The 72,089-nt window shown below is 38.2% G+C and overlaps 4 protein-coding genes across 4 annotated transcripts in view; 3 read left to right on the forward strand and 1 right to left on the reverse strand.

Moving 5' to 3' along the window:
• The window catches only part of LOC140930347 (homeobox protein ceh-13-like), a 4,526-nt gene extending 4,046 nt beyond the window's left edge, over positions 1-480 (forward strand). Inside the window, exon 2 of the mRNA XM_073380030.1 lies at positions 1-480. This exon is cut by the window's left edge and continues 1,151 nt beyond it. The gene's annotated coding sequence lies outside the window, so the exon portion shown is untranslated.
• Positions 481-14,620: 14,140 nt separating this feature from the next.
• LOC140929329 (thiamine pyrophosphokinase 1-like) lies at positions 14,621-27,620 on the reverse strand. Its single transcript, XM_073379130.1, has 9 exons — positions 27,499-27,620; positions 25,847-25,916; positions 24,997-25,080; positions 22,999-23,068; positions 20,285-20,357; positions 18,961-19,053; positions 18,153-18,299; positions 17,139-17,250; positions 14,621-15,318 (listed from the first exon to the last, which is right to left on the reverse strand). The coding sequence occupies exons 2-9, from the start codon at positions 25,911-25,913 to the stop codon at positions 15,203-15,205; spliced, it is 762 nt and encodes a 253-aa protein (XP_073235231.1). The 5' UTR covers positions 25,914-25,916; positions 27,499-27,620; the 3' UTR covers positions 14,621-15,202.
• A 101-nt stretch (positions 27,621-27,721) lies between these two features.
• Positions 27,722-29,999, forward strand: LOC140930350 (ras-related C3 botulinum toxin substrate 1-like). Its single transcript, XM_073380032.1, has 2 exons — positions 27,722-28,136; positions 29,277-29,999. Exons 1-2 carry the CDS (start codon positions 27,763-27,765, stop codon positions 29,497-29,499), a joined length of 597 nt encoding a protein of 198 aa, XP_073236133.1. The 5' UTR covers positions 27,722-27,762; the 3' UTR covers positions 29,500-29,999.
• Positions 30,000-37,289: 7,290 nt separating this feature from the next.
• LOC140930348 (rho-related protein racA-like) lies at positions 37,290-47,851 on the forward strand. Its single transcript, XM_073380031.1, has 5 exons — positions 37,290-37,826; positions 41,870-42,114; positions 43,617-44,398; positions 46,228-46,479; positions 47,581-47,851. The coding sequence occupies exons 1-5, from the start codon at positions 37,426-37,428 to the stop codon at positions 47,770-47,772; spliced, it is 1,872 nt and encodes a 623-aa protein (XP_073236132.1). The 5' UTR covers positions 37,290-37,425; the 3' UTR covers positions 47,773-47,851.
• Positions 47,852-72,089: the final 24,238 nt, after the last annotated feature.

The following is a 72,089-nucleotide window of genomic DNA, read 5'->3' on the forward strand; positions in this document are numbered from 1 at the left end:
AAGATCGATGGGCTATGCGGAATTGGCAGCTATGCAGGTGTCCTGAACGTACAAAAAGTATGAAATGTTACCACCAGAACAAAAACTCTTTTTGTGAACGTCGTTTTACAACACTCTCTTGTCTTGTCAGCCTGCATGCTGCTCCCTAAACGTGCAGCGCTGCTACTAACAACTTCATTTAGGTCAAAACAAGCCTCATTAAAAAATGTGAGTGTATATAGATATATAAAAAAAGAACAGAAACATCTGAAATTCATCAGACTTCAGCAGCCTTCATTTGATAGCAATGCTGAATTATTTTATTCCTCAGGCTAAAAATCTCAAACTGTATAACAGAAACTTGAGGGGAAAATGTTTAAATTTCCTAAAATTCTTTTCATATCTTTGCCTGTGGAAAATAATGTAATTAAATGCTCTGATATCTTGCTTGTAAAATAGCTTTATGTTGCATTTAACAATGAAGTATGTGTACAAATCGTAAATCAAAGAATAAAATGGTTTCGTGGACATGACCAGCAGTGAGTCTTTGTCCTAGAAGTTCCTAGACCTCCGACGTCATGCACGACTGCTTGATCAAAGTGAAGCAAAAAATGACGTGGTAGGCTTGAAAAGATGTCCGTTTAAAGTAATAATCCATTAATTTAAGTTAAATCACTAGTTGCATTGAGAAAAATGAGGACTGAAGAGCCAGACAATTAATAGTACATGGCTGAAGGTTAGGACACCATGAGGAATAGACCGACTGGTCCCTGAATTAATTATAGAGATTGTGCAGGACTGAATACATTTATACTCAAAGCGAAAAACTTACAATGCAAAACTTCTCTTAACGTTTTCTCTAGCGAAACCTAAACTGTTGCCTCAAACTATTTACCGACCAAATGCCTAGTCAGTCGAAAGTCTTGAAAGGCGGAGTCCGCTGCGATAAAAAAGCAACTATTTGAATTTTTTTTCCAAAGTATTATTGTGAAATCTGGAGTATAGTCTTTGTCACTGCTTTGATAATAAGAGTTTCTTAAAGAATTTTGAAACATATTGGTATACCACATTTTATTAAAAAAAAAAAAAAAAAATTAGTGCTTGCGTGTTCAGATTTCAATCATTTTAGTCTTGTGGTTTTACATCGTCTAACTCTTTTGTTACTGATTCATGAACCGTTAGACGCCATAAGACCGCAACATTGCTTATGCTTATAAACTCTTTCCTCGTGCGCGTATGTTTCCAAAAAATTCATTCCGTAAAATATTTCACTGATCCTTTGTGAACTTTAAATGAGCCATGCTGAATGAGGCAAAGAAATGCTAATCGAAGCGTGTTATTTTTTTAGGTCTTTTTAAGTGGGCTGGTTGCGCATTGGAGCAAGAAATCACAGCTGTTTTGTAAAAGGTGCGAAAAACGCCGTTTTCGACTTAACTTAGTTGGTGATCATTAGAAGGGCATGAAACAAGTGCCATGGTCTAAACAGTTACTCTTTACTTTGCAATTATGAATTTCCGGTTCTGATTAACAGAACAACAAGTTACAAAAGAGATGTGTTTTGTAGTAAAGATGGTATAATGAGTCGCCTCGGGTGAATTTACTTATCAGTGTCATCTAGCATATACATTGATAAACTTGAAATTCAAAACATTCTGGGGCCTGCCAAAATATCTCATGGAATGTGATTTTCTGGAACGCGCTTTTAAACTTTGAATTCTACATCCATTTTGAGCTATGAAGAAACTATCTAGTTCCCAAGAAACTGAAGTATTTACTCCAGTTATCCGGATCAATTTTTGAAGTTAAGGTATTTTACTATTTAAAAACTTGTTCTTTGATGTTGGTCGAGGGCTGAACCAGCGGGGTTCCGTCTAAAGTTATCCATCAACTGATAAAAAGCCTCTTGAATCAATCACCTAATACCGCACTTCAATCAAGACCTACAATTAAATGAAGCATTTGACGTCTAACTTCTTTTAATTTGACTGAAAAACTGAGTGTAGCTATACATCATTTTTATTAAGAATAATCGATCAATCAACCCAGTGTTTACTTAACGGTCTACCTCTCATTTCGTCCCACTTCAATTCGGTAAACTTTGTACTCTCCACGGGAGGTGGCCTGAGTCAACAACTAATATAACACCTCTTTGAGCAATCAATCCGCCTACTTAAGTAAAAAGATAAGCGATAAATATATCTTCGGTAAGATACAATAGAAAAAAGTTGTTTACGACGAATACGTTCTAGGTAACTGTTTTTCATGTTCAAAGGTCAAGAACACAGTCGGTGACACGTGTTAAGTAACGAATGTTTAGAGGAAAGACTGATGCCTATATATGTGCACAAGATTTAAAAGAATTTATAGCGATTGTTTTCCTTGCCGCAGCAGTGAGGCTGGCTCAAATGAAAGAGAAAGTACATTATTGCTTTGTTTCTGAAAATAAAAACACGTGCCAAGAAGGCGAAGCATGGGGTATCATTTACATTATAAAGCCGAACCTCAGCCAGGTAACCAAATTACCCAGATCTCCACGATTTGGACTCGATTAGGTGGTCTGTTACTGGAGATAGGTTCCAACTATGTCTCCTTAACCAGAGAAACCGATTTGGCACCGCACACGAGGGATGGTCGCATACGAGGGGTGGTCGCAAATAGAGACACTGGTCCTCAATAGAACAATGCTTCCTGGATGGGACTTTGATTGGTTGTCCCCTATGAGAGTTGGTCGCTTTAGATAACTATAGCGCCTTAACTGGGGAAAATGATTTTGGGATTCTGGGTCGCACGCGATTAATGGTCGCAAGGGGTAGTCGTAAGTAGAGACACCGGTCTTCAGTAGAACAGTATTGTCTGAGTAGGCCTCTAATGGTTCGCCTATGGAAAATGGTCGCTCTTAAAGGCAGGTTCCCGCGCCTATGGCGTCTTAACTGAGCAACTGATTTTGGCATTTTAAGTCGCTGGTCGCTTTTGAGAGGTAGTCGCATGCGATTGTGAGCTTGTCACTTTTATTCTTTATAAAATAAGACATTATCTTAGCTAAATAATGCTCTCAAATAACTCTGCAAGTACCTGAGATCGAGATAACTGAAAGTTCTTTACGTTGATACCGTGTGGGGAATCTTTTATATTGGGTTGACCTCTAGATATCCCCTTTCGAGAGATATTTGTAACTTTAGTTTTTATCTCTTGAATTAAGTATTATATTGTATTGTATTGTATTGTATTGTATTGTATTGTATTGTATTGTATTGTATTGTATTGTATTGTGTAGGGTTTAAAAATTTTTGCAATGAGAGATAGCGACACTTTTCTTTGTGATAGAAATGTAGTGTTTTTTAAAGTGAGGGGAGAGTGGCGCGAACTCCTTCCCAGAGCCTCTCTCCTTTTCCTGCTAGAGAGAATCCTAAGAACGAGTTTGGGAAGACCGAGGGGCTTATTGCAGCGGTACTGTTGGTTCTTATCAGAATAACAACATTTTAAAAAAGTCTCGATGATGCTCAATTCTGAAACATTTCTCTCATGGAACCATCATTAAAATTTGTTTGTAGACGTTTCAATTGAAACTTTTTGTTGCTCAAACTGACCCGCTGTTACGTAATATAAATTTTTTTATAACAACTTAACCCTTTCACGACTATACCTCGTTTTAGCAACATCATTCGTCAGATCCGTGGACCAAATCTTACGTTGTTACCATTCAAATGAAATCTCTTTGGCAGAACGTTTTCATAGTGCTATTATATTTAGTATGTAGTTCTAACTTTTGAGTCTGTGGATGAAATCCTGTGGTGTTACCATTCAAATGAAACCTCTTCAGCAGTACTTTTTCATAGTGCTATTTACTTAGCATGTAGTTCTAACTTTTGAGTCTGTGGTGGTGTTACCATTCAAATGAAACCTCTTCAGCAGTACTTTTTCATAGTGCTATTTATTTAGCATGTAGTTCTAACTTTTGAGTCTGTGGATGAAATCCTGTGGTGTTACCATTCAAATGAAACCTCTTCAGCAGTACTTTTTCATAGTGCTATTTATTTAGCATGTAGTTCTAACTTTTAAGTCTGTGGATGAAATCCTGTGGCGTTACCATTCAAATGAAACCTTTTCAGCAGTACTTGCACATGGTACTATTTATTTAGTATGTTGTTCTAACTTTTAATTTTATGTTTGCCACTATTATAAGTTCAAGGATTATCATAAGTCATTCGACTGCATTATTGTTGTGTATTGTGAACTTTAACTGCCATACATAGGTCTGATGCACTTGTGATTGTAAGTATAAACCATTAAAAGAGGTAAAACCCCAGAACTATCTTTTATTTAAGGCTGCAATCTCTGCAAAATTGAAAAACAAAACTTTCTTTGTACATTTTAACAACTTTTTACAATTTATTATAGTTCAAGTGATACAAGTAACCATGTATGCATGCCTGTATTTTCAATTTATTTTCTATAATAGCTTTCATTCTGTTCCATTTTATATTATGTACTTGCTTTTCTTGCAACTATAATTATTAGTTATTACTTATAAACCTTTGTAAACTGAAAAAATGTTGTCATTAACTCACTTAATATGTTTCTTTTATTCTCCGTTGATTAATTTTTAGAAGGTCACTAAAGTAGTATTCTCTCCTATGTTTAGCAATATTAATTTATTAAGCTGGTGAGATAACTAAGCCATTAGATGAAAGAACACTTTCCTAGACTTGTAAAAAAATTCTCGAAAAAGCAGGTTGCCGATGACACATCAAAAATTTTGTTCAATCTAGCTCATAGTTATATGCCTGTATTTTTATTCGCGACTGAACGTTGTGAGGAAATCTGCGTTATAACTTAATATATTTATTATCATCATCTATTAATATTTATTGCCGGATTTGCAGGTAATTACAATATGTATTTTACAGCTGACTTCTTTATGAAACAATCAAAGTATCTTGATTTGAGACAATGGATGGAAGATTTCTTTGACGGGCTTGAATGAAAATGAGGATACTAAAACGAACACGGTATTTTTTTTTCTTCAAAAGTTACTTGGTGTGGCCACACCCAATTATCTCGGTAGAAATGAATGAGATGCACGAAGCTATAAATTAGAATCTTGTCTGTGAGAAGAAAAAAAGGAGATACATTTTGTCATATAGTACGAGGGAAATTGCGTCGCACGGTTAGAAACAGAGACTTCTCTAAGTTAGGTAAAGTTCTTTCCCAAACGAAACTCAATGCCACATAATCTAGAAATGTCAATCAAGGATGCAGATGCTACAAATCGTAGTAAAAATATGGTTAGCATACATAGAACCAAACGTCGGTCCTCAGAGAAGACATTAGCATTACACGGTTGACTTTGACCCTCTATAACTCTTAGTTCGCGCTTATTCGAACCAAAATTGATTCCCCTTACATTTGCCTTGTACTGTTGCGGGTATTGTATCCTTCAATAACTTGAACCTCCCTCTAATTCAATGTAGTTCTATTTCTATGAGTGTATTATAAAAGTGCTGAATAATTGTCCTTAGTTGTTGCCGCACGTCACAAAATATAACCTCTGTTATACTCACATCGCTGTAAATGTCAGTGGTACATGCAAGTCATTTAATTGCCCATCATTTGTTCCATAGTCTCGGTACTGAACTGGAAACCTTTCGGTATTGAACTTCATTCCTTTTCTCGCAAAGTTCGAGAGTTATATCAGGCAATCAGCTGAACTGTTATGTAACAGATATTTTAGCGCTCCTCAGTGAAAGTACATAGCTGACTCGCTTCAGAACATTTCTTGCTGTCTCGATTCGGATGCTGTAGATGTTACACTGGCAGGCTACATAAAGAATATTCTAGAGTTAGATACATGTGATTTCAATTTCTCTTCTCTTGGAGTAATAAGGCCAAGTGTATGCGCCCAGAGAATAAATTACGTATCCAAGTAATAGGAATACTATAAGGGTAAATAGTCCACTCAATCTCTGTTTCAACGTCTTCTTTTGAGTCTAAATAGAAAAATGTTGTTATGTCTTCGGTAATGAATTTGCCTACAAGCCATGTGTAATAAAATGCTTCCAGTTGTATTCGGGGCCAGGCACCTGATTAGAAAGTTTAGGAAAACGCTTAGAATGTCTTTCTATTGTATTTTCGTATTATTTCCACTTGTGGAGTGTTTGACCCTTTAACTTCACAGATTACTCCAATCAAACTTTTTTTGAGAAAACAATCTGCTAATTTTCTTTTCAAGAAATCCTGCAAAGAAATAGAATAAAGTGAAAGTACTCTTTCATTATACGTTTCTGAGAAACTACCCACCTACCCCTCCCCTAAGCCAACATTTTGCCCTAAGTGAGAAGTAAGTGTTAATGTTGACTTAGGGAAGGGGTAGGTAGGCTGAAGGGTTACACCCTGGAAACCACAGTGAATTACTGCTCCGTAGCTTCATTTGAATAGCCTCGTGTTGTAGGATTTCCCGCAGCAGACACACAAAAGTTAGAACTGTGCTTCAGGTCCGAACAGACCAGCCTAACATGGTTTTTGACGCAATCTTGTCGCGTAGGTAATCGTTTGAAAAATTAAGCGTTTTTATTTTAATTGCAAACTTTAAGGTTCAAAAGATTCTACTGACAAATTTCTGAGGAGCGCTTACTCGTTGATGGCATGGAAAGTAAGGTATATAAGTGGATTTCAAAGAGGGCAAGTTTAAACTAAACTACTTTAAAGACGATGAAGTGAAGTTGATGTTTGATATATCAGTAGCTAAACATCTTCGCTTCCCCGGCTGCAATCTACTTACCGAAATTTCTACAAGAGAAAGACAATTTTTATCCCTCAGAACACTAAACTTTAAAGGGTTTCGTAAATGCAAACTGTGCGATGCGGAAGCGATTTCAATTCATATTTAAGGATAATGGGTGTGTCACGCTAACACTGTAAAAATACACCGCGGTATGACACGATAAAAATTTCATGACGAGGATTAATTCTCTAGCAAGTTCCTTTCCGTCGAAAAGATTAAAAAGATCTTTAGACCGAGCGAAAGTCAAAGGTGCATATCATTATCTAAACTCCGGTAAAACCCAATTGCATTTTCTAATCTTAAACTTTTTGAGTTAAAGCTTAAAAGCTTGAAGCTTCGTTTGTGACGTAATTGACAGAAATTCGTTGCTCCCTGCACAGCTGGTTTTTAACTTTTTGTGAACGTTTTGTTTCTCAACGTTCTACACAATTTTTCTGATTCAAGTAACGGCGTCGACGAAATATATGGGTAGAGTTTGTTGTTGTCTCTTCGGCATCGAGAGGTATTTTCCCTGGGTACCCCGGATTTCCCCTCTCTTCAAAAACCATCATATCCAAATTCCATTCGATCTGAATAGAACGAATACTTTCAAACGAGTTACTGAGAACTCTTAAAATAATGCGTCTTGGATAAGAAATGAACTCATATTTAAATATATATTTTTATTGGGAAAAGGTTTCACAGTTTGAAACGTCTATTATTTTACAATTATTAAGATATTCACGAACCTACTCGGTTATAGCCGTTCAGAGATAGGTTTCTGAAACCATAGTAGCTTTACCTGTAGCTTTAAGGGTCAATACCACGAGAATTAGCCAAACTTTAACCGTGTATTAACTACCCCACAATTATGAAGGTAGACTAGTCTTTACCAAATTTAAAAGGCTTTTAAAGAAAAAGAGAAAGACATCTTTTCATTTTTTGACGATTTTCCACTGCCACACCAAACATCAGCCTGACGGTTTGAATATTTACTCGACAATTTTCGTACCCGTCTTTAGCCAACACAGTTTTTTTTATGCTCTAGTAGCGTTAAGCAAGGCCAGGCAACTGTCATGGAATTTCCAACGATAGAAATGCTTTTGTTAGATTTTTTCGAAGCACTTGACGTTGGAACACTGAAAAAAACAATTTTATTTATTTAGAACTAAACGAAAACCCACTTGAACCAAGCTTTTGCAACGTATATTTTTTTAAAATCATTTTTCTTCACCTTGCCAGAAGGCCCCCAAAGATACTACACGTTTATTCTAATTTAATCGAAGGACGACATAACATTTTTGAGGTTCTGGATCCATAATTGAGCAAGATCAATTAGCATCTTAATGTGACACTTTAAAAAGTATGATTTATGATTTTGCAAGAAATGATTAAAGAAACGTTTGACATGAGTCAATATTTTAAGAATCGACACCTGACAAAGAAAATCGGTACCGTATGTGACAGCTTTTAAGGGTCTTGTTTCCATTTATTGGATAGTTTAGAGTTAGAAAGTTAATTGCTTACCACGCGAAAACAGAGTTACATTTTCTTTCATTGTTAAACCTTAGAGAATAGTATTTTCACAAAATAAAAGGTTTTTATAGTCAGTCTCAATTCTCCAGAAACGACCGTCTGACATTAATTAGGAATCCTTTTAAAGTGCTTTTTCTTGTTCCAGTTTTATCATGTTATTTATTCATGAGCTATCGGTAGTTTTCAGTATGCTATCCCCAAAAGTAGCCGAAATGAAATTCATAAAAATCCCTAATCTCATGTCTTTGTAAAACCCTTGAGAGTCAAGCAATGCAACGCAAAAGTATTGACTGAAAGGGTCTATGTTTGTTCGGACCCGCTCACCTTTCTTTTAGTATAGTAATTTTTCAGACAAGTGCTTCCTAGTTTGTACCTCCATCGTCAGTGTTACAAATTTTGAAATCAACGTTAATTTTTATCGCGCACGAGAGAAACAAGTTCGTTTCATTACGTTTACAGTATTGCATACTTAAAAGTTTAACTCATAATTTGATGTCGAGGGACTTACGGAGACAAAGTCAGGTTTATGGGTTTCACCTGTAAAATAAGGTCGGGTTTCTCCTCGATCTGCTAGTGAAAAGGTTTTATTTGAATAGTAACTTCATAGTGTCTTGTCAGTCTGTAGACAAAAGTCATTCCATAATCGACTTAAGGGAAGATCATATTTATTGTACATTTTAAAAAAACAGCAGTAGACAAACCAAAATTTTACGAACAAGTTTCAAATATCCTTACTTTCACTTTATAGATTAAATGATAAAAATCTCCAGACTTTTGTTAAACCATATACTTAAATATTCATTACACTTAACTGAAAATGAAATTTCCAAATCACAGAAATTCAGAAAGTCGCATTTTGAAAATCACGCTACAATTTGTCTTCATTATAGAAGTTGGTAATGGAATTTTTTCCTAAATGAGCCTATAGTCTGTGGTTGGAACTATCCAGGATATTTAAATCCAAATGTAAAAGGAAATATGAAGCTATTATAGTTATTGAACTACCAGCTGGCAATTAAGTTTTTATGTCGTTTTGTAATTATCTATAAGATTTATAACGGTAAAAACTACTGGAAAAAAATATGGTTGCAACACGCTGAAATATTAATTTAAAATCGTTTCGGTTTTTGAAGTACTTGATACAGAGTTCGCATTAACACGCCGTAACTCGTTACTCATATGTTTCATTGGCTGCAACAATAAAACTCAATTTCGCACAAAAGGCTCTCTCAGCATGGAAGAAAATAAACAAGCTGAGGCCTTACTTAATAAATTATCATAAACGGTGTAGTAAAGCTACCCTTAATCAAATGACATTAATATGATTGTCGATTACCTTCAAAACAGGAGGCAAATGCGGCGAATGAATTACTGTCAATAAATTCGATTTATTCTTACTGCGCTCACTGTAATCTGAATTAAGATTTTTTAAATTTTGTATGCATTATCTATTGTCCCAAGTGCTGTATTGATTCATCCTGGATTTTGTTTTCCTTTGTGTGATTTCCAAAACTTAAGATGTTTTTCAATGGCGAAGCCACTTGCTAATGACCGTTACATCCCCCTTAGCAATTGTGAACAATAAGAGTGGCTATTATGTTCCCATGTTTGCAGGTGCTTGTCTGTGTAACCGAGAGAAAAACAAAATGTAAATAACAAGTGAGAGTTATTTATCTCTCGCCTAATTGTTTGATCTTGACCTATTGTGTTTTGTAACCGCTTGCGAAGTATGTTACACTAAGAGGGTCAGCTTGATTTCAAATCACTGACCTTCACTTCACAAAATCACGTTTCGGCAAAATGTAGGGTTTTAACTTATGCCTGACGAATAAAATTGGTCTTAATTAGAAAAATGATGTACTATACGTATATCTACCTTATTTCCAACGCCTACTTGTCGAAAAATACTTTACCTTTCCTAAAAAAAGACATTTGTAGTAAAATTCCACAGTAAATGTTGTTTTATGGGATATCCATCCTATTTTTTAGACGAGTACAATACACTTTTTTAAATATGTGAAAGCAGAACTGGGCAGATGCATAAAACGTTGTTGTTTATTTAATATATCCCTGGATCGTATCGGTAATTGGCCTTAATTTGCAAAGCTGAAAAATCTTTATTATGTACTGTACAATTAATAATCCACTTTACGCCTGGTCCACTGCAAAGAATGTGGCGATGAGTATTCCTAACCAATAAATTTATTTTCAATACAAGTTTTTAACGCTGTACCGTAGTGGTAATTCAAAGGATAAAAAGTTTTAGTGATTCTTGTTGTCCATATAGCGAGGTTTATCCCCGGGACCGCTGAGTCAATTTCGCCCACATGGCTCGCTTTGTTTTCAAGCTGTTATCGGCGCGATGTTTTCTGAAAAGAAGTGCGGTCAAAAGTTATTCTATACGAATTTATTTTCAATTCCTTCTTAATTGACTACAAACAAAGGGTAATGGGTGCCTGTTTGTTTCTTTGGCACATGTTATTTATCGCAAAAGCCCTTAAAGTAATTAAATTACTAATTTCGCTGGCTTTTATGATTTTTCTTTGTTTTACTGTGCGTTAAACTTTGTAAAATTTGTTGGTAAGGCTCATTGTATGAGATTTTTTCGAGTGGAAATAAATGGACTAAATTTTTGCGCGAGATTATTTTACACTAAATGAGCCAAGGACACTCTAAAAAACGAAGCTACACTAGCTAAGAAGGAAAATTAAACAAATAAGAGGAACGTCGCTTTTTTTCTGTCTATGAGCGTAATAGAAGACAACAGAGAGGAAATTCCTCTCTTTTTTTACTTTGTTTTATGTTTTCTTCGACAAAAGACCCCTCGTGAATAATTTATTTCATGCTTTATAGTCTTTGCTCTTGTCTGTTAAGGTCGCACAGTTGTGTTCCAAAAACTAAAGACCGTAACGTGCATTTCCAATTAATCTTTTCATATGAAAGTATTGCAAACCGAACGATTCGAAAAAATGTTTTTTAATATATGGAGATCAGTTTTTATAGCAGCCAGGGTTGTGTTTCATAGTCTGAATCTAAAGAGTTTTACAGAAAATGATTAACTGTAATCTGCTCAAAAAACATTTACTGTTTTCTTTGACTGGCTCACTGAATTGTATAGATTGAAATGGGTGTGAATATGTGTTTGTGTGTCAGCCAGTTTTCGGTATACTTATATTTATCAAAAGCAGTGATCAAACGTGTAGTTTAAGGTCACGAAAAACAGACTCGTCGATAAAAGTTAATTTTCTCTCAAGAAACGTAACTAGATATACTGCTTGAGAATATTTTTGGATAAATCTATGTAAAAAGAAGCAATACAACTGCTGTATAGTGGGCAGAAACGGCCACACCTTACGGTCATCTCAAAGAAACTGCCTCATGATTTCTGCATCTTGAAAAATTTGCGAAAATACTTTGATTTCGACAGTAATTTCTTCGATCTTAAACCTTTCTTAATCCTTATTAAGTTATAGCTTATTTTCACCTCTTTAGTGTTTTGATATTATTTCCTTCAATTTTGTACGTTGGAAAGTATTAAATCATGACCGTAAATAGTATAATAACTGTCTATAGGAAATTGGAATTTTTTTAGTAATCCTTACACATCATTCCTAAAGAGAGAATAATTAAACCGTTTAGGATATTATTTCAACATCTTGAGACTTTCAAAATTTCGTAAGCAAAATGAAAAACAGCAAAGTTGTCAGGTTGTTGAAAATTAAATGCAAAATGTAGAGTCCTTCTGCGCGGAACTTGAGGGCATCTTTGGCTAGCCGTGATTATTTCATGTTGATCTGGTTTTGTTTTTCGTCGTCTAGCTAGCATAAAGATGGCCGGAATAAGATGCCTTTTATTGGCCCTGAAAACACCTATTTATGTATTACATTTTCAATAATAGCTACCGACGGAGATAGTTAACAGAAGCGAGTTTGGTGTATTTCATATCCATTTTGGCGGGAACGCCTACATGAGGTGAAAAGATGGTTACAGTAGTTTTATCGGGTTATAAAACGGTCATCACATCTCTAGTTTAACACAGCCGATGCTGCAGATAAGTTTTATAGTCAAGGGCCTCGTTTCACAAAAGAGGAAAATCCTATCTTGTCGGTCTCGACTACGTGTCTTCCCAGCGCCAGACTGATCATCACCCTAAATGCATTAAAATGTTGGTTAAAGGCCAGTTTAGTATTTTTCTCTTGCCAGCTTGAGAAACTACCTTATTTACAGTTCGGATGTTTTCTAGTAGTTACCCTTGTAAAAGACGGTGTAGCCATTTTACTCTTAAGATAATCTCGAACCTAATTTTTGTTAATGACTTTGTTTCAATCATGCCAAAATCATGTGAAGTAATTCTTATCAGTTTTTTTATTGTTTTCCAAACTGATTCTCTCTGAAGATATTTTACACAAAAAGGAAGAAAACTATGGTGTAGAATTTTATTATTATTATTATTATTATTATTATTGTTATGATTATTTTGAAACTTACAGGTGTCCTTATAGCGGCTTATTAACTTAAGAAAAAATCATAATGAAATTTCAGTGTCGCCCCGTGAAGTTTGTTGCAGAACCATGGATGTAAAAAAGTAAAAGTTCACTTACTGTGGCAGTTATCATTTCACAAGGCAACAATTACTATATTAACCGAGGTAGAATTGAAAAAATTAAATTCCTAATTATAATTTTATAGCTACATAATGTAACTTACTTCATTGTCAAGAGCAAATTAGTGCACCATTGTTCTTCACGATTCAATAAAGGACTTTGCCTGTGCTATAATGTTCAATTGATTTTTGAAGGCCCTAATATAGATAGACTACTTTGCAATTTTTGGTTTCTCCAAACTGGTGAATAAACCAACGCGCGTAAGCTTATTGGAAAGATAATTGTTTGCCCTAATGGTAATGAAATTAACTTTCGTTCTCAGTTGTCTGAATTTGGTGACTCCCAACCAAAGGTTTAGTGTTTCGTTTAATTCTCGTTGTCGATATTTCGAGGAATTCGCTTGCAAACAAGAAAAAACTCTAAACCCATGCGTAAATTTATTCAAGTTCATTGCTCACAGGTACTTGCTTCCCCCAAGAATGTAAAAGGTAGCTTAAAGCCGCGAGAGAACGCGTGAGAAGGCGGCGAAGCCCCTCGAACTCGTGTCCGCTCTCGCGTGACTTCTCGCGACTCCCGAGAGCTTGCTCGTAGGCCAAGCTCGTGGATGAGGCAAGTGATATAAAATGATACAAAGTAGCTTTCGTTCAACGAAAACGTTTGTTCAAAGTTTGAACGGCAAAACCTATCTTTTGATAAGCCCACAAAACTTAATGTCAAATTTGCCTTGAAATAAATACTACCTGTTCACATCATTAATTTCAAGACGTTTAAACAAAACCTGCTAGAGGTATTTTCATTTGAATGGGCCACACTCTTGAATTTCTTCCTTAATTGGATCCTGGATTCCGGATCTCTGTCAGTGGAATTTGGATTCCGGATTCCAATCGATATTTAGCGGGATTCCGGATTCCTTGAGCCTTATACCGGATTCTAAACCCCAAGATTCCGTGTTCCACAGGCTAAAAATTCCCTGATTCCAGAATCCGAATTCCCTTAAATGGGGTCATCACATGGAATTGAAATGTTTTTCTAGTACTTCGAGCGTCAGGCAGGGGCTTTGCGTGCATGGCCTTGTACTCTCTCCCAACATCGATTAAGTGTTTTCAATTAACCTGAACCACAGTCATTTGTTAAGCTAAGTAAGAATTTGAATGGTCACACCTGTGGGGATTTTCTTAACAGACTCAAAAATTAGAGCCGCATTGCCTGCTTCAATAATTGATCTCTGGGAGTCGGGAATTTATTTTAGAGGCACGTATAAATGTATGATAAAGCATGTGGTCTTCCCATGTTCGATTTCTATTTGATATGTTTTGTCTTCCGCCTAAAATCTATTTTGATAAATGGCTATTAATTGTGCATTATATTTCTGACAAAAAGGTTTCGTTTTTTTTTTTTTAATAAAAAAAACAGTGGCTTTCGATGAGGACACGCAATTCTAGACTGTTCGTTACGGCATTTTGAAATCAAAACAAAAAGACACTACAGCTGTACCTCTGACCATCATTGGAGCACTACGATTATTTCTTAGCGAAGAAAGTGTAGCCCCCCCCCCCCCCCCCCCCCCCTGGCTGCCCCTATATATATTAAGAGTTCGTCTTCCTCTGGTCCTCATGAATATCAGAATCTTACTCCTGTGACAAGAAAGATCTGAAGAATTACAATGGTTTAATGACTGATTTGATTAGAAACTTTGAAGACTGACTGGTCAAGATAAACGACAAAGCTTTTCTATCCAAAATGATACATTTATTATGGTGAAAAACGGAGATTTTGTAAGACATTTAAGGTTAAAATAAAAAGCGACGTAAAATTGTGCTGTTAAATAATTGTTTTAAATAGAAAAATACCATTTTGATGCTGCATCCGATTTTGGAAATTGTACTGTAACTGTTTCAAATAGAAAAATACCATTTTCATACTGCATCCTGATTTTGGAAATCGTATTGTCTTTGCTTCAAATAGCAAAATACCATTTTTATAACGCAATGTGATTTGGGGTATTGTATTGTAGTTGCTTCAAATATCAAAATACCATTTTTGTATGAAAATTGTATTGTTATTGCTTCAAATTTCAAAACACCATTTTTATGCTGTATTCTGATTTTGGAACTTGTATTGTAACTGCTTCAAATATCAAAATACCATTTATAAGCTGTATCCTGATTTTGGAAATTGTGCTTCAAATATCAAAGTACCATTTTTATACCACATCCTGATTTTGGCGGATGCGATAATTTTCTACGTGTACAAAAATTACCTAACAACATATTACATTATGTTACAAAATTTCAACATAAGAAAAAGCAGTAGAAGGTGCATCTTATTTCACTCCCATTGTCCACACAACTGCAGTATCAATTTCTATTGTTACGGGGTCACTTCCTTCGTACGTGTTAGAAGTGCTGACTAAGCTTCCAAACTCCAACTGTCCATCAGCTAGAAAAACAAATGAACAAACCATTACATAACATAAATACGATTAAGATGTAGCACATCGCAAAATCATAAAACTTCTAAAATTTGATAACCTGTTTCCGTCACTAAGACATTCACACTAAAACTCGTAGTGGAATGACAACGGATATCACGTTTTCCCGCCAAAATTACACAGGGTAACACTTATATGGTTATGGAAATACAAATCCATCACCCTTCAACACGAAGAAAACAAGGGGCAAAAAGGCTGGCACCTGAGTAAGCTCTTCTAAGTTTGGTTTTCAACAGCGATGCTAGTATAAGTGCAAGGGCCTGCGTACAAGGATTCAAATTCGTCCTTTATTCCGCTTACACCTTCTTTTGACGCAAGATTCTAATTCTTGCGTCACTAATGACAGACTTAAGCAAGTTCACAATTAAAGGTGGCAATTTGAATTTTCTTCTCTGTAATCTCTTCATTATAGTCGGAATGATGATGATGATAACCAGGATAATTGGACCTAGATGACAAAGCCAAGAGGTTGATGTTGATTGTAATTATCACCGCTATCATCGTCATCATCATCATCACAATTACCATCATTTTTATGCCATCATCTTCTTGGATCATTTTATACGTTTCTGGGAATAGCTGCCCACCTACCCCTCCACTAAGCCAACATTAACACTTACCTCTCACTTAGGGCAAAATGTGGCTTAGGGAAGGGGTAGGTGGGCAGTTTGCTAGAACGTATAATGATCCCATGATATCATACCCCTTCTTGCTTGCAGGTGAAGCTCAGCCAGCAAAAAGAAAATCGGACGCAGTTCTCCATGAAGACGCCACAACGAGTTGGAAAAGGATGACGAAGATAAGATTACGATGGTATTTCTCTTTATTCATTTTTCTGTAGAACGATTTACCCCGAAATATATTTTTAAATGATGGTATTTTAATCCCAATAGCATTTACGTACAATCCTGTTTGAGGCTGCGTTCACATCGTACCGGATAGCTTTTAGTGCCGACACGAAAAGCTCTCCGATATAGTGTGAACAGTAACAGCAGATAACTGGAACAGAACTGGGGCGGTTAGCCGGGAGGGTTTGGTGAACTAAATCCCAGTCCTCACTCCTGAATATTTCCTTCCGTCTCAGTGGATTCCAGTCCTCGCTCCTAATTATTCACTTCCGGTACAGTCCGAATACCTGTTGACACCGCACCAAAGTGTAGCACAGAAAGTATCCGGTATGTGACGCCTCACTTCCGAGATCGGCGCGGCACAGCTTCGCTCCGTTACAGAAATCGCGCCGACATCACCGTTCTCATGTGTGAACAGACGCCCTATCCGGTATGGTCTTTATACTGGCGCAAGAACTATCGACTGTGATTTTCCGGAATTACCCGCGAACCGCGAACGTCAAGAAGTCACGTGACCAGGGCCTTGCCGTCAGGTTTACGGTTTGAGGTTCACGTTTGTACGGCTGGACCACGTTCCAGAGGTAAGTGATTTACCGCAAAGATTTTTGCACCCTAAAAGATCACAATCCCACGTTTGAGAAGAAATACTACTTTTCACAACTCTTTTGCTAATTGATTATCGAATTCTGTTTCCAAAAAGCGTAATTTTGAACACAATTTCTCACTTAAAATAGAAGTAAGTGAATGAATGAATACAAACATGGCAGCAGCCGCGAGCTACCACCCACGCATCCCAAATATGGGCAGACGGGTAACGTGAAACCGTTAACCGCAAACCGCAGTTTGTCGTTTGCAATAAAATGACCAAACCTCGATCCTAAGGTCTCTAGTGTGTACACAACCTGAGAATCATAACCTACTTAGATTCCACTTGAGGCCAGTCGTAGTGATGTGTGTGCATTTAGCACCTATGGGTAACAGTCCACACCAGTCTCCTTCTAAACCAGTATTCACATGAATCACGTGTTTTCCCTAAAAGAAATCGAATCATCATAAGCCATGCGCGCGCAACACACCGAACCTGTTACTAAGACCTCAGATACCTGAGGAAATTCGCGCGTTTTGTTAAAGAAAAGCTGAAGACTTGTCAATAAGGGAATCTCGCCCCATTTTAAAACGTTCTTACGGTAAACAGGGCTAAAACATGCTATTTTAGGCCACAAAGGTACATCTAAGGAGAATGCAGCGAGGAAGTAGTGCGCGTACTTGTCAAATACTACAGGTCTAACAGCTAGGTGTAAACATTGGTGCAAAAGGATGCAACAACTCCCAACATTGTTGTGCCAACAATGTTGGGAGTTGTTGCATCCGTTTGCACGTAGCTAAACGTTTGACCAGTTTCAAACAGTGCAAACGGACGCAACGTGAAACATCCAACAATGTTGGGAGTTTTTGGCTAACAATGCTGCGTCCGTTTGCACGGTGCTTAACTGACGGCTATCAGTTTTGAAACGCGTCGTTTCTCGACCGACAGTTTGATAAACTGTACACGTAAAATTAAGCCCAGTCCCAGACTGATGTAAACCTCAATCTGTATCTCTCTTGTGAGCACCGTATTCTGCAGAGGGAGTACTCGGGTACGATTTCTTTATAATGGTTGGTCGACCTTGTCGTAAAGGTTTGCTTTCCGGGAATTTGAGAACAAAATGACCCAAAAGAAAGGCTCGTTTTAAGCAGTACTTTTCTTGGAATACCACTTTTTGTTGCGACCACCCGACCATGGCGTGATTTGTCACACACGAAGAGGTCCCACTGTCTTTCATAATGTCTTGTTCACTCTCCAGCGACAACATGCTTTCATCGGTCAGTAAATCACCCCTTATACTATCCGTTTCTAATCCTTCAACATAACAATTACAAATAAATACCCATACCGGTAACAGAAGACAAGCTATTGATTCCTCGGACATCAAATAAATGGGCTTATCTGTGATCTTTGTCATGTGGAACAGACTCTCGATGTTCGCAATGGTCTGGTCAAGCCGCTTTCCAAAGGCGTTTATAATAACAACCTGGTCAAACTGAAAACATAAAACAAAGTCATATTAACATTGCGTTTACAATGAATATAAAAATATGCTTAGTTATCCTCTTTCTTCAAGTGGTATTTCAGGGATGATGACTTAACACTGAAATAATTCATAATGTAAAATGTAAAAGTGTATACAGACGTTAACGTGGTTAAGAATCCCAACTGGTAACAGGCGAAACAATTGGCTATTTATAAAACAATAGTTTAACGTCAATGTACCTAGAGAGAAGTGACGGGTTTTAATCTCCGGCAGATCCAACGACTAAGACCTTAATGGTTATCGTCGTTCAGATTCAGACCGACGACCGTGGCTTTACCTCGTTCGTCTTTCCTTGTACAATTAAAAGATGATACAACACTGCAGGGGTGGTAGACTCCGTTGAGGAAGCCTGCCTTTCACGGTTTTCCATATGTAGTTGGTCGGTACGTATAACCCAGAAGGGAACTTCCTGCCCTTTTTGTATAAACCAAATCATAGACGCGAGTGAACAACATCTCGAAGGGGAGTGGAAGGTAAATTGTGAGTCACCAGGAAGTCGGTCTTCAATACTAAGTTCTGTGGAACTTCTAACAGCCACCTTATGGAGAAAGGTAAGTGGCCACAACTAGAGGCTTGACTGTAGTTGTTTTACTTTTTCTACCTTACAAACCTGGTTATCGTGTTCTTTATTCATCAACAAAAGTCTCAGGCATTTGGTGAGATCGGTTTCATCCTGATCCGGGGTAACAATCATTTCTACACCCTGGAAAAATGACAAGAAAGATTTATGGAGACAACAGCCGATATTTTGCGGCTCCACCACTGGTTTTCCCGCGAAATGACGTCTGAGGAACTAGGGCAGAAATTTCATAATGATGACGTGTCACTACCCAGATCTGGGTAGTGCTTCTGATTGGTCGTGCCACCAGGGAAATTTGCTTCAGCCAATAAGGAGCATTATTATTCGTTCAAAATATTTCCCCGATTCTGATTGGCTAAAAGTACACGCATAATACACCGTAACCAGCTACTGATGACCAAATTTGGAAGAATTTTGAAATTAATCAACCGATGACGTCAAAATTGCAGCTTCGTTGCAGGTTAATGAACCGTTAACCGAGAAGACCTGGCGACGAGGTTGAGTTGTTTTGGTTGTGAAAACAAAAATGGGGGATACTTCACTCGTTTCAAGAGTAAGAACTAGGCGAAGTAATAGCTAAAAACATGGCAAGAACAGCAAAAAGACAACTCAAAGGGCGACATCTGCTACTTGGAGAATATTTGCGGAGCTGAACAACCCTAAACGTGCACTATCAAAGATGAACTTAACATCGATGGAGGTAAGCATGTTTTAGCTATGTTTTTAAAATAGAAATTATTTTGAATGAACAATAAAACAGTTATTGAATGCGGCTATCGTATCATATGAAGAATTATGAAGATCTCGGAGGGTGTTATCCGCCTTGGCAAACACCCTCCTCGACGCAGTAATGAGAGAAAGTTTCCTTTTTATGATGAACACAACGTTTTCAGAAGATAGGGAAACGACGGCTCCTTCAGGGGCGGATCCAGGATTTTTTTTAGGAGGGGGTGCACTCGTCTCTTGCTCTACTTCAACACCAATAAACCACATAGTTTTTTTTTTTTTGCAGAGTACCAGTTGTATTAGAAAACCGCAGGTCATCTCGGGGGGGGGGGGGGGTGCGCACCCCCTGCACCCTCCCCTTAGATCCGCCCCTGTCCTTGTTGTAAGACCAAACTTTTCTTTGATGCCAGCCTAGGAAAACAGCCGACATTAAGCGACACCACCACTGTTTCCCCGGAGACCAATGGGTTGCATCGCGAAATGTCGACTGTTTTTTTTTTTTCAGGCTTCTTTAATGTTGGTAGTAAGATTTATTTCGTGTCTTTGATGTGGCTGTAGCCCAATTTACTACCAGCAGCTTTGGTGGAGTGACTGTTAGAACCCCCTCTCTTACGATTTTATACCCTACTTTTTCCTTGTAGAAGTTTGATACATCCGCTGTTATTGAGTCAAAGTCTCCATTGATATAGTCTGGAAGGTACCTATATAACATAAAAGACAACCATTCAATAGTACACTGTTTCTAGCATCGAGGGGGATTAATTAAGGTTTGTGGTTTTACAAGCGCTCTTTAGGCCTTTAGGCATAAATGATTGATTGTAACTGGGCGTTACCAATCGATGAAGCCGATGATTGGAAAATCAATCGATGACAATCGATGCCTTGTTAGTTAATTGGCATCGATTGGCCGATGCCAATCGATGACCAATCGATAATCACACAAAAGTGGTCGCAACTCATCGATTGTCATCGATTGGCGTTGAAAAAATCTCGGTATCCCACACGTTCCAGCCTGTACGTATACGCACTCGCAGTACGCACAAATGTTTGACATTTGAATTCGTTCACCGGACTGTTTGTATGCTGTTGCATGGTTTCAAAAAATCAACAACAGAAACACGCTTTGAAGCAGTGTTTTGAAGAAACGCAAGTCAACAACACACCTTTTCGCTTAGCTGTTCCTTTCGCTGTCTTTTATACTGTTGATATCTGGTTAATATGAATTTTTAGGAATTGTCCACACGCCGTGCAAGATGAAATTATTATTATCTGATTTATCCGTGTAAAATTTCTGAGTATAATTAAGTGTAGTGTTATGTGTTTAAAGATATCTAGACGAACTGCGAGAATGCTGACATCTTTCCCTGCCGTCTCTTAGTCTGGCGATGGAGAGACGCCTGGGGACGAGTCAGCTCTGAGTGGTGGGTGATGTAATTATACTGAACTGTAATAAAATAAACCAGAAACAACGTGGATAGGCTTCAGCAATCACTTTATTACTTGTTTGTCACAACAAAGGTGCACAAACAAAAGGAGTCACAACAAAAGGAAGAAAATGAAAAAACGAAAAAAGGAAATCCGGAAGATCTGTCTATTCGGTTGTTGCGAGAGATTTTGGACGAAATGGGTGAGCCGTATAGTAAAAGCTGGAAAAAAGGAGTCCTAATCGAGAAAGTTAGAGCTGCGAGGGAAAAAGCCAACAACACAACATGTACAGCCTCTGTCTGAAACACAGTTACCACAGGTCAAGAAAGAACTATAGGCCACAGTTCGGATTCAGATTCTGCTGACTCTTTCACTGCAAAAGCGAGTGTCAACTCTACGTCTACTTCTTCGTCGTTTCGTCGTGTCCAACGTGTTGTACGAAAAACACAAATTCTCTATTATTTTGATGAAAAGAAAGAAAGATTGATCCACCTGTTATTGCTTGTACTGTTCATAATTGACTTGCTCAGGGCGTACATGGCAAACTCCCTTTACGTTTACGTTATTTATACACTGATTTTAATTCAGGCAACTCTGGTTTTCACAGAAATAATTTGTTTCTTTTCCTCGTTCATTGCGTTATTGATGATGCTATTGACTTGTTCTATGTTTGCGCAAGTAAATGTACGTTCCTTTTGTGGTGACCAGTATCCTATAGACACGTTTTGTGCTGCCTGTCGCTAGTGCAACTAATGCGCGAGCCTTCTAGCCACCAGACCCTTCTGGGGACCTTCTTTTTCAAGGCGTTTAAACTGCCATTTTTATGTTACAGTTCAATATATAGTTTCAAAGGCAAATCATAACTAATGTTAGTGTTTTAAGATGATTTTTAATGTTTTTAATATGACGCCAGCATTACATTGGATGGTATTCAATTTTAAAGCGACGACCATTAATCTTCTTTGATCACAGTTTCATCACAATTCATCAATTTGTTGCCTAATTGAAAATTGATATTGTCATAAAATCGTATGCCCATGTTCTCCATGATGTATCAATCACCGTTGTGAAAAAAATTAAAGTTTTATCGCAGTTTTCATCATTAAAATGCATAAAGAGACCGTGTTTTTGGAAATCTTGACTGAAAATAAAACGCATAAAAAATGAAAACCAATCGAGGACAATTAACTGATCGATTGGCATTGATAATCGATAAGAATTGATAATCGATGAAATCGATAATCACATAAAACCCGAGCATCGATTGTTCATCGATTATCGATATCAATCGATTAATTGGCATCGATTGTCATCGATTGATCGATTGATTTTCCGATCATCGGTTTCATCGATTGGTAACGCCCTGATTGTAAAGATAGCTAAAAATTATTTTGATGACCAAGCAACCTGTATGAAACTACGATCTCTGTACCACTTATAAGGTCATCAGATTAACACTCAAACGTGATTTTGACATAACTTCCATAAGGGGAGAGTAGAGTCAATTGAATAGTAATAAAATGAACATTTTTTATGACTTTCTAAAGTGCACATCCCTTGAAAAGAGTTGAATAATTAATGAACCCTTTTAGGCCCAATCTTGAAAGAGCAGTGTAGGAGCTGCTTGTAAGGTCTCTCCTATTATTGGGGGCAGTAAACAGTGGCATGTCATTCTATTTCTTCCAATTGTTTTAGCATTGTTTGGGGTCAGGGAAATGCACCATTGGTGACTTCTCTTCTGAGCAGCTGCTACATGACCCTCTTAAAAACATTTTCTCTTCGGTGATCATTTTAAAAATTCTCATAACCTTTCCTCTTGATTACATAGTGATAATGTTAAGAGAAAAACTGTTGTTGATCACATACTCTTGGGACTTAAGGGTTAAAGTGCTGCAGCACATAAAAGTAACCTCGCACCTTTCACGTTGCTCACCAGCTGTACTAAACACTTGATTGGCAGCTCCATCTGTACAGGCCCTTACACTAGCTGCAAAAGTGCGAGACATTATGGTGTGCAGGTAGCTAGGGTAGGTATTTGTCATTGAGCTATCAAAATGATGGTTTTTAGAAGGCCTCTTGGCCTAAAACAGATGCCTAAAGGTATGAAAATGGGTCCACAGAAATTGGCACTTGTTGTCATGGTCCCCCCACCACCACCACACATGAACCAGTGCATATTTATATACTACAAATTTTAACATAAAGTACTATTAATATTCTTCTTACTTTTTATCACTGAATGTTAATCACTTCAATTCAAATTTTGTACAGTTGTTTGTATTATTTATTTTAGTCCTGGCAAAGTTAATAAAATAAAATAAATGGGTGAAGAAGCTCCCATTTCTCTGAAATTGGCTGACAGGAGAAAATAACATTTTTCTCAACTGCAAAAGAGTCCAAGGTTCTAAGCTGGAAAACTTTACTTCATCTCACAGGCTCAAAACCTTATTTTGAACTGTGCTTAGCTGCATGAAAGGATAAATTTTGAACCAGTAGTGATGCAAGAAGAGAATTTGAGGGGTTTGGAGGGGAGTAGACTACGAGCAGTCTCTCTTTTTTCTGTAGTTCGTCAAGCAAAACGCGAGACACGCAAATGGCCACACGCGTGACTGATGGCGCGAGACGGGAGAGGCTGCCGCCCTCGTTTCGCGCGTCTTGCGGCTTCGCTGCTCCCGCGCGCGTGCATTGCTCTCACTAAATCTGAAGAAAAAGAGAGACTGCTCGCAGTCTAGGAGGGGAGGGATGTTTGTCCATCCCTGATGGAATACAACCATGGATTGCCCAGCACACATTTACATATACAGTTAGAATTTGACACTGGTTACCGAGAGATGTTTATTCACCCTTAATTAACCCTTTAAACCCTAATATCAAAACTGAGATTCTCATTTACTGTCCCTATACAATTCAATAGAGGTATTGGGGAGAATTTGGTGAAATATCAAATAGACTCATCTTCCCTGATCATGTGCTCAATTCTCACAACCACCATGTTTTCTAAAGCATTGATATTATGAGGAGAAATTTCATGCTGATCACTCTTAGGGCTTAAAGGGTTAAGGAACAGAGGGACAAATGGAGAAAACTCATCATGCATGTGCAAGTGAGCTCAACATTTCGAGAAGATGAAGTGTAGTACTTAGTAGCACTGCAACAACAGTATAAGTATATAGAGGCAGTGGTGTAGCGGCAGTGGCGGGAACCAGCATCACAGCAGTTAAGTTCTATTATTATTCATTCAAAATATTTCCCCGATTCTGTTGGCTAAAAGCACATGCATAATTCACCATAACCAGCTACCGATTACCAAATTTGGAAGAACTTTGCGTTAAATGAACCAATGACGTCAAAAGTGCAGCTTTCTTGCAGGTTAATCCACTGTTAACCGAGAAGACCTGGGTTGTTTTGTTTGTGAAAACAAAATGGCGGACATTTCACTCATTTCAAGAGTGAGAACTAGGCAAAATAATAGCTAAAAACATGGCAAGAACAGCAAGAAGACAACTCGATGGGCGATATCTGCTATTTGGAGAAGATTTGAGGAGCTGAACAACTCTAAATGTGCACTATTGAAGATGAACTTAACATAGATGGAGGTAAGCATGTTTTAGCCATGTTTTTAAACTAGGAATTATTTTGAATGAATAATAAAACAATTATTGAATTTGGCTTTCGTATCATATGAAGAATTATGGAGATCTCGCAGGGTGTTATCCACCTCGGCCGAGTAACACCCTCCTCGATCTCCATAATTCTTCATAAGATACTCAGCCTCATTCATTAATTGTTAAGTCATAGGTAGTGGTAGAGAATCTAAGGTGAAACCCCAAGAGTCCTAGACCACACCTATGATGTGCACACCCATCAGGGATCAGGTTAAAAACAGTTTAATAAGTTGAGAAGCACTAGTCTTACCAGTATTCCAAAGGTGAAAAAACTTGTCAGCCATTCCACCAAGAGGCATGTTTACAACCACAAGGGCCAGTCTTAGTTTTTCATCTGATGAGGTGATAAAAAAGTACACAAAATTCATTGTGAATATTCAGATCTTCATCCTATTAGCTGTTCCTAAGAAGCTTGATTGAACATTCTCTGCATTTCAGCTACAGGGATTTATACAACATGTATTTTACAAGAAAACTATGTTATTGCATATTTGCAAATAAGTTTGTTTCAAATAAAAGTTATATTTTTTCAACTTTAAAATGATTAAGCGAGCCTCTTTTGGGAGGTGCAGAACTAAAAAAAAGTATGCGCTACATTAAAATGGAAGTTCAACTGTGTTGGTACAAAAAGAAAAAGCAAAAATGACTGTTGTAAGACCCACTGTCATGAAGATAACAAAATCACAACCAAAACATTTGCGGTTTCATGTTGGGATTAAAAGTCTAAGACTTCACATGAAAACATAGGTAGCTAACATTACAATGAAATAAATGTCCACGAAAAGTGATACAATAAATACTAAAGGTACAAAGACGAGTTTTGACTTAATTTTACAGAGGATTGTTATTATGTACTGCTATAAGATTGAAAGAACGTCTGTAGTTATTTACAAAATATACGAAAAAATAAAATCTATTTAATCAATAAACAAATAACAGTTTAGAGAAAGATATAGAAATAGCACATCCACTAAGTGGCTCTTTGTCTTCCCAGATCAAACTGGAACTTTGATATGTTGATACATGTATTTAAGGAGAGGCTTATATAGCATCCGATACTGAAAAATAAATACATTAAACAGGAACACCTGTGGGAATACCTTTATTAGCAGTTTCCTGATTTATCATGTCAGATAAACACTCCAAAGGGGTCCAGTGTTTGGCCATGATCTGGAAATGAAGACTTACAATCAGTCAAGCAAGTGATGAGACTCATCCTCCGAGACAAAGGGGCAGTCAGTCGGTTGCATGCACAACCTTGGTGAACAAACCGGACAAGTATGGTGAGACAATAGCCATCGTGTATGAACTCAAGGAAAAAACTCAGGAGATGCTGTTCGCCAATTGGGCACAATAATACAAAGCATTTTGGGGACCTAACCAGGAGCCAGCATTCGCTTGACTGTTTGGAAGTGTTCTGGTGAGAATCGGTACCCTGAGGGGCTCTTCCGCCTGTGCTTGAAAACTTTTGTCGCACCTCCCAGCCCGACTGACTGCCCCTGGGTTTCAGAGGATGGATGAGACCCTGTTAGGTTAAAATTTTGACAAGCAACATAGCCTTGAAACAGCAACACAAGACAGCTGAAGTGGTGACAAAAGACACAAAGATGGGATGAACCTGTAATAGTAATGGCAGGGACATTATTGGCCTCCACCGTAATACACCAAATGACAGTTTTTGCAATTTAGGCTAGGGACATATGTACCCCACCTCTCCCCCACACGGTTGATCACAGGAGGTGGGGGGGGGGGGGTTGGTTACTGCCATTAATTAACTATATAGGTTGATGTGCTGCTGTGAAGGGTATGATTTTCGAGCAGTTTAGTCTGGGGAAGGATACAGAAAACAGATACTTTTGGTCCAGAATAGGGTATCATTTTCCAGGAAACTGATCAACTGGTTGAAGTTTTTATCTAGGGAAACCAGGAATTGACACTAAAAAGAAACAATGCAATGGCAAATTTAATTTACCTGCGCTTCAGTTTAATAGCAAAGAAAGTGTTGACCTCAGTAGTTTCTGGAAAATTATAACGACTCTCGGAAAGGAAACGGTTTTGGGAGTTAAGTTTAGTGTCTAGTATAGGAGAGCCAAATTCAGCTGGGCTGGGTCTGGTATAGACTAAGGGTTCTGGGGTCCCAGTGCACATCCCCAACCAAAAATTCCTTACATACCCCCTACCCCCCCCCCCCAGGGAGGAGGGGAAAGGGGGCAGATACAATCAGGTCCAATCTAGGATTTGTAAACCAAAGCAAACCAAAGGTTATTCCTGGTCCATGACATCAAACTACTGGAACATGTTGGAAGCTGATAGGAAGAGTCATGAAACCCGACAAAGTTCTTTGTTGTATGTTTTTGTTCTCTTTTTTCGCCTTGACCCTGCACAAAACACAATAGTTGTTTACTCCGTACTGAGGAACTAACCAATAGAAACGTGCTGGTTACGTAATTCATGCATAACGTATGAACGCAAAACAAAAGATTGTGCAGGGTCGTGGACCTTCTAACATAAATCTTGGCATCTTTGTTTGCTCCTTTGATGTTTGCCGGGCTTCATAACCAGTCACCTCCATTAACTATGGAAGAGTTTAAAAAAACTACCCGCGTAATCACTTTGACATGTTGCAAGTAAGGGGTCCGCTTGGTCGTACGGGAAAATGAACGACCAGCTCTAGAATTAAGGACACTTTTCAGGTCGTCTAAGAAAGCTTCCTGGTTCAAAGCTGTAAAGAATCTGAAGAGATTAATCAAACCTTGCTCGCAGACTTGATGATTCCAGGATAGATGTTTGCTGTAACACCAAAGAATGACGCAAGAAAGGTAATATTTCTTCTTTCCCACTCAAACCCCAGAAGGTCTAAAAACCTATGATCGTTTGTCGAGTCACGCAGGGCGATCAAACATGGCAAGTGACGTAACACTGTTACGTCAAAATGTGAGTGTTACTTCCGTTTCCTATTTCTCAATTTCGCATTCAATTTCAAGCATTACACAGTAGAAGCAAACGAAGATAAAACATGGAGAACGATCTTGAGCCAGTAAAATTAGTTTTCCTTGGAGATTCATCGGTTGGAAAAACCTCCTTTCTACTTAATTTCACCAATGGTCAGTTGATGGAAGCAGACAGTTCGGTGGTCTGTGACTTCTCAGACAACATAGCATTAGACGGAACGAGATATCACGTTAATTTCTGGGACATAAACGGCGATTTGGAAGACCGTCTTCGGCCTCTCGTATACCCTGGAACCAGCGTATTTATGCTATGTTTCGATATTTCAAATCGCACATCATTTGAGAACATCAAAGATTCATGGACTACTGAAATTCGCCAATATATGCCAGATACCCCTTCGCTGTTGATTGGCAACAAGATGGATCTCAGGGATCAAAGGTTAGTTAAAAAGGCTGTCTACAGTTTTCAAGAGCATATAGACTTCGTATACATATATAGCAGATTTTTGGATAGCTTTGTGAGTGTCCGTAATCCATGTAATCCATTATTTTCTGTAATCGCATTTTAACAAATTGAGCCCGATGCAGCACGTTCCCTTTTGAGAACGGAAGTTAGGTTTATCATGGGTTTATGCACGGGGTCTCTTAAATCATTCAGCTATATACACTTGATATTAGGAGTCTCTTATTTTTTACGAAAGGTACTGCAATCTTGGACAGAATAAATTAAAAAGCCAAAGATACCTCCTTCTCTCCCGACCCCCACCACCCCCGACCCCCCAACTATGTTTCCCTGAATGCGGGAAGCACAGGGCGCAGAGGAGCTGTTACGTTTGTGATGGAAAATAAAGCGAAATTTTTACTGCCGAACGAACGAGTCGCCTGTGTTTACTGTAGAATCTATTATGAACTTGATCTTCCAAATAGTCATGCGATCGTGTTACTAACCTGGTAAAATATTGTTATTCGCCCGTAGTCATTAGGGACGGACCATTAGAAACGTTATGGGGGGGGGGGGAGGGGGAAGCGAAGTACAAAAAAATTATTCGCGCAAGGGAAAATTAAGTGAAAAAAAATTCATGCACGCCAATTAACCCTGAAAAATATTCATGCTACGGCCTAAAAAAAATTCATACAAGGAATTTGATAACGAAAAAACATTCCTGCGGCTCAAAAATTCCCCACCACCCCCACAACTTTTTTAATAGTCCGTCCCTTACCTTCAGCGGTTTCACCGAGCATCAGATAATATTTTACCAGGTTAGTAACACGATCACATAAATATTTGGAACGTCAAGTTCATAACAGATTCTACAGTAAACAAAGGCGACTCCTTCGTTCGGCAGTAAAATTTTCGCTTTATTTACCATCACAAATAGCACCTCTGCGCCCTGTGCACGCACGCACCGCCATCACCTCCGGCCTGGACCTTACGCATACACACAGCCATATGACCCGGGCAGGGACAGCCATTTCAGTAGAGAGAGCAGAAACCCAGGAACCCTATTAAATAGTGTTGTTCACGAGAGAGAAAATTGACGTTTTTATTTATTCCCTTTATTCTTCATTGCCAAACCAGCAAATCTAACGAGTCTGGCACAGTGACCGAGGAAGAGGCCTGGGAGCTAGCTAAGTCTCTTGGCACTTCGTACGTCGAGAACAGCGCCACAACAGGAGAAAATGTAAAAGATGTTGTCCATACAGCTCTTAGAGTAGTTGCTGACCAGCAAAAACTGCAGAGGTCCAAGTGTCGTTGTCATCGACTTTTCAAGTGGATCAACAAATGCAAACATCGCAAATGAAGAGATTGACGACAGGCAGAGGTTTGAAGCCTACAGGGAGATAAAAATTCCAAGTGGAAAAAAAGACCACTTTTCTCTTATAACGTAAATTCTCCTCATAAGCTAATTTTTGGATGGAATATAGTGGATGGTTTCGTCTAGACATGTACTTTCTGTGCAAGCCTTTACTCGGCTTGTCACACGTTGTGTGGCTACCTAAACACAATTTATACTGGAAGTGTGGCTCTTGAATTTTTGAAATATGTTAAACGGCACAGGCAGTCCACGATCTACAGCTGTAAACTTTATTAAGCCTAAAATACAAGCTTCGCCGTAGGTACGTTTGTAATGACAGCTCCCAATGATCGTACACTCATGAACAAGTCTTAAGACAACGTGGAAATCTGCTTGTTTGGTGTCTCTAACACATGTTAAACAATATTTGCGTGCGAATGAAACTATCTATACTCAGCCCCTAATCCTACATATTGAGCATGTACTGAAGTGAGAAGCGGCCGGGTGGGGGCAAGAGGGCTACCGGGGTTCCTAAACAACACGGCCTAAGTCCAGAACATAAAACACTATTTTAAAGAGAGATGGAACAAAATGTAATAATTAAATATACACTATTTAATATCCTGAATATACACCACAATTCATCGTTAGAGAAATATTTTATATATAAACTGAATTGCATTAAAAATGAAGAAAATAATATTTACCAATATTATAGTTTGGCTTGTTAGTTACATCTAAGTGAATTTCTAGTTATGAAAGTCATTGACAATAGACTTGAAGATGAAAGCATTTTTTATCTCAGCAGAAAGGAAAATCAGTTTCGTGCAGGATATCAACTTCAGTCTCCTTGCTCAGTTTCATCCAGTGAATAAGCCGAAAACTTCGTCTGTATAAAACCACCACAAACTTCGTATCCCTAGTAGGATCGATGATCTAGCAGGGCCATTCGTCGCTAGTCGTCGTCGTCGTCGTTGGCGACGTTTTTAGCTTTCTGCCTTCCTATAGTCCCTAGACCTCATATTTTTCGCGGACAATGCGTTTCGGGTCACGTGGTCTGAGCGAGTTCGTCTTGGATACGTCACCGAAATGCATTGAAGGCGAAGGCCTGGGAAGACACCGTACAGGGACAAGGGAAGCTTTTTACCACTTCTTTCTTTTATAAACACTAGATTTTGATTAGCCAAATCCTAGGATTCAGAACAAGAACGCTCTTAGTAGCTTTGCGTCTCGCTTGCTTGGAGATAGGTTTCGTTGTCAGAGGCGCTGTTGCTGTTGTGCTACTTTTTTGTTTGGAATACAAAACGAGTATTATATGTCATAATGTAAATACTCAAAACGTAAAAATTGCAAGAAGAGACAGACTTAGCTTCACACCGGTGTGAAACCTTTTACAACCTTTTACATATTGATATAGACTGATATGACATTGTGAAATTTTGAGCTGGCGCATAGCCAAAGACGGTAATATATAGATTTGACCAGGGCTAAAAGCGAAGCTCTGGTTAATACAACAACAAACAACAACAACAATACCTTTATTCGCCTTGTACTTAATCACATACAGTAAAAAGAGAAAAAAATATATATATTTATTTGTACTTAATAAGGCCTGGAGCTGAAATAATCCTAAGATTTTCTAACCAGTTCTCCAGAATTTAAAGTTTTAGAGAATTGAGATAGAATTTATTTCCAAAGAAGCAGTTTTAAAATACAATGTATTAAGAAAGAAAGAGTATATGCTTAAGTTATGTTAACTATGTTGTTCTGACAGCAAATAAGGTTTCAAATGTTTTTGGAATTGGTATGTGTTTAGTTCTTTAACAGTTAAGGGAATTTTGTCCCAGACGGTACATGCAGCATATCCGATTGTTTGTTTCCCCGTATTAGTCCGCACTTTTTTTACGTAAAGATTCTGTTTCGATGCATATCTGGTATTGTTATTGTTTCTTTGCCGTTGTTTTGCACGACCACAATGCCGTTTTGTACGACTAAAACGTCAAACTTCCTAGTTACTCATTATTTTTACGGAAGAATTGTCGTATGTATTTACCACAGATTTTGTTTCCTATGTTCATGTTCACTTTTTTTTTTCACTGCCGCTCATTCTCACTTTGCTGGCCGCTAGCATTTCTCATTTTCTCTCCTCCGAGATGAAATTTTCATGTTTTTCTTCCAACGAAATTTTTCTCCTTTGTTTTCAATCATTCACTCTAGCTCTTTCTCTGTTATCCACGGGAGTGTAAACATCGAAAATAACGTCGAAAAAGACACGAATTTGTTGTTGTCTTTTTTCTCACTAAAAGTCCGGGTGGCCATGCGATTTCCTTGCAAATAAAACCTCGAGGTGCATTTGGGTTATCATACCTGATGATTGAGTTATTTTATATTGGTGTGCCTGTGGTGCGGACGGACGGGCGTCGGGCGGACGTACGGTCACGTGACTATCAAAATTTCTCGGATGCACAGGTTACCAAATTTTCTTACCCGTGGTGCTCCGCTGAGCGCGTGTGCCAACACTCAAAGAAAAACAAGAACGCTCTAAGTAGAGTGAGTCTCGCTTGCTTGGAGATAAATTTTATTGTCAGCTGGTGCTCTTATGTTACATTTTTCGTTTGAAATACAAAACGAGTGTTATATGTCATAATGTAGATACTCCAAACTTAAAATTTACAAGGAGAGACAGACTGCACATCAAATCCCGGGAATAAGCGATCACGATATGGTTCTTTTTGAAGTGAACTTGGCATGTAGAAAGAAAAAGCCAGTGAGACGCAAGATTTATATGAGGAAAAGGGCAGATACCACCCGTATAAAGAAAGAATTACAAGACTTTGCGAATGACTTTGAAGAGATGAAGAACGAATCCGTAGACGCAAAGTGGAATATATTTCAACAAAGGCTCACTGGAATTATGGACTCCTGTATACCACACAAGTTCACTACCTCACGCCATAACCTACCGTGGTTTAACCGTAGCTTGAGAAGACAGACAAGGAAAAAGCAAAGGCTATACAACAGGGCGAAGAAATCTGGAAGGCAATCCGATTGGAATAAATTTAAACTAGTCAGGAAACAATTACACAAGAACTTGAATGAGTCCAGGAACAATTATCTTTCTGACTTTCTCGGTGATTCTATAAAACAAAACCCGAAGGCTTTTTGGTCACACATCAAAAAACTAGGAAAAGAGGGTACAGATACCCAAGACCTCAACGTTGGAAATGAAGTGTTTCCCGAACCGAGAGCTAAGGCCGAAGTGCTAAATAGTCAGTTCTCCAGTGTTTTCAACAACGAAGAATCAGAGAATATCCCAGACCCTGGTGAAAACCCTATTCCGACTATTGGAACAATAAACATCACAACCTGTGGAGTTGAAAAGAAACTTAGCGAGTTGAAGGTAGATAAAGCGTATGGCCCGGATGGAATTCCGCCCTGGTTTTTAAAGGAGAATGCCCATGAAATATCAAAGGTTCTTACTGATATATATCAAGATTGTATTGATACCGGAACTGTGCCTATCCAATGGAAACACGCCAACGTATGCGCTATTCACAAGAAAGGAAAGAAATCGGATCCTTCAAATTATAGGCCCGTGTCACATACCTGCATCGCATCAAAGGTACTTGAGCATATTGTACACAGCCATGTTATGAAGCATCTTTCGCGATATGGAGTGCTCACTGATTGTCAACATGGCTTTAGAGCGAAACGATCAACAGAAACACAGCTCATATGTACCATTCATGATATAGCAAGTGCTATCCAGTCTAACAAAACAATTCACGCCGCAATCCTTGATTTTTCAAAAGCATTCGACAAAGTTCCCCATCGCCGACTCTTGAAGAAACTTGATTATTACGGAATTCGTGGCCCACTACATAACTGGTTTGAATCGTTTCTAACACAGCGTACCCAATCAGTGGTAATTGAGGGGGCATCATCTGCCCCTGTAGTTACGACATCTGGTGTTCCCCAAGGAACAGTCTTAGGACCGCTACTGTTCTTAATGTATATAAATGATTTACCTGATAGTCTTAACTCTACTGTTAGACTTTTTGCTGATGATGCATTGTTATATGGGACAATTTGTTGTGATGAAGACACAGCCGATCTCCAAGAGGACTTGTATAGATTAGAAGATTGGCAACAAAAGTGGAAGATGGAATTTAATCCTTCAAAGTGCAAGATCATGTGTTTTACAACCAAGAGAGATCCACCAAAGCGGGAATACGTATTCTGTGGACAAATCCTAGAAGAAGTGGAATCTCACCCTTATCTGGGGGTAGTCCTCGATAACAAAATGAGGTGGTCACCACACATTGAAACAATCACATCTAGGGCAAATAAAGTCTTGGGACTTATCAAGCGAAACCTGTGGAATTGTCCAAAGTCAGTGAAAGAAACCGTGTATATGACACTTGTGAGGTCAAAACTCCAGTATGCCTGTAGCGCATGGGACCCACATTATCAGAAAGATAAAGCCGCTCTAGAAAGGGTACAGCGGAAAGCAGCCCGCTTTGTCACTGGAAATTACGATCGAACAACGAGCGTGACGGAAATGCTGCAAGACCTACAGTGGGACACACTTGAAACAATGAGAAGACACGCAAGGCTCTCCACTATATACAAGATGTGCCACGGCCTCCTAGATGGGGATTGGGGGGATTATTTGATAACAAGCAAAGAAAGGAGAACCCGGGGAAGCCATGATTTTAAATTTATTGTACCGAAAGGACATAAAGATATTTTTAGATTTTCTTTTTTTCCCAGGACAATAACTGAATGGAACAAACTTCCAGAAGAAACTGTTTCCAGCCAATCCCTCTGTATTTTTAAAAGCAAACTAATTTAGTTTTATTTTTTATCAGTAGTTTTTAATAGTTTTTAATAGTTTTGTATATTTTAGTATAGTTTTATTTATTATTATCTTAGAGTTGGCGTGATGTCCCAAACGATTTTGCCGACATAACGATATTTAGATTTAGATTTAGATAGATCTTAGCTTCACACCGGTGTGAAGCCTTTGAAAACCTTCTGCATATTGATATTGCTCCAGTGAGGAGAACTCTTTCAGGTATTTTACACTCAAAAAATTGAAATATGATTTTTATCAGTATAAATATATATAGCTTTTATGTAGGGGACAAGGTACGGCTCGGTAAAGTTTTTGTTCAGCACAGGAGAAATGTGTAAGTTTAGCAGAACCTTATACAACAGACAGTTAATTCAGTTGGCGCGTATTCCTTTTGAATTTGTTGTCCCTTTTATAAGATACCAAAATTGCGTGTAAGTAATTACATTTTCCATGGCTGCTTGGTATCTGCTTTTAATATCTTCGTACTTGAGTTGGTGTTTACGCGATCTCAGAGTACAATGTTTAGAGATGTACACAGCGTGCATTTTATCACAGTATCACTGGGATAAAGCGTTTCATTTTCCAGGAAAATTTCACTTTCTCGTCAGAACAATCACTGACTCAGTCAGACTCGGAGTAGTTTACTTAAATTTAGTGCTCAGTACAGCGAGCCGGGTTATGTTTTGTGAAATTTATCTACAGTCGGCGACTGCGTCCCACATTACCACGATCCTTGATTTATTTATTTATTTTATTTTCAAGTTTTTTTTTTAACCGATCCTCAACTCTCTATCCCCAATTCTCGATCCTCAATCCTCGATCCTCGCTCCAGGCTTTCCAGTTAACCTCGAATTGTTACTCATTAAGACTGTTCTTTTTTCGACTACTGAAGTAATCATTTGTTCCAAAGTAATCAACGCTTTCAAGCGATAGGATTCGTGGACCGACACGTTCCGGAAAAGCTCGATATGGCATTTCTATTCTATGAACATGAAGTGCTGCAAGTAGAGTACGTGATAGTCAAGTACAAAGCTACCAGTATAAACACATGTACATCCGTGACACATGTGAAAACGTCAGTCGCGTAGTTGAAGTTGCTTCCAGCAGTACTCGAAGGTGAAAAGTCATTGATATCTCAAGTATTTATAAAGTACAACGCGACTTCACATCTTAACAACTGGGAAAATCTATCAATTAAATACATACAACAACGTGAATCTATTTAACCGTAGAGTTGCAGTAATTGCGACAATATTCTGAGAAACGTAACGCCTCAATACACTACAATAATATTTTCTCATCCTACTTTGGGTATTTACTTTCTGACACACGTGTATAATTGCACGAAAATTAAGGGCCTCGATTTGGGGAAAATTACGTCATTGCCAAACAGCGAAAACGTGTTCATCTTACAAGCGTAATTTCAGTAATCGCCGCAAATAAACCCTATACACATCACAAGACTCATTTGCATACAATGAAAATCGTCACGTTCTTATCCCCAGTTTCCACTGTCTCCGTTAGGAAGGCCTGGGAGCTTACCTCCCTTTTATTGCGACGGACCGACGAAAACAAAAAACGCTTGCATTCTCGCTCTGCTAAAGCAAGCTCGACTTAAAACTAAGGTGCACTTGTCAGTCAAAAGTTTCTAACTTGGACCTCCCCACACCTATCTCTTTTTTATTTAAAGGTAATTTTTTTAAAATTCCCGTCTACCGTTTTTGGCCCCTGTATAGCAGAAGCCTGTTAGTTTTAATAGCGCGCGCACTCATTTTCTCCTGTCGCGCGTGCGCGCGTCCTCGAAATTTCTCCCTTCGCCTAAACGTACCGCCTCTGTAGATCCCCAAACCAATGGTTTTGATGATGCGTGGGCCGGCTGTCTTCGTGCGTCATACATATCCATCTGTTTTGAAACCGGATAGTTATTGACCTACAGTAGCTCATTCTAAAATTCTCCCGCACTCCCCCGATGTGTGTCGACAGTCCTTTTCGAAAATCGAAGCGTCTCTACCGGCTGTAAAAGAACCCACTTCAAAATTTTACCTGAAAGAAAACTACTTTAAAGATATGATTATAAAGTCAGCTTTACGGCAGAGTAGTATGGAGAGAGAACATAGATCGATCAGACTGTCTGCTGACTCTCACGAAAATTTCCGTTTTCCTCCGTCCACACGATAATCGCAAAACAGTGTTTTCAAAAAATTCCAGTCTGTATAGCATTTTTGAAAAATTTTTGGTGACAATTTTTTTTGGTGGAATACCATTCAGAAAAAAAATAATAATAAAAATAAAAATAAAAACGTGCTCCGGAGAGCGTTTTTGACGGTTTTAAAAAATTATTTTTCGGTGCCCGCGCGCTTTCATCGGATACCTGTGAACAGAACCTTTATATAGCTAGTAACTGCAAACGTAAATGACAGAATAAGATTCTCCAGAGCGAATTTTAACTTGAATTTTGATCTTAGTTTTACATGTAAAATCAGATAATTTGGTCTAGTAATGGAAGGTTTAGAACGCAAGGAACTCTATCGATCGATCTATCTATCTATCTATACTCTAAAACGCTATATAAACAAATGTTGACACTTGTCAGAGTTTGAAAGGCGCGTTTGACGTCTTTGACAACTAGACAGATGTTCAGATGGCTGCGCAGATGTTAGAATGTACGTAGATGGGATGATGATAATGATGATAACTTTATTTCCGTCTCAAACTTCCAGCTTAGCACAAGTGCTGAAACTAATCGGGGAGACATGGGATGCTCAATACTAAATAAAAAGTGTCAATTACGTAGGATTGTGCACAACATTTCGATTATATCTTGCGTGATATTCGGCCGGCCATTTTTTTGAGTGCGTGAGTATCCAAACACGCGTGATAATGCCCAAAGCGTTGATTGGTTAATCCGTTCTTGACCGAGGGAGACTAAAACGTAACTTTTCCATTCACGGTTTTCATTTGGAGAAAACTCTCATTTCAGCTGTGTTGTCCTTTGAGGGTGCTTAGTTTTCTTTCGTTTAAGGTAAATTTCATAGTAGTTTTATACCTCGGCCGTCCTTGGACGAGTCTTAGCTATGCGTCGTTTGAAAGTTAAGGTAGTCGGAGATGGCAACGTGGGTAAAACGTCGTTTCTTGTTCGTTGGTTCCACGAAAACTTCCCAGATCAAGATGAAACTCCATTATTCCCCGGTCGCGAAAAGATTTTACCATCTGTTCAAGATCCTTTCTTCACAAACATGACTGTGGACCGAGCTAATTATGTACTGACCTTCTGGGACACGATCAGCGGAGCGGAGTTTCTAAAATTTCGCCCTATGGAGTACGAGGAGACTGACGTTTTTCTTGTCTTCTTTGATCTCTCGAATCCGACTTCTTTTCAAAATGTGTCTACTGTGTGGGTTCCCGAATTAAAGCACTACATGCCCGGAACCCCGATTCTGGTCGTTGGGAATAAGACCGACCTGCGGAAATCGAGGTGAGGATGAAATTTCTTTACCTACTTTTTCTTAAACGCTTCGAAACTGAGAGCAGGCAACGAGCCGTTTAGTTTTCAGTTCAGGTGTTCTTGTTCCAACATCCGCTTCAATCGTTTTTTATTATTTCCTTGTAATAACGACTCACTTTTAATTTTCTTTCTTAACCTAGTCAAACTGCTGCAGGTCACAGTTTAAGGGGTTTTAATACTTGGCCTGGAGCAAAATTATATTAATAATCATAAGCTTCGAAATTGTGGATTTCTTGTACCGCCCCAATCGTGTAACTTACGACTTTCAATAGCTTGGTTATGTTAATCGAAAATTCATTAATGTTTGGTCGCTTGAATTTATTGAACTGAAGTTTTAATAAAGATTGACGATACCTTTGAAGATTGTGCCTGCTTATCGAGTTGGAGCAGAAGCCACAAAACTTCCGCGTAGAATTTAGACAGCTAGAAACGTGCGTGTAGGTCTTACTAATGTTTTTCTCGGGAAAATAAGCTAAACATGCTTAATGTAAGAATCACAGGAAAGTCGATCATCAAAGCTCTTCGGATTGGCAAATGGTCAATTTATTTAGTTTGATGTCTTCTGAGCCAAAAGGGTTTTGTAGGTTACATTGTGTTCGTCAAAATTCGGAGCGAGTTACATTTTCAGAGGCCGGTAAATTTCATGCCGTCATTTGCGGCATAAGCAAACAATGAAGATGCCTACATTCGCGGCATGTCTGCGTTCTCATTTTCCTTCGAAGCTTAAAAACAACTAAAAATTAAATAATAATGGTTTCTTCCTCTCTAGTTTCGTTTTCCGTTGACGTAAGCTTATTCCCTTGGTTTCGACCGTGATCATGTTAATAATCATTTTACCTTGATATGTAACCTTCATTAATAGTTTTAAAGGAAAGTTGTTCTCATTAATCTAAAAGAGTTGTGTGGACTAGCTAGGCTTTGCTTTTCTCAATCCAGCTGCTAATTCTTCACGCGGCTTATTAGTTTTCTAAAAACCATTTAGCCACATCAAACAGCCCTTGAATCTTCAGGCATTTTACGAGCTTTTTTTGTTTATTTACATTGTCTGTAGTGTCTACACTTGAATTGATTGGGTATCGTCGACCGTTTAAAAGAAAACTGAAAATTATATATTTTTTATGGTTTACATTTCTTCCAATTCTGCTTTGATAGGATTTTATAATTTAGACGTATTGCTGCCGTAGAAACCATTCTTTTACGAAAAAAAATGGCATGTTTACTTTAATAACACTGTGTATTAATTTCCATCTCATGCAATGTAAGGCACCACGACCAAGGCTGTAGATAAGTTTGCTGGTTTCAGCTCTATCGAGTTTCAAATAAGATCAATATCAGAAATATTAATCCAAATGACCAGGGAAAATTCAGCTTTCAATACAAAACTAATTGACATAGATAAAAAAAAATATCATTCATTATTATTCTGAGTGTTATTTTTTGGCAAAATAGCAACTAACACCATGTAAACTTTGAATGTACCGATCAAAAGAAATCATTAAAATGAATGAATAGTTTATCCCAACAATGAGATATTAAAAGATAAAATAATATCACCACAGGAAATTACTCCTAAATGATAATAAACGACTGTAATTAGAACCTTGATTGTCAACAGCAAATAAACCGAATACTAATAGTGCCAAGTGAAAAAAATGATCAGTAATTTTCTGTTGATGCTGCATTATGCTTTGAAGGAAATTATTGTTGACACTTTTACACATAAGAGAACCTTAGTAAATAAAATTCAGAAAAAATGATGATTTCAATTTGCTCGGTAGCACCATCTAAGCCTAATCTCCTGAGTGGGGACAATAGTATTAATAATGAAAAATAAATGGCACAGGGTGAAACTGCTTACATGAGAGGATGTCATTCACAGGTACAAAAGTTTGAACTACATCTCCTGTCTCCAAAGTGAGAGAGTTTGAATTGATAATAATCAGGTCACACTCAACAGATTTAGAAGTTGCCGAAACCTTTGCACATCATGATGAAAATACTAAGTTGTCTCTATAGGTGTATTACCTTTCATTTAAAATTTACTAAATACAGGGTTGCCATAGTCAGGGAAAAGTCAGTGAAAAATGAAAATTTTTCAAGGTCAGGGAAAAGTTAGGGAATTTTTTAAATAGTCAGGGAAAATCTTTGATATTGTCAAAATCAGTGAAAGGTCAGGGAATTCTGTTTTCTTGTTTATAGTTCATAAATTGTCTTCAAGATTTTGAATTGTATTGTCTTTCGGAAAAGATGAAAAGTATGCTGCAAAGCAAGGAAAGCGATCAATTTAACACTCTACGTCTGACACATGTTGTAGTTGTGGTCAGTGGTGTTCATTGTGGATGCTTTCTTCCAAATTCCTTCTTCTTCTTTCTGCAAAAAGCGGAAAAAGGTTAAAAATGAAGAGAGTTTATCATGTGGTACAAGGTGGTTCTAGCTTTGGAGTCTTTGAGTTAAAATGCTTAAGTGTGACCATTCAAATGAAACTTTCCTATGGTGATGCTTATTATGCTGTGCAATGTGGTTCTAGCTTTGGGGTCTGTGATTAAAATCCTCAAGTGTGACCATTCAAATAATGCTTCTGCATGCAGTTCTTTGCTGTGGTGCTGTTTGTTGTGCTACACAAGGTGGTTCTAACTTTTGAGTATGTGCATGAAATCGTAAAGTGTGACCATTCAAATGAAAGCTAGTGAGCAGTACTTTCATGTGATACTATTAAATCATTATCTGATACAAAGTTAAAGCCAGAATACAAATAAAAAAATGATAATTAAAAATGATGATTGACAGAGTTCACTACACTTCTGCACACACTCAAATATCATTTTCATCATGGCAAAAAATTCATTTTGTAATTTTTTAAATTTATTTGATTTTATTTTTTTTAGAACTTCAGCTTGTACAGAACATTACAAAAATCACTGTTGTACAAAGTTACACACTGTATTTACGTGTATGTCTGCATAATAATACAGTATGTCAAGAAAGTTCAGCCTAGCAGTTTTGAAATAATACTTGACCTTTAGTAATTAAGGCAAAAGGAAAATGATATTGAAGCAAAATATGTTTTTAATTCATAAATGTTTATGATAAAGAAAGATAAGAACTTGATAAAAGTTCTTGTTTTATTTTTGTATTCCATATTTTATATTAATATTTTGGAGATACCGTCAGTATTGTCTACTATACTAATATTATTATTGTTATTATTGCAGAGTAGTTTGTATGATGCCAGTATCTCCAAAATATTACTATTATTACAAAGATGATTGTATAAAAGGACAAGAATGGCTATGAGCACAAGATTTGACTGAAAGTTTTTCTGCTTATTTCTCAAAAAAATAGACAGTCACTCTGAAAAGCTTCTTTATACTTTTGATTCACCAAAAGAGATAGCTCTGTTATGTTAATTGAAGGAGGTTGAGGTCTCTCGTGATTGCAAAATAATAAAACTACTAAGATTTGATAGGTTGTTTTCACCACTACAACATTCTCGCTAAAACTTGTAGCAGAGTGACAATGGCTAGAACATTTTCTCACCAAAATGACATGACAATCATGGGCAAAAGGCTTGGGACACTTTTGCATTTCGGGGAGTTTTCCAATAATATTCGTACAGGCCCAACCCATCCCCTCACCCCACAAACAATGTTGGACGCATGAATCCAGAATTTTCTCTGAGTTTCAACTTTGTATAGGGTGGGGGGAGGGAGAACTGTAAGAAAATTGCGAAAAGGATGGCACACTGTTTTATGAGGGAACCGAGAATGACAGAAAAATACGAATATTGCATTACTGTCCCAATGACTTTTGTCCATGATTGCAGTTCATGTGTAAACACTACTTAGTATTGAGAAAATCTCATACTTGTAGTCATTCTCGTCTTAGTATCTAAAGCCGGTCTCTAATGACTGTCAGCCTTGTACCTGCTAGCTACAGGTTGCCCTAGGGGTAGGCTGTGTAAAACAGACTTTCTTTGCACACTGTGTTCATGCTTGTTTTTGTTTCGTCATCAGCAGTGCCCCAGATAGCATGATCACTGTGTCAAAAGGCCGTGAATTAGCAGAAAGACTCGGAACCTGCTACTGTGAAAGCAGCGCTGTTACGGGTGAAGGTGTATACAGCGTTATTAACTCTGCTGTGCGAGTAGCAATTCAGAACCAAGCTCCTGCAAAAACAAGGTTCAAGGTTTTTCAGCGGCAGAAGAAAGCTCCAAAATTGCTGCGACATGGACCAGATCCTCCTGTGCTATCTCCCCCAGGTTTGTAGAGTTAACTTGTTTTAACCCTCAATTTTAAGCATGATCTCAAAATTGAGCTTGCCCTGATACCTACATTAATTTTGTACATCTATGCATACTCTAATATGGGGTATATTTTGTCCTTAAGAAAGCACACTAAGGCCCATTACTTCACAGTACCCCTCAAAAAGGGCCATTAACTACATGGTTGAGGGTGATTTTGTTTAATACCTTTTTATCCTGCATCCCTTACACATAAAAATCTCCAAAGACGCAAAATAATAATAATTATTTATGGCATGTATTCAGATCGATCTGAAGATGTGTTTTTGTGGAATATCCTGTTTGTTTGATTTCTAACTATATTTTGATTTCATTATACTTTAATAAAGAAATTTTGGAGTCTGGCCTCAGATTAACTGTCTGGCCCTGGTTGTTCAAACATTGGATAGGGCTATCCACCAGATAAATCACTATCCAGCGGATAGTGAAATTGATTTCCGTAAAACTTATCTGCTGGATAGAGATTTATCCGGTGGATAACGCTATCCAACATTTGAACAACCATGGCCTGGTTACGTACAGGCCCAAGTATTTTCAATTCAGGATTCATCGTTTTTTGAACTGGGACTCATTGGTTCCAGACTGGGACTCAAAATATTTTCACAAGATGAGTACCCAGGACTCACCATAACTATTTGTAACAAAATCACTGGGTTAAAATGTTAGTGAATAAGATGACTTTGCTTTAATTTATTTTTTGAGTTTCTTAGCTTTTCATGTATACACAGGAACTTGAATATTTCAGGCTTTTATACAGATTATTGCCAAATGATCTAATAGATGCCCTCTCTCAAATTAACACCCACTGTCTCTTAAACGCCCCCAAGGTTTAAAGTTTGTATGTGATGCCCTGTCAAATAAACACCCTTGCCTAAGAAATGCCCCCTGTCTAATAAAATAATGCCCCCTGTTTAATAAATGCCCCCTGTCTAATGAACACCCCCTGTCTAATAAATGCCCCCTGTTTAATGAATGCCCCCTGTTTAATAAACACCCCTTGTGTAATACATATAAATGTACCCCATCTAATAAATGCCTCCTGTCTAATAAATGCCCCCTGTTTAATAAATGTCACCTGTTTATTAAGCACCCCCTGTGCAATACATATAAATGCTCCCTGTCTAATAAACACCCTCCATGATAGTTGCTCCAATTTTAATAAACACTCCCTGTGTAATACATATAAATGCCACCTGCCTAACAACGTCCATGATAGTTGCTCCAATTTTAAATGCCTGTTGTCTATTAAAATTAATGTCCCTGCTTCGGGTCCTAAATTCCGGAAATTCCGGGTCAATGGTGATGATGGTACAAAATTAATATGTCTTGTTTCCTCTGCTTTGAGAAATTGGATCAGACAGTAAATCTAAGTAATTTTGAGTACAAAGAAACAGTGACAGATGGGATTTTTTACGGTTATTGTTATCAAATGTTGCTTTTTTATATCACCCATTAAACAGATCCAATGCCACCAGTTGAAATTTTGCCCTCCACCTTCACTGAGGATATGAAGAAAATGCAAAACGACACTAGCCCTGGAAATTCAGACATCAGGCTTGTCTTTGGTTCTAATAGTCATCCAGTTGAAGCTCATAAAATCGTACTCAGTATAGGTTCTTCTGTGTTTCGTGACTTCTTTTTGAACAATGGAGACGAAGTTGAACTCAGTCGATTACTAAGTAATGCTGAGTCGTGCTCTTGTACTAGCAAAGAAACCAAACAAAGTGGAAAGAAAGGCAATGTAAAAGATACTAGCAATGGAAACCTTCAAAGTCTAGTTCCCGCTCATCAAAGCTCAGAACGTTCACCAAACCTGGAAAGAAAGGCCAAAGGAAAGACTAAGACATGCTTACATTTTAATAACAGTGTTTCTGGTAAAGCTTTTCAATACGTGCTAGAGTTTTTGTATTCTGGCTCACTCAATATTCCAGCGGATGCTGATGAATCTCTGTACACCAAGATCACAAGCTTGTCTCACAGACTGCGCATTCCTTGGTTAGGACAGATCTGCGAAAACATAACAAATGGGGAAAGCTACCTCAACCCCAGCTTAGTGGCCATTATGCAAGAGGAGAGGAACAAAATTGTCAAGGAGAACTTTGTGAATCGTCCACATTTTTCAGATGTGGTGTTTCATGTTAAAAACACTGTTTTGTATGCTCACAGAGCATTGTTAATGGCAAGGTCAGAGGTCATGGCAGCCATGTTTGGTGGTAGCTTCTGTGAGCGAGATAGCCATGAGGTAGGTCTGCATCATTGGAATGCTGTCGATAATAGGCCATTTTTGAATTTTAAAATCCATACTCAGCTCTGGGGCTGAGAGGAATAAAACAAAACAAATGAATTATTTATTGCTGAATCTAAATGCATTTTCTTTTGTTTCATACCCTTCAGCCTTGATGCTAAGTATTAATAATTCAGAACTACAGCTGTAGTCTACTCTAGCTTAGAAGGGTCCTCTTGTGAGAAAAAATGTCTTTTCACATTTTGAGTGAGAAGCCATTTATGCCATGTTAGGCCATGTTGTTTCATGTTGGAATTTTACCCTAACAGAACTTCACAATACAGTCAAACTCTGTTAATATGGACATCAAGGGGGCCACAGAAAATGTCTGTATTAACAGGGTGTTTGTATTAAGCAGGTTGCATTTGAACACAAGGTAAGGGCTTTTTTTCCCCAGGGATAAAGCAAACTGTCCGTAATGATGGGATGTCCATTTTAAGCGAGTGTCCAGTAAGCGGGGTTTGACTGTGGTGTTGACTGTCAATATAACGCGGTTAACTTAAAGGAGCTGTGTCATGATCTTTAGGTTCAAAATAATACTTACAACCTTAAAAACTCATTGCAGTCAAAGATAACCCAACATTCAGTTTAGCAGTTAACTCTGGTCTAAAATTACTCTTGTGGAAAGCGAGGCTGAATTGCTGACTAGGAGAAGCTGAGTGTTCTGGGTCTGAGGTGAGCAGTTTCAGAAAGATGGGTGGGGGACAGAACAATGTGGAAGTAAAGGAGACAGGTTGTCTAGGGAAGATAGATATTCTGGAGGAGATTTGTTACTTTGAGATGGGTTGTCTGGGGGAATGGGAGCAGTCTGATGGGTGAACTTTGAGGGGGAGATGGACAGTCAAGGAGGCTCTGTGTTCTTGGAGTGGTGTGGGAGAGATGTTTAGCCAGTGAGGGTGGGATGGGCGACATGTATATTGGGGGAGATGAGTAGTCTGGAGGGGGATGGATTGTCTAAGGGAGAAATATGCGTGACTGACCAAGTTTGAGGTCAAGATGGCTGGATATTGGCTGAATTCATTTTTTGTTTATTTAAGGACTGAGACTAAGTCAAGGTCCATTATAAGAAGCCAAAAAAGAACTAAGATATTATCCAGTAGGGTTCATACAGGTCATAGAAACCTAAGTCATGGAATTAAAGCAGCTCATTTTCCAGGCATGGAAAGTCATGGAATTTAATAGTCAGTCCTTGAAAGTCATGGAAAATTACAGTTTATTTTGATTAGTTACTGCCGGTGATAAGGCAAGGACATTGTAAGATAGAGAGAAGTGATTGAACAGTGTGAATGGCAGGCATTCTGGTGGACACCACAGTTTGCGTCTGTTGAACTGATTAAGGTCCAAAAATACCCTAAAACAAGGAAAGTCCTAAAAACTTTTTAAAGTGACAGCTAAATCTAACGTCTTCGAAAACTTTAAAAGGTCATGAAAAAAGTAATGGAAAGTCATGGAATTTGTAGAGCTCAAAAGAGTACCAACCTAGTCCAGCTTTCTTGACCAAACAAGCTTGGTCATTGAGGGATTTATTATATGGCCTATATGAGAACTTATTTCTTGTGGGACAAATGCAGGAAATCCTGAGCAAGGAGTTAGGCCCATCTTGCCCGTTTGAACACAGATTTGCCATATAATAAAACAGAATAGTGTTTGCATAATAGGAGTTGCAAAGTGGTCAACCCAAAAGGAAAATTGCAGAGTCCAAGGATATCTTGAACACCAAGCCAGTTGAATTAGTTGAATTAGTGTTTACTTTGACTCGCTTATATGGTTTTAACTTGATGTTGCAGGTCACCATTAAAGGAGCAACTGTAAAGAGCTTCCTGGCTTTGCTGGTGTTCCTGTATACAGATGATGTACCAAGCGACATGACTATCAATGACTACAGAGAGCTGCTTGTGGTGGCTGACAGGTTTTGCCTTCCCCAGCTCATTTCAGTCTGTGAGTCAGCCATCACAGAGAAAATTTATGCAGAGATTAGGAAGAAACGTCTGAACTCTGCAAAATGCAATGATGTGATCAACTTACTTTTGATAGGGCAGGTAGGGGTTTAAATAAGCTGTGATTCAACTAATGGCAGCATACAAGAATTGTTCCCAAACCACACTTAAATTTCCTTAGATCCTTGTAAATTTTAATCTCTTTCACCCCTTATCATGGTATGTGCCAGTATACCAGTAAAAGACAGATTTGACATGCATCTTGGTATTAGTGCTCCAGATTTCATGTGACAGGGATGATCAAAGGTTTTTGGGGGATCTGAAATTTTCGATTCCAGGATTATTTTGGGGTAGGAAAATTTGGCAAGTATTTTTTGGATGGCTTGATTTATGTACTAGGGATTTTTTTGGCTATTCAGAACAATCTGAAGATTCGTGATAGTGCCCTCGTATCCCAGCCGTGTTGTTCTGCGGTTAAAGTACAACCAAATTAAACTTGGTTTCCTTTCTGGAGATTTTTAAGGGCTCATAAATTTGGCTTGTGATATTTTGGGAGTTAAATTTTGGTCCAGGGATTTTTTGGGGTTTTGGTTTTTTGCCCTCATTCAATCATCCCTGTCACTTGAAATCAGGAAAACCCCCTTGGGTGAGGGTGGGGAGTGGTGAAGGGCCAAGGTATAACCTTACTAAGTTGCATGAAAACAAGTCTAAAAAAAATTCCTGATGAGTCAAGGCCATGCTCTAAGAAATATTAAAAGGAGCCCAGTGTTCTGAACTTGTAAAATCCAGGGTGCGTTAGCATAGGATTTCTAGGGAAAAACTTAGACTTCATAGTTGCCAAAGAACAAAAGTAAGGCACCATGACCACCAGGCTCTTCCTGTGCCGATTAGTCCAGCACAACTAGATTTTCCTGCCAGGCAAGTTCCTTTTCTTGTTCACTTCCCCAAGGGGTAAGAGCCAGACAAGTCATTTCCTAACTAAATCATAAACTAAGGCATGCATTCAAAGACCCTGGGCAAGCATATTATGTGGAAATGGCTGTCCAAAGGACAAGCTGGAATCCAATTTTTTTGTTGGCCTTGGAAAGGTATTTCCTTATTATTTTTGACTGTACGTAATGGTGTGTTCTTTCAAATGAGCCTTCCAGCTGTCATCTTCTTTCCTGGACCATTCTTTCTAACTTTTTCTGACTATCATTGTAGGCCCACAATGCACCTCAGCTCGCACAATGGTGTTTGTATGTGATCACTACAAACTACCCTGATTTTGAAACCTGTGAAGACTTTGAACTGGTCAAAGGGGACAATCGCCGGCATGTTTTAGAGCACCGATGGCCACCTTTGGCCTACTTGAAAGAGCTAGAAGAATTCAAGAGGAAGACTGGAAGAGCATAAATTCAAGAATAAAGGATAAGTTGAAATATTTTGCTAGGTCCCATGATCCCCATGCCAAGCCATAATCTTTTTTTCTTTTTTGATAACTAAATATGCAACAATCTATGTCGTTACTGAGACCAAAGTTGGTGTTTCCTGTGCTCCATTATTGGTGATCATTGTTAGACAAAATGCGTGCGCTTGTGGAGGTGGCACATGAGCTAATAACTGCATTGAGCCATGTTAGTAAGCCATAGCCATGCTTTTAAAGTAATGGAAATGAGAGCTGTTTGTTAGAATCTTTAAGCTTTGCTTTTGCTAAAACAGCAACAAAACAGCACTGGTTATAGGTGTAGTTGTAAAGTGGACATTACAGAGAAGACAGGTTCATAACCAGATATTATCATGCAATCTTGAAAATTATTTTGTCGTTGTTGCACTACAATGCGTTACAAAGCAAACTTATGATAGTGAATAACAAATCAAGATATTGTCAGGCCTGATATCTCGGATCTGACATGGGATAAATTTAGGTTTTGGGGAAACTGCGCACCTACCCCTCCCCTTAGCCAACATTAACACCTAATTCTCACTTAAAGCAAAATGGTGGCTAAGGGGTGGGGTAGGTGGGCAGTTTCAAAAAAACCTAAATTGATCAGCTCAGACAAATACAGCGTCTGTGTCATATCTGTATTGTTTCCTTATCTCTGACCTGCAGCGTAAGAGGTAAAAACCCATTCTTTCCAATCGGAGCTATATTAGCTTGAATTCTGTAAAATATAGCCAGAAATTTGATTGTACAAAGGTTAAAGGTTAAAAATTATTTAATATTTAATTTACAGCATATTTAGTTAGGACAGCATTTAATTATAATAAAATACATTGTTCCAGAGGATGTTTAATCATGCCCTTTGGTAACACGGAAGTTTCTGTACCAACTTATCTACTTGTAAGTATTTTTGTTTCCAGTCAATTGTTAAAAAAGCATCAGGCCCCATTTATCTAAAACACTTTTTATTGAAAATGATGAATATATGAATTTTATGTATTGAAACCGCCGAATGAAGATATTTCTGCAGAGGTCAGGGTTCCAATAATTTTATCTTTAACTGCAGTGATCACTTTTGCATTAATTCTTTTTCTTCATTTTGCAGTTCCAATATATGAAATTCTTCTTTCTTCTTTGCCGGGTATATTACGAATCAATTCAATGACCAGCTACCAGTTTGCATGCTGCCTCAGTTGGTAGAGCACTGCACCAGCATTGCAGAGGTCAAGATTTGAATCCCAGTAAGCCTGAATGTTTTCAGGCTTGCATAAGTTGTATCTTTAACTGCAAGGATCACTAAATTGAAATTTTTCACTAGTCAAATCTAATCCCTTTAAAATTTATTTTAGTACAAGGTTTGCTTCTGAGTCAACAAAGTAGAGTATATTTGATTCTAAATTCATTGCCTGGTCTAAAGTCATGAATACAACCTTCAAAAAGCCACATTGACTAGTCCACATTAATTTACATGGAGAACACTTCATGGAAGAGGTTAGAACCAAATGGTTTCAAAAAAATAAATTGATAAACATTCTGATAAAATAGTAATTAGATTTATCTGATTTCTTGGTAATCATAAATTTCTTGTTTTTCGTGAAGTTATAATTCTGGGACAGCATTAGGTATGAAGGAAATAATTATTCTTATCATGTTACTTATAAGGAATAATTAGGTATGAATGAAATTCTAATCATGTTACTTATAAGGAATAATTTTAATATTTTTTCAGCGTGAAATATTACTCTTGTACTTAGTGTTAGCCTCCCACACAGGCATTTTTAGGGGAGCTTGTTTGTGGGGAGGGACAAAATACGAGATCTCTTAAAAACGCCTGCATGGAATGCAAGCTTAGTGTATGCTTGGTAAGAAATTCATTTCTTGCTTAAAACTCATATTCGCCAGTGTATTTATTTATTCATTTAATTTTTTTACACAAGCTTTTAGCAGAAGACATTGTTACTGAATATTGATTTCCCTCAAACAAAATCAGGGAGGGAGACTTTCTCACCATTATTTTTTTTGTTAGGGGAGGGGGTGTCTGTACACAGACTAAATTCTCTTTCAAAAAGTTTTCTGTGAATTTTGGCAATGTTGATAAGTATTAGGCAAAATCCAAAAGGTTTCGGCTGTGGAGTTGTGTAATTTGAAAGGGTTCAGTTCTGCTCTTATCAGAAAATGTAAAGCATTTTCTTGGATAACTGAATTGGTGCCTAGAGAAAGTCTCTTTAGTGATATGTGATATTCTACTAAATTCTCCTTACAAATTACCTTGTATTTTCTTGGGAAGTGAGAGGAGAATTTTGTTAGATCAAGACTTGTTTAGAATTTATGCTTTCCTTTAGTGGAGAAAGTGACAATACAAACCTTAGACTCAATGAATTTAATTCTACCATGTGAGGATAATTAAGTATTAAACTGTATTCTTTAATTGGCAGATGGTTCTAAAAATAAAAATTTCAGCAAAATAAGGCACGCCGTACATGTATTTTTATATGAACTGTCTAATTAGATTTTTTAATGAAGACTTTAAAAATATAGGCAAAGAATTTACCTCAGTAGTGATAAATGATGTCATAAACTTTGAATGACAGGTGTCAGTTATATTTGTACCCATAAGAAAAGTCGCATCTAATTGGCTAATCACATTCATACTTAATAATCTTAGGATCAATTATCAGCTAGCTTTTACAATTTTTTCTCTCGTCAAGTCCTAGTTTGTCTGAATATTATTATAAGCTTAAGCTCGCCCGTTGCGAGATATGTGAGCAAGGATACTTAGTCATAACTTGTACCATTTCATCGCTTCTCAACAGCATTGTTCTATGTACCTTCCATACTTTGTAAAAATCTAACATTGAAGGCGAATTAAAATAAAAAAGGAAATTTTGCAAAGTAAACATTTTACTCGTTGTTCTGTGGTTGACTACGTTTCAGTATTGATCAAGCTTATTCCAGGCGTTCAGCTATAGCAGAGATGGCGGGGAAAAAAAGAAGTGAAGTGAGTTGGAGTTGGCCTTTTTTCCTCCACTCTCTACTATCTGAAAGCCTGGAACGTGTTAATATTGATTGTCCCTCCCCCCCCTCCTGGGTTTTTGAGAGCTGACACGTTGACAGTTTTGTCCTGGGCCTGGGGTGCCTGTGCCGGAGTACACCAAGTCTTAAAATAATCTCCGTCGAAAAGGGCAAATTTGAATAATTACCCAGATAAATCAGAAAACCTTAACCTGCGTCGCTGCTGCCTAATTCCCTTTCGTAAACGGTCGTTGCCATTTTTAACGGTCGATGCCACCACAACATCCATCATAACTAAAGGTTTGGTTACCAATATATAACAATTATTCACCGAAGTAGAGGTAGTGGGTGAAAATTAACCGAGACGCGAAGCGCAGAGGTAACTGTCCACCCCTAGCCACCGACACTGAGGTGAATAATTGTTATAGTCTATACTAAAACAGTGAGATAATTGAGCACAAAGATGATGATTTTTAACTCATTTGCTGTTGCCAACGATTACAATTTTGGCGCCCAATGACCGAACGGCCGCAGTGAGATAGGCGGGGGGGAGGGGGGGGAGGGGGGGAAGGGGGGGTGGCGTGGCGGGATAGTGTAAACCCCGTCCTGGCCTCTTGTTACGAAATACTATCTTGTTTCTTCCGGTCGCACCATCTTGAAAATCCCGCTTTCCACTTTGCGACTACCACCTAGCCCAACACCTAGCCAAAGGTGACAAGCCTGCAACCGGATTACAGGAAAATAACAATACATTCCGAGAAAGTTAGTTGTCAATCATAATCGAAATCAACTAATTACAACCTCCAGACGTGACCTTTTGAACCCGCTAAGAATGGGGTTGTTTCCTGAGAGGTACGCTAGAGTGAATGCCGTTAAATTTTTCACTTGAGATCCATTCTCGTCCCCAGAACCACTCGGCTTAATTTGTAAGACCACGTGACCAAGAAACGACGGGCTCTGGGGACGAGAATGCTTGAGGTCGTGATGTTATTGCAATGCGCATGCGCTTCAATAGTAGCGAAGAAATTGCTGGTAGATGACAAATAACAGCTAACGGCAGATATGTCTCCTGGGTGTTATATATAAAGTCTTGAACAGAAAAACATTGTCTGGCGAAACATTTGCTTTATTGAAAAACGTTTGCTATCAATGTTTAAATTTTGTACTTCGAGTAACTTATTGTTTTATTACGAGCTGCTGATTGGCACACAACCAACCGTCTTGGAATGTATAGTTATTTTCCTGCAATCTGATTGGTCAACTGTGTCATAGTGGCCCCGGTTACAATATTAGAGAGCTTAAGCAGTGACGTTTTTGAGTGACGCACGTCGACCGGAGGTGGACTTTTTGCACTCTTGAGCCGTGATTTTAAACCAATGTTTGGGCAAATCGTCTTTATAAGAATCAAGACACTTAGCAATACAAATACGGTAGTGCCAAGGCATATTATAAGGGAAAAAAGCTCACTTCCGGTTGTCCTGGTTCGCGCAAAAACGTCGCTACCCAGAGGAGGTTCGACAGGAATCCCACAATGCAGCACAATGCTAAAATTTCGGCTCGCATTTCAAAATGGCGGCAAGTTACAGGAAAATCGGTTGGTCTGGTCGCTGCGTAAGCTATTATAGTCGCACTGTAACCTCTCTCGTAACTGTCCAGAGTAAAATCAAAGGGTGCCTATGGCTAACTCGTGGATTAACTTATTTTAAAAATCAAAGCTGATAATGAACTTGCAATTAGTCTACCAATATTATGATTTAAGTCTGTCAAAAAATGAAAATATGTTTTAAGAAACAAACCAAACTAAGAAAACAAAAGCAAAACGAAAAAAGAAAAAGAAAGTTTCCTCCGGTGGGAATTGGACCAGACCATTGACGTATAATGTATCGGTCAAATCGAAGCTTCAACATGCCCCCCCCCCCGGGCATACCCCAGGCATTTGACACCTTTGCCGTCCCGGGGAGGAGGGAATTTGATTATCAGAGTTTTCCAGGGGGTGGGGAATTTGATCCCCATGCTTTAGGGGTGGGGAATTTGAACTACACCCACGATTTCATGTAAAATCTTTGGCGTGGCGAGCATATTAGAGGATTTTCGTGGAAAAGATTGTGCCTTTGTGGCCAATTGGTTACGAGGAAAGGGCTTAAACAAGCTTTGTGGCGTATTTGAAGTATTTAAATTTTAAAATTTTTAATATTGGATTCAGGCTTTGAATGTATGAACGTATTTCTATACCTCTACCGGCGATTCAATACAACAACATAGAATAAAATAAAATAGAAAGCTCAGGTCAACTACTTTGACCTACTGCAAGTAAATTAATTAATAAGGTGAGCGATGATGCATGTCATGATGACAATGATGTAGTAATCTCAATAGGTGGGATCTTTTTAATGAACGCTTTGTATGTTGCATGAAGTTGAAAAGCTGAGCATTCAGTGACCTTGTAGCAGCGATTTCCGCCGCTTTGCACGAGAATTTCGTTCGTAGTAAATACGCTAACAGTGTTTCTCAGTTTTTGTTATATTTATAAAGATTTTGTTCAACAACTGAAGGCGTTTCCGCCGTCCCTCTGTCACTTTTGTGCCAGTGAAATGTCCCTGGGGTGGGGGCATTTGATCACCTGAATGGACCTCAGTGTGGGGCATTTGAACGGCATTTTGGTCCGGGTAGGGGGGAATTTGAACAATAATTTTCAAAAAAGTCAAATGCCCAGGGGGTTGCCCGGGGTGGGCATGTTGAAGCTTCGATTTGACCGATACATAAGGTCATTGCTATATCTATTGCGCGAAGGCATCAACTAGAGCGCGTTTACGCCCGAGTCGAGTGTACTCGAGAAACGCGAAACGAGTATTGTGAAAGCTCGCGCGTGAGCCTCACGCGCTAAATGAGACTGGGCCCTAAAAAGAAACCAACATGGCGACGGAGTAGATACGCAGAACACATGTGTTTTTAAATTGGACACAAAGTAACATAATTCGACTTCAGGAAATCTGATTTGACCTCCACCGTTTCTTTTACTCATTCTTTAAGGCTTGGCGTCATTTGTGGCATAGAAATTCACGGATGTGGCATGGCAGAAGTCGTGAAAAATCAAGCACAAGTCTTGTGAGGTATGCTTAACTTTGCTTAACTTGAGCTAACGTTAAAAATCATCAAGTAATCCAAAGAGAGCCCTTTCTCGGGCTTTTAATCATCCCCGTCCTCTAATATGGGTTCCGTGAAATACAGGTTTCACTGTATATCAAGCCTGGGGAGGGGGTGGGTGGTAGAACCTAAGGACGTTTCGGTTGAAGATATGGCTGAGGGACAGACACCAAGACACCAAGATGTTGGTGGAAAAGTGAGGTGAAAAATTGTTCAAGACGACTTGGAGGTGCCTGGACTGGTAACGTAGGAGCTGCTTGAAAGTCTTTCCTGATTCATTCTTTTAGACAATAGTAATTCATTGTTTACCATTGTTTTCCGGTTTGGGTAGCAAACCAATAAAATTGGCTTTCAGCTTCCAAGCAGCTGCTACATGACCCACCTGGACACTTGTCTCTTTAGAAACGAAAAGGAAACTACATGGAGTTAAGACTTCTGGGATTGTTACTAGTGACACTCAGAAAAAAAATTGGCTAATAGATGACTGATGCATCTCCAGTCATGATCCGGGGGTGTACCCCTGCGGCAAGCTGATGACATGTGCATTACGCATGACATGCAAATTTTACTTGCATTGCTCTGTTACAATAGAGGTTAGCGTTTTCTGTCTCGCTATGAATGGTACACTGGGAGATTTCTCATATCATTTTATTCTGTGCTATCTGTGTCATTTTTCGTAGTACGTTTTGTGGTAGTTTTTGAAATAATCACAAAAACATTACAGTTTTTTAAAAAAGATTTGTTGTGGCTGTTCCAGATTTTATTTCGATCTTTCAACCCATCGCACATGGCACATGTAAATATGTACCTTCATGTAATGCACCAAACATAAAAACACTTTCTACACTTCATACACTTCAAAAGATAGACTTCAAAATAATAATAATTTTATATCTTAAGTTTATGATTTATGAACAACTCAGTTATGTTGGTGTTCTTGTGTTGCACAGTCGATATCTAGGCAATTCGTTCAGTACTATTTCAACTTTGAACTTTTGAAGGTGGTAGTCTAAAAGAGAGCTACCAGAAATGCGTTTGTGACGCTTGGAAAAAAAACCAGGCTCCACATAAACCTGAAAATCAAAGAGTCTAATTTAAATCCTTGACTCATTTGTAGAAAATTTTTCAGCTTTGTTTTTTGGATCACAGAGCTGACCATTATTTACCAATAGGTGCTTCAACTTTCACATCAAGAATGACAGTACAGTGATTGTAATACTTTCGCTTCTGGTCCAGTAAGTTTGCGTTCGATGTAGCATACCAGTTGCACACTTGAGTATGGTGTATTCTCGCACACTCGCTTTTGTTATCGAAGGTTAACACGTTTTCCTGTGCATGCTTTATTGTTCTATGATGTGGGCTTATTGTTTTTAGTGTGTTGTGTAAGACAAAAGCATAGGCTCATTAAAGTGTACTCCAGTGTGTCTTGTGAGTGTGTTAAAGTCAATTTCTTTTGTTTTTAAGTGGAGGTGTGTTAAGAGCATGTTATCACCTTTGTCCATGAAATCATATGGAGGGTCATGTATTTTGGAGGGGAAAGAGATTGGATTGCATTGTGGAAATGTCCCAGTTATAAATAATGCCAATCATTTCTTGTTTCAAAAGGCTAAGTATGCATAGCTATACACTCAAGCCTAGCCTGCGTAGCAGTCTTGCAGTCTTGCTCATTTTTGCCTTGCGCATCTTTCGTGCTTGCCTCACTTGGCCTAAAGGAAATGGAAAAGACTGCCACACCGGCTAACTCAAGCTGGAAAAAAGTGTTGTTGTAATCTATACTTCAAAGTATTAAACCATTCCATCAGGCAGTTGGCAGCACAATGAACCCCTACTATGAGGTCTTGTTTTGAAACCTGTGTGGCCCCTCTTTCTCTTCCTTAATGTCAGAGTAGCAATTAAGAAAAAAATATTTCTGTCTAGCAGGCTGCAAAGCAAGTCAGTTTTACAGCTTGTCCCTTGGTCTCGCTTTAGCTACAGCGTAGCATGTACTAGTCCAAGAGTCATTTTTACAAGCCCCCAAAAATTTCTTGACAAGTGTGATTTGACCATTAGTCATAACTGTGATAATATGATAGGTGATGAATTACTCCTTAATTTTGGTGCGAAATTTCAGTGTTTATACTACTAGTACATGAGAAATTTCTGCAATTTGATTGGCTTAAAGCAGCGGTATTTCAGGTTAATTTGAAAAACCTACAAGTGAAAATTACAAACCTTTGGAGGGTAGTAGTATAAACAAATAATAGCATGATTTGTAATTGGTATTTAGCATAAATACCACAAGTGATATTTCAAAATTGTCTCAGATTTCACTCACCTAATGGCTCATGAAATTACGTATTTAATAATTTTGAAATATCACTCATGGTATTTATGTCAAGTATCACTACAAATCATGCTATTACCTATACTAATTTACAATTTCACATGTGAGATTACAAAATTACCATGGCAACCGTCTGTACATCTCAGTGCCAAGATGGCGGCAAAGTTTTTTAAAAAATGTTATGAATGAAGATGTCAGGGCATTAAAAGACGCTTTAGAAAACCCAAACACACAAATGAGCACAACAAGAAGGATTTTGTCAGGTATTTTGTCAAAAAATTCTGAAAATTATGAACTTAAGCCAAAATTTAAGCTCTAAAGTTGTCAGTGCGTGAAGTTCTTGATCGATAATCAATTTGATAAACATGTCAAAAACCAAGGATTTCAAATGTAATTCGTCACCCATAATATTTATAGGTAATCAAATTGTATACTCGAGGAATTACGGAATAATTCCACTTGTGTTTTGTCTAAATCATAATCATTTCCCTTGCCTAAAGGCTCAGGTAAATTATTATTAGGATTTGGTCAAAACACACTTGAAATGATTTACCAGTTTCACTCGTGACCATTTGATTACATTTACTAATTTCACATGATCAGGTCAGTTCCACTTTTGATCTACAAAATTTCCCTCATCAAAAGGCTTGGGTAATAACAGGATTTGGTCAAAATGTGTGTGAAATAATTTCATCATTTGATTACACATACTACTTTCACATCATCAGATCAGTGTGAAAATCCACTTTTGATCTACATGATTTTATTAGGAATTTAATAAACAATTTGTTGTAAAGTGCTTCTGAACTTTGAATTCCACCAGAAATACAAAACTGATGCACCTTGCAGTGCTCTTGTGAGTGAATATAGAACATGAGTCCAGCAAACATCCACCTTTAACACACAGCTTTTGTTTTGTACAAATTAGGCAATATGCAAGTTCTATTCTTTAAAAAGTTGGGTCAGTTCAAGTCAATATTTATTAGTTATATTTTCTTTTAGTGAGGGACTGGTCATTTCGTCATATATTTGATGAAGAAGAATAGCATGGCAACCTCAAAGACAACGTGATACAATCTTTAAACAAGATCAGCAAGGAAGAGACAACAGCTCTGAAGATATGGTAAACAACTCTTCTCACTTTCTTACAGTAATATGTTGTGTGCATATATATATACCATGTACTGTGACTTACTCCATTAAATACCACCCTTGATAAAACACCACAGATGGAAGCAAAATGTCAATTAATGCTACCCTTGGAAAAAATACTTTACCCAATCAGAAGAAAGGATGTTTATTTTGTGGATTTTGATAACAGAAATTAATAACAAGTATGTTACAGCTGGGTAATTCTACATGTATCACAAGCCAAACAGTTACGATTTTGTACTGAGACAATGGAATTTTTCAGTCAGTCAGTCAGTAAGTCGGTCAGTCAGTCAGTCAGTTAGTCAGTCAATGATCAACCAATCAGACTTAAGTAACTTGCTTAGTCAGTCAGTCTATGAAAAACTAAGTCAATTATCAACCAGTCATTCAGTCAGTGATATACATCTATCCGCCAAACAACACTGAATGTTTATGCAACATCAAAGACAAACAGTTACATATTGCTTTTCCCACAAATATCAGGTGTTAAAGTAGACAGGTAGAGCTGCAATCTAGGCTGTTGAAACAAAAGTATAAAATTATATATTATACAATCAACGTAAGCTTAATTTTATCTGACATAGATAATGAAGTACGTGTACTAAACAGTTGAATATGAATTATAGATTTTGATTCATAGAAATTTAAACAGTCATTTATCCTCCCTTTAGTAGTTTTGTCAAACTAATTATTGTGACATGTTTAAAAAATTTGGAGATTTCAAAGTTTAAAGTTATGTATGAATGATGTCAGCAAATGTGGCATCATAATTTGCCATTTTGATGTGAAAATATATCCCAATTTGATTGGCTCAATATTTTTATCTTAAGGCCAAGTTTGGTAAGGAAAAAATTAGAGCCAACAAAGTTATTGAAAATTAACCAAAATTGTCACACTTTGATGAGCAATTAGGAGGTGGTTTGGCCCCGGTGTGTCTGTCTATCAACCATTCAAACAGTTAGCCAATGGTAGTTAAAAAGTTATTAGTTCAGTCTATCAGCCACTCATACCATTAGCCAGTAAGTCAATCAATCAAACAGTTCATCTGTCAATCTATTAACCAGTCCGTTAATCAATCAAAGAGACTGTGAGTCTGCCAGACATGAGGCTCGAGTCTCGAGACGCAAGGATCTAGTCTTGAGTTTTAGGCTTCCAGTTTCGAGGTTCGAGAGGCAAGGTTTTTACGTGAAATTATTTTTGTTTTCCAAAAAAACAATGTTGCACAGTCATGTAGCCGTTCACAAATGTGCACCATCAATCAGTGCTTGCGGTGCGTTGTTCTGTAACTGTTTGAATTGCCAGCTTCAGCAAGAATTCATTAAGTGTAAATCGATATTAATTTTTTCGGTTTCAAAGATTTATCCTTCACAGATGAACGGTGCAGCTTGACAATTATGTGATTTTAGCTTGTCACGGTTTTAGGCAAATCTTGATAAGATTTATATGATAAACTGTCTTTGTTAAGAGGTGGCATTTTCATGAGCATTTGAGTCAACTTGGTAAAATGCTATTAAACTCTTTCATGTAAACTTAAACTTATCAACTTTCACACTAGTGATTCATAGTCAATGAAACTTCACCAGAAGAATCATTTTGGGATGGGCATGAAATTACTTGCATTAAAAAGTACACTGTATGATGTTTAGTCTGTTGCAGTCTGTGCAGTTTATGAATCACTGGTGTGAAAGTTATTAAGTTTTGAAGACTGTACAACCGGAGGTAAAGGTACTGAGGAGTCATTATCTACCCATAATGCCTTGCTGGTTGTTTTGGCAATGGAAATATGGTTACTTATGATGGATAGTACACCTTATGGTGATTCTTCTGGTGCAGTTATGTTCACTATGAATCACTGGTGTGAAAGTTATTAAGTTTTGAAAATGGTACAACCAGAAGTAAAGGTACTGAGGAGTCATTCTCTACCCATAATGCATGGCTCGTTGTTTTTGCGACGGAAATAAGGTTACTTGCGATGGATAGTACAGTATATGATGATTCTTCTGCTGCAGTTTCGTTGACTATGAATCACTGACCAAAAAGTTGTTAAGGTCCAAAAACAGTACAACCGAAAGTAAAGGTACTGAGGAGTCATTTTCTACCAATAATGCATGGCTTGTTGTTTTTGCGTGGGAAACAAGGTTACTTGCAATGGATAGTACACTGTATGACCAGAAATAAAGGTACCGAGTAGCCATTTTCTACCCATAATACATTTCTGGTTGTTGTTGTGATGGGCATAAGGTTACTTGTGATGGATAGTACTCAGTATGTTGCTGATGCATGGGTTCACAGTTTCGTAGAGTTTCAGTCACTGCACTTTAAGTTATTAAACTTTGAAAAACAGAAGTAAGGATGGAAAATTCATAAAGCCCTCGAAAATCCTTTTTAGTTAGAAGTTGGATTTAAACTTGCTCACTATACAAAAATTGTTAAAAGCAGCTGAATGGGTTTGAAAACCCTTTTAACAGCAAATGCAACAGTTCTCTTACTCATTCTTAGCCACAAAGTTACTATTTCTTGCTTAAATGGATTGGCAGACAACTTCAGCTGGTCGAATTCGCAGCCGGCAAAGTAACAGTGAATTGGCAGACTACTTCAGCTTGGTAGGTAAATCTACATTAAGTCACACATTTTCACATTTTCACCAGCGTTTGAGTTGGAAAGTTTGCCATTAGTCAAGTTTCAAACTCGTTTGTGTAAATGCGGCTTAAAACTTTTCATATTAATTATTTTGCCATGTTCATTCCAAAACAATGACTCAGCGACCCCGTGAATTTATTAACTTATAAAACTTGCTTTTATGCAAATCTAGCAAATGTCACCGGAAACTTTCTTTGCAGAAGCAACATTTTAACACATGATCATTTGAGTATTAATAAAGTTTCAAACTCTTTTCGTTTGAACCGTAGAAAGAACTGTAGAAAGTCACAAGGAATGCACAAACAGGCTAACGAGTCTGGCAGAAATCGGAAAAACAGTTGTCACATGATTCGGAGTTTGACAGACAGAGAGACCTCATGGTATCGATTTGTGAGATACATAAGATGTACAGTCCTGGCAAAAGTCCTTGGGACAGTACTGCAATATTCATATTTTTCTGTCATTTCTTGCTTCCCTCTTAAAACAGTGCATCCTTTTTGAAAATTTTCTTGCAGTTCTCCCTCCCCCCACCGTATACAAAGTTGAAACTTGGAAAAAATTCTGGATGCATGCATCCAACATTGTTTGTGGGGTGAGGGGAGGGGTTGGTCCTGTGTGAATTGGAAAACGCCTCAGAAACGCAAAAGTGTCCCAAGGCTTTTGTCCATGATTGTAGGGTGCATCCCTTTGGGATGATCCGGATCAGGATCACTGATCAGAGATCACTCGGATTATGGTAGGTCAAATGAACCTATGAATCCTTGGGTGCATTACTCTGGGATGATCCGGATCAGGATCACTGATCAGAGATCACTCGGATCATGGTAGATCAAATGAACCTATGAATCCTTGGGTGCGTTCATCTGGGATGATCCGGATCAGGATCACTGATCAGAGATCACTCGGATCATGGTAGTTCAAATGATCCGATAAATCCTTTTTCAGAGCGCATTCATCAGTTCATTAATTTTGATCTACCATGATCTGAGTGATCTTGGATCACTGATCCTGATCCGGATCATTCCAAAGGAACGCACCCTATCAAAGCGTGTAAATCTGTGATCTTGTTTTGGAATGATTAAAGAAGAAAATTTGCTTTGAGTACAATTATCTACAGAGTCATTTAGTTTTTGGTTACTTTCAAACACAGGCTCTTTTTTTACTGCAAGTCTGACGTACGAACGATGGAAAGTTAAAAAGAATTACGGCCCTACACTGTTCACATGCGATGTTAATATGTTTATTTCTTTTATGAGTTGTTTCGTTGTTGTTTACTCCAAAACAAAGGCTCAATTTTCACGGCTATTACATGTGTCTTAAGAACATGTATGCCTTCACTTCTAAAAAGCAAGTTTTAAAGGACTTTTGACAGGAGACCGTACATAAGTGAAGGTTTTCACCATCAAAGTGCGAGCTTCATTTACACAAAAGCAAATGAGTCTCACCCAATGCAGGGGAAGGTAATTTTTAGAGTAAAAGGTACAGTAAGACTAGTGTACATGACAAGTTCATAGTATTTCTTGACTCAAAATTTGAAACTCGATCCTCGATCCTTGATCAACGAGACGAGAGACTCCATCCCCGAAAGTCTTGAGAATCAAGAATTGAGTCTTGACGCAAGTGACTGTCAACTTACTTTTAAGCGGTACTGTAGTTAACCATCAGTTAAGCAATGGACAGTCAGTCTGTAAGTCTATCAACCATTGATTCAGTTGGCCAGTTAGTTCGTAAATCAAAGTAGTGAGCCTGTCAATCTATCAACCATTCGTACATTTAACCAGTCAGTTAATGAATCAAACAATCAGTCTGTCAGTCAATCAACCATTCAAACAATTAGCCAGTCAGTTAATCAATCAAGTAGTTAGTTCATCAGTCAAGCAACCATTCATACGGTTAGCCAGTCAATTAATCACTCAAATAGTCCATCCGTCAGTCTATCAACCATTCATACAGTTAGCTAGGCTAATATACATGTATAGATTTAGCCAGGGCTCAAAGTGAAGCTCTCGACAATATTTATAGTTTGTTCAAACAAAATGTAAAATCGTGTAATGCTAAGCGGCGAAGGGAAAGCCAGAGAACAGTGAAAAACAACAGCAGGTCTAATTAGCAGAAAAGCAACTTTGCAAGTGCAGCACACTTTTTTTGTATATTTCTTTGCCGTTGTTTTGCAGGACTACATGTGAAACTTCTTAGTTACACGTTTTATGGAAGGAATGTCATATGTGTTATTGTTCCCTTTTTTCTCACTGCCGCTCATTTTCACCTTGCATTGGTGGCTGCGAGCATTTCTCATTTTCTCACCACTGCTAAAAAATTTTTTATTATGTTTTCTCAACTAAAAAATGTCTCCCTTGTTTTTTATCTCTTGAGCACTCTAGGTCTCTGTTGCCCTTTTTCTCGATGAGCTTTGCTGGCCTGCTGCCTACTTTCTCTTTTTCTCTTTCTTTGTCTTTCTCTATATCCCAAATTTGTGGACCTGACAATTAATCTAAGCTTAATACTTTAGACAACACGAATACAGAAACAATTTCTGCTTCCTGTTTTCATCTTTATTGACTCTTTAGTTGTCTCTTCTTTACAAGACACTGGTGGCTTTGTGATTTCCCACCAAAATAACCTCGAGTTGCATTTGGGTTGCCATACCTGTACACATGTTGAATGAGTTATTTTACATTGGTATGCCTGTGGTGTGGACGGACGGTCAATCAGTTGTTTTGTGTACGGTCTCTTGATTACCATATTTTCTAGGATGGATAGATTTTCTTAGCTATGGGGCTCCGCCCACGCAGAAGTAGTCGGCGACTCCAATATCACCTCTAACTCATCATCCAGCCCTGGGCTACCTGTGGCATCATCGTCACAAAAGCCTAAGGATTTACACTCACAACCAAGGGCTTCCACCACCAAATCTAAACTGCATCACTTGCACCTCCTAAATTTCAACTGTCGATCGGTTAAAAACAAAAGACCAGAGTTTTGGAACCTTATAGAGTGTACATAACCGGATATTATTATTGGCACAGAGTCTTGGCTTAAACCAGAAGTGGCTATTGGTGTATTGTTACCACCTCAAAAATAATGTTTGGTTGCTATTACTTCTTTTGCCGCAGTAGAGTTCACCTCACAGGTAATGGTGTATTTATTGCTGTTTCAAGTGTCCTGTTGATTATGTTGTCGAGAATCTACTTTAGAGACTGAGTGTGAAATCTTCTGGGTTAAGATCAACATAGTGGGGTGTAAGACCTTGTATGTTTGTGCCTTTTATAACCCGGATGAAGGAGGTGCCATAAGCTTAAAAAACTTTGAGAGATCACTCCAATGGATTGGTGGCATGACCTCGTCACATACCTTGATAGCAGGAGACATGAACTTCCCTGGATTTGACTGGAAGCACAGTTGCATATTTCCAACGTGTCATTTCCCTGAGTTAACCCGAAAATTCTCGGATTGCCTTAACCATGGCCTAGTACAACTTATAACCAATCCTACACAGGGTAAAAATGCCTTAGACTTGTTTATAATAAATTAAAAACAACAGTCTTATCATCAAAACTCAAGTTGTCCAAGGAACATGTATTAGTGATCATGATGCTGTGTTTGTCGAGGGTAATATCAAAGCAGCAATCAACAAACAAAAACGCAGGATGGTTCCCTTGTATAGAAAAGTGGACTGGGATGGCCTTAAAGAACACATGTTGAAATATGTAGACTGTCGTGCATTCTACTGACTGTGATCTGTCAATGAATGATTTTTGGTGTAGTTTTCAAGAGGAATTGACCTCTGGTATCAGCAATTAATCATGGTCTGCACAGTCTTGAAAAGTCCTTGAATTTTAGTTGGGGTGCTTGAAAAGTCCTTGAATTTCATTTTTCCGTGAAAAGCACTTGAATTTCTGTGTATGTCCTTGAAAAGTCCTTGTATTTTCTTGAACTTTGAATGTAGAGGGGTTGAAAAGTGTTGAGCAACTTTGAATACTGTAAGAGCAGTTTATAAAGAGAAATTGAGAAGCAAAGTAATCCAATGAAAAAGTCAGTCAAACGCAAATTTTCCAGCGGTGTCCAACTCTTAATGTGCGTACTAATTGTATTTGTATTACAAGCTCCATTTTTCGTTGGCTTCTTTGGTAAATAATGGCGGGAAAGTGTTCTTTTAATGCTTGTTTATATTGACCAAAGGCATAAAAATGTAGAGAAGGAAATGGGGCGAACACTTGAGGGCTTAATATTCTCTTAGCTTAAACCGGGAATGCGCATTTATGTACCATCTGTGAAATTACATTCCTGGTAGTTAGTCCTTGAAAATTTTATGTGGTCCTTGAAAAGTCCTTGAAAACTGGTTGCAATTTTTTGTATGAACCCTGTTCATACCAAATAGGTTGATGAGGTCAAGAAATGGCCTGCCATATGTGTCCTCCTTCATTGAGACGCCTCATGAGGAAAAGGGATCGGCTACATGTAAGAAAGCATCCTCGCTACAAGACCATTAAGCATGAAGTCCAAAAGAAGCTTTGTGCCGCATTATGGCAGTATGTGGAAGAGATTATTACCCCAATGAATGATGAAGACTTGATGGGAGCTAACAAATGACTCTGGGGCGTGTTTAAACACTCCAAATCTGACAGCAAGGGGGTACCACCTCTCAAACATCATGGCAACTTAATAACCAATGCGGCCAGTAACGCGACCATTTTAAACAGCTATTTCCTATCAGTGTTCACAAGCCATGTACTCTTAGATTTGAAGCAACTTTGTCAAAATCAGTGCGATAGGGTCTTGGACCTTACCCCTAACTGTACGTCTTTTTTTTTTTATGCCACCCATTTCAATTACAACTACTAGTATCACTAAGCTATAAGATAACCTAAAGCAACACAAGGCCGCTGGGCCTGATGGTCTTTTTCCCATGGTCCTCTGGGAGCTCTCCTCAGTAATAGCATCAGCCCTTCAGAATATCTTCAGTAAGTCCCTATCATCTCACCAGAGGACTTGAAAAAAGCCTTGGTAACATCCATCTTTAAGAAAGGTGATAAGGACAGTCAGGCAAACTACAGACCAATTTCCCTCACTTTAACATGTATCTGCAGTAAATTGCTAAAGCACATATCATGTCACCTAGGACATCACAATCTCCTCTACCATTTGCAGCATGGTTTTGCAGATTCAAGTTATGGTGACCAATTAACCGCCCGGGGCACTTACTAAATTTTTGGGCCTTGAGAGTGGGCACTTGTTAGGCTGGGGTAAAGGGTAAAGGCGCGCACGAACCAAAGGCCCACGCGGCCAGTACTTGTACCAGTTTTCATAGCATGAAGCAAGCCTAGGAGTATTACTACTCCCCCCTGGACGGGATTGCTAGTCCATAGCAGGGTTACGCCCCAGCAGTATATCACCAGTACCATTGACACACCTCCAGATCCAGAGTTCGAGGTGTTAACCGCTCGGCCACACTTGCCTCCATTATTCGAGGCTGGGCAGTTATTAAATTTTCACAATTTTGAGCAAGTGTAGTATGTTAAGTTTGCAACAAAACAATAAGGCCTTTGATAAGGTTGCTCACAACAGACTTCTTTATAAACTGGTGAATAAGTATTGGAGGCGACACTGAAGTGGATTAGAGTTTTCCTTGAAAATCAGCAACAATACATAGTGGTGGATGGCAAGAGGTCTGATTTTGTAGCTGTCCTTTCTGGTGTGCCTCAAGGCTCTGTCATAGGTCCACTGCTCTTTCTGGCATACATTAACAATCTCCCGCAGAACAAAAGATCAAGGGGTTGCCTATTCGCCAATGATACCATTCTCTATTTGAGTATCACAAGTGAAGATCACTGCAGACAGCTCCAGGATGCCCTTGATGCGCTACAGAAATGAGAGGCAACTTGGAGGATGGAGTTTAACGACACTAAGTGTGAGGTGTTGCGGCTCTCAAGGTCTAAAACCCTAATCCAACATACTTATTACCTGCATGCAACTCTGCTAAGGGAGGTTGATCATGCAAAAAAACAAGGTATATGGCTCTCAAAAGATCTCAAGTGGAATCGATCCATTGACGAGATGACAGCCAAGGCATACCGCACATTTGGCTTCCTTAAAAGAAACTTGCAGGAAAATTTGTCAACTTTAAAAGCCACAGCTTATAAAGGCTTAGTCCACTCCCAGGTTGAGCACTGCTCAAGTGTTTGGGACTCCTGCCCAGGCGTTGAGAATAAAATAAAGAGAATAAGATCAAAAGGATACAGTCCTCCAATGCTCGATTGTGCCTGTGCCGATACAACAACACATCTAGCTTCACCAACATGCTTGAAGAACTGGGATGGTGCTCTCTAGGGCAATGTTGTATTGACAGTCAGCTTACGGCCCTCTTTAAGATCACCTGGGGGCTCCTCTCAGTTAACTCTAACAGGCTTCTGCGCCCTGTCACACAGAGGTCATGTCGCTTGCACTTGAAAAGTTTCGTTCCCTTGAAACTAGCCTGTCCTCTGAGTATCTATCCTTTTTCTCAAGAACAATGGAATAATTTGCCTGCTTCTGTCTTAGTGAACACTGATCTTTAGATACATGTAAGCTGCTTAAATCATCTACCTGTTTATAACCCTATTAAGTTAACTTTTTTTCTTTTTCTTTTAATTCTTTTTATTTATTCATTTATTTACTTATTTATTTGTTTTGCTGACCAACCCAGCCAATAATCAAATGTGAGGGGTAAGCTGTACATGGTTAGCCAGTCGGTTAGAAAATCAACAAGCCACAGTAACAATCATTTCCGTTATCGTGTTGTTACCATGATCTTAATTTAATGGAACCAGAACATGGTTTCCTAGTGACATATCCTGATATATTTAGACTGAGGGATCAAAATACACAAATATAGTATTTTTCCACTCGGATTCTTAACTAGTTTAGCAGTTCTTTATGACTCAGCTTGTGTATATACAAAATTTTAAAAAACGATACCGTTTTTCTGTTGTCCACCATCTTGAGTCATTCCCAAAGTGCATTGCATGTTACTGATAACTCACCCATGAAAGATGTTTTACCATTAACAACAGCGATTGTTATGGCTTCCAGTGCCAAGAAAAAAAATATGACTCCGAAAGTAAAAAACATTTAGAGGGTGGTCTTTTAGTGACAATTTCACCATTGAAACTGATGACGAGGCCCGAATCTCTTTATGAAAACACAAGATCTGTAGCGAACGTTTTTCTTTTTCTTCTTCTTTAGCTGGATTGAAGAAATGTTGGCAGATTTTGACACCTTAAAGCACACACATGTAACACTTAAATTGCCCTTCTTCTAACATTTTAACAGACATTGAAGTTTTTTGTAAATAATAGTACACTCTGATGTTCTTTGATTTTAAAGGATGTTTAACAACATGTTTCTGTACGTTAAAAGAAATTCGAGAGTGGGTTCCCATGAATTTTCAAGGAACCAAAAAATTGTTACAGATGGTTTCCCATGATCTCAGGGCACAGAACCAAAAAATTGTTATCCATGGAATTTGAAATGGCCTCCTTCTGTGTTTTTCTTAACACTAGGACAATGGAAATTTAAATTTAAAAAACGAGTGGATCCATTATGAATCTCAGAATTTGTCTTTGATATAGAATTACAGTCCAATCCCGATAATTCGAACCTTCAAAGGAAATAGAAAAAAGTTCGAGTTATCGGGAGTTCAAGTTATCAAGGGTAAAATCGTACAGAAAATGATCTGAAGGGAAATGAAAACTGGTTTGAATTAGCGGGAGGTTCGAGTTTTAGAGGGTTCGAGTTACCAGGAGTCGACAGTAATGTAATCTGGAGTTGTTCCCTCTATTCTCTTATAGGGTAGAAGATCCATATATATGTTCCAATAAAAAATGGAATCCAGTTACATTCATTAAACATAGTTAACGTGCCTGTTGTTCTAAAGCGTACTTTCTAGCAATTCCTTACTGCAAGATTATCAGATTGGACTGAGGTACAACATAACTGGCTTTATAAGAGTGAGATAGAAAATTAATTTGTGGCTATACTTGAGATAAGGACTAATGAGCCTCAAAAGTCGAAGTCGTTTTGACAGTTTCTTGTACATAATTCATCTATGTGTGCTTCAAAGCTAAGATCTTTATCAATGATAAAACCCAGTAACTTGTGATGCAATATTTGGTTGATATTTGTGGCATTAAGGTATAGTTGTAAGCTTGCTGTTTCTACACGAAGCTTATGTTGTAACCTTTTTCCCGTAACAAGTAATGTTTTGGTCTTCTTGGTATTGACGTGCAATTAAGTTTTCAGTTGACCATTTCTCAATATTCTCCAAATCATTAGAAAGAGCCGTAGTTAAAGAAGTGGTATTGTTCCAGTTTGCACTCAAGGACAGTGTGGTATCGTCAGCATATATGTCAGTGGTGGAGTTGTTCAAATGTAAAGGCATATCATTTACGAATAGGAGAAATAAAAAAGGACCAGGGATTGATCCCTGCAGTACCTCTTGTCTGACAGGTTTCAGCTGGGATGGTATATGTCCTAGTTTCAAAAACTGTTGTCACCCTTCTAGATACGATTGAAAGCAAGCCACGCTATCTGGGCTGGCACTGTACACGGATAATTTCTTCAATAATAGATTTTATTGAGTATGTCAAATGCTTTATGGAAATCATCAGATACTAGTCCCGTGAGTTCGTAATTATCCATTTTAAACAAAATTTTGTCCTTGATTCTGACAAGTGCGGTTTTAGTGGAATTACCAGAGTGGACGCTGATTGTAATTATTCATAAGTAGGTTGAGTTTGATCGTCCGGGTGAATGTAGTCCTGAATAGGACTGTTGTTGTTGACAGTGACTGACGTTTCAACAACCTGTGCGGTAGTCATCTTCAGAGTCAAAGTGAGTTGTATCACATCAGTTAATGGTATTATACTTTGGTTATTGATTTGATTGGTCCATTACCTCATGATGTTATTAATCATTTGTCAGTTAAGCCATGATGTTTTTGGCTATGAAGACTTGTAATCAGTAATTGGTGCGTTTCGATCCGTCTATTGTCACAGTTAAACAGTCATCTATTGTTAGTCAAATTGTCATTCTCTCGTAGTTAGTTTTGCTTGATCTCGTCAATAAGTCGTTTGTACGGCGCTGGTAACTGTTGGCTATGATTCAGTGGCGTTTGTTGTGTAGCAAATAGTTCTCTTGAAGATATTTTAATTGTGACATTGCTACATGTTGTCGAGGATTTTAGATAGGATTGGCAGCATTGATATGGGGCAATAGTTATTTCTAAGAAGATAGTGATAACTTGGATGACTATGAGAAGGTCGATATAGGGGCATTCTGTGACGTAAAAAAGCTGTATTTAGGTTGGAGGGGTTACTCACCTTCATATACGTGAATAATAACCAAAATATATCATTCAACATTATATTCTAAGTAATGATGAAATGATTCACACCTATGTAAACATGAACATCGCATTTGTGACCCCTGTCATGGATGTTAAAGACCGAGAACAGGTCTAAAAACGGGTGTAGAAAATGGCATTTTAGTCAGGCTCAGGATCTGGAGAACTGGGCAGCACACCTCCACCAAGATTTATAACTTAAACTCATATGCTGTGCTACTTAGCGATCTTTTGATGTCATTTTTCCTTACCGAGAACCAATTAGCACAGTTTTCACCTACATAGTCCACAGTCCACATTTTATACTGATAAGAAAGACTAGAATCACTAGGATGATAAGGATAGCTAGGGTGATTGTGTAGGATAACTTAAGTACTGGGTACTAGGATGAGTTGGTTCAAGGATGACTAGGGTGATTTTATTAACAAGCTTGACTGGGATGAATGGGATGACTACCGTGACTAGTATAACAGGAATTACCAGAAGATGACTGAGATGACAACGATAACTGGGATGACTATGACGACTTTGATGTCTAGGATGACTGAGATGAGTAAAATAGCTAAGATGACTGGGATGACAAGGGTGACTGGGATGACTGTGATGAGTGGGATGACTAGGACAACAAAGGGGACTGGGATAACTAGAATGACTAGGATGACTGTTATCACTTGGATAACGATGATGACAGGGATGACTCAGATGATTAGGATGACTGGGATGAGTGAGATGAACTTGATGACTGGGGTGACTGATATAACTCGGTTGACTGAAATGGCTAAGATGACTGATGAATGGGATGACTATGATGACTAGTATAATAGGGATTACTATGATTACTGGGATGATGTGGGTGACTGCGATGACTTTGATGACTATAATTACTTTGATGATTGGGATGATTGGAATGATGATTACTGTGGTGGGTGTAATGACTGGGATAACTAGGATGACTGGGGCATCTGGGATGACAAGGATAACTGTTATTACTGGGATCACTGGGATGACTGTGATAGCTGGGGTGATTGGGATGAATAGGATAGAATGACTGGGATAACTGGGATGACTTGGATGACACTAAGGATGACTTAGATTACTAGGATGAGTGGGATGACTAGGATGACTGGAATGACTGGGATTACTGGGATGACAAAGATAACTGAGATAGAGCAGATAAAGTAGGGCACAATTATGCAAATGTAGGGTGCTTTTGTTAGTGTAAAGCAATTAGTCAAACAAAATAGTAGCTTGTTGGTGTAATAAAATGACAGCCAATTTAAAATTTTTACAACTTCCTGTTATGTCATTTCATATACAGTTGCAGCTTACAACGTAACTCCTTTAATCAAGAAACCTTAAAAAGATTTGCACTAAATTGACATTAACAATGTGTGGAGGGAGATTTGGAAAATTGTGCATACAAAACATTCTACAAAAATCCTATCTATGCTCCTGTGTTTTATTGCTGAAGGGTATTTTAAATGTTCATCATCGTACTTGAGACAAGAGTTAATTCTCTACCTTAGAGTTAACGGTTTAAAAACAAGCATTGTTTGGATTTGGTCATTTGACATAAAGCAGATATAAGCGATATCCAAACATGTTTAAGTGGATTTAACAAATGAGTGAGAGCCATTAGTTTTTAAGCTATTTTGCCATTGAATGGAACATTATTTCAAAACACCATTTTTCCAGCTCATTTGTTGTCAGTGTTCCCACTTCTTAAATCTACATGGTTGATCTTCTCCATCTAGGAAATGTCATTATACTTTATTCATGTTCATAAGGTGTTTACATGGATTGCAAGGAGTGTTTAAATTTTTTGCAAGAAGTGACTATAATGTCAACATCAGTTTAATTATGTGCTGATAAAAATGGTTTATTTATTTTTCCAGGCAGAAAAAGACAACAAATGAGGCAAACTGGTCAGAGTAGACCAACAGAAAAATGCAAGACAAACTGCATAAAGAATTGCTTTGTGAAATCAACAATGGTCAAAGCGTGGACTTGTACATTGTTTTTGCATCGTAAAACAACTTCCATTTCACTTCGCACTGCAGCAGATTCAAGAGTAGAACAAAACAGGTAAGATTTTATCTCTTATATAATTTCCATTTGTAGTTTACAAATAAGAACTTAGGTTCCCTATGGTTTGCATGCTGTCAGGAAGAATTTATTACTAATAGTTACCCTACTTCATTACTGAGACTTGGTTTTACACACTGTCTATGACCCAGCCTGGGAGACCACTGAGGGCACGTTGCATTATTTGTCAGAACTAACTGGCCAGACCATTCCTGTCCCAATGAGAATTTCACTTTTAATCAAAACTCGTCAGTCAGTCAGACTTATCCTAAATAGCATGCATGAAGGAAATGGTTTTTCAGCAAAAACTCTTGGTAAAAGCCTTTTTCATTGTCAAAATGACCAGTCTGGCCATGGTCCAGCCAGCCAGTTCTGACTTTGGGAAAGTGCCCCGAGTGTGGGGTTAAGCTAATGAGGAAGCGCACATTTGCGAAGGTTATAATCACCCAACTGTTGTTGCACAGTCATTTTATTGGTAATTGCTTATCTTGTTTACTTAAAAAATTAATGTCTGAGATAGTCTTCACAAGCGAACATAAAGCTGTTGACAGATC

The sequence above is a fragment of the Porites lutea genome, chromosome 3 (assembly GCF_958299795.1).
Source record: "Porites lutea chromosome 3, jaPorLute2.1, whole genome shotgun sequence".
In the NCBI taxonomy this organism is placed as follows: domain Eukaryota; kingdom Metazoa; phylum Cnidaria; class Anthozoa; order Scleractinia; family Poritidae; genus Porites; species Porites lutea.

Excerpts from the sequence above, each read along its gene's own strand:
- LOC140930350 (XM_073380032.1), top strand. The coding sequence starts at position 27,763 with ATGGAGAACGATCTTGAGCCAGTAAAATTAGTTTTCCTTGGAGATTCA. Across the intron at positions 28,137-29,276 it reads ATGGATCTCAGGGATCAAAG|CAAATCTAACGAGTCTGGCA; the intron begins GTTAGTTAAAAA and ends TTGCCAAACCAG.
- LOC140929329 (XM_073379130.1), bottom strand. The coding sequence starts at position 25,913 with ATGGCCAAACACTGGACCCCTTTGGAGTGTTTATCTGACATGATAAAT. Across the intron at positions 18,300-18,960 it reads ATAAAGAACACGATAACCAG|TTTGACCAGGTTGTTATTAT; the intron begins GTTTGTAAGGTA and ends TTATGTTTTCAG. Across the intron at positions 17,251-18,152 it reads TAGCTTGTCTTCTGTTACCG|GGAAAACACGTGATTCATGT; the intron begins GTATGGGTATTT and ends GATTTCTTTTAG.
- LOC140930348 (XM_073380031.1), top strand. The coding sequence starts at position 37,426 with ATGCGTCGTTTGAAAGTTAAGGTAGTCGGAGATGGCAACGTGGGTAAA. Across the intron at positions 42,115-43,616 it reads TCCTGTGCTATCTCCCCCAG|ATCCAATGCCACCAGTTGAA; the intron begins GTTTGTAGAGTT and ends CCCATTAAACAG. Across the intron at positions 46,480-47,580 it reads ACTTACTTTTGATAGGGCAG|GCCCACAATGCACCTCAGCT; the intron begins GTAGGGGTTTAA and ends CTATCATTGTAG.